This window comes from Nicotiana attenuata, unplaced genomic scaffold (assembly GCF_001879085.1).
Source record: "Nicotiana attenuata strain UT unplaced genomic scaffold, NIATTr2, whole genome shotgun sequence".
Taxonomy (NCBI): domain Eukaryota; kingdom Viridiplantae; phylum Streptophyta; class Magnoliopsida; order Solanales; family Solanaceae; genus Nicotiana; species Nicotiana attenuata.
In genome coordinates, this window is record NW_017674309.1 from 22,203 (window position 1) to 94,291 (window position 72,089).

General features: G+C 39.4%; 4 protein-coding genes across 8 annotated transcripts in view; 2 read left to right on the forward strand and 2 right to left on the reverse strand.

The window, feature by feature from the left end:
* Positions 1–2,651: 2,651 nt before the first annotated feature.
* LOC109218383 (EKC/KEOPS complex subunit bud32-like) lies at positions 2,652–21,693 on the reverse strand. 5 transcript variants are annotated; one of them, XM_019382743.1, is made up of 8 exons: positions 21,553–21,693; positions 20,400–20,476; positions 20,062–20,175; positions 19,703–19,981; positions 19,472–19,585; positions 18,817–18,889; positions 18,621–18,686; positions 2,652–2,994 (listed from the first exon to the last, which is right to left on the reverse strand). In XM_019382743.1, the coding sequence occupies exons 1-7, from the start codon at positions 21,635–21,637 to the stop codon at positions 18,649–18,651; spliced, it is 780 nt and encodes a 259-aa protein (XP_019238288.1). In that variant the 5' UTR covers positions 21,638–21,693; the 3' UTR covers positions 2,652–2,994; positions 18,621–18,648. The 5 variants fall into 5 exon arrangements, with proteins under 5 accessions (XP_019238288.1, XP_019238287.1, XP_019238291.1 ...); XM_019382742.1 differs by having other exon boundaries at positions 2,652–3,005; XM_019382746.1 differs by having other exon boundaries at positions 2,652–3,005; positions 20,400–20,480; positions 21,553–21,680.
* On the forward strand, positions 5,718–8,643 carry LOC109218379. The gene is made up of 4 exons (XM_019382739.1): positions 5,718–5,794; positions 5,894–6,346; positions 6,452–6,850; positions 6,975–8,643. The coding sequence occupies exons 1-4, from the start codon at positions 5,718–5,720 to the stop codon at positions 8,641–8,643; spliced, it is 2,598 nt and encodes an 865-aa protein (XP_019238284.1).
* Positions 21,694–60,141: 38,448 nt separating the features above from the next.
* LOC109218382 (putative nuclease HARBI1) lies at positions 60,142–63,653 on the forward strand. The gene is made up of 2 exons (XM_019382741.1): positions 60,142–60,407; positions 61,495–63,653. Exons 1-2 carry the CDS (start codon positions 60,236–60,238, stop codon positions 62,541–62,543), a joined length of 1,221 nt encoding a protein of 406 aa, XP_019238286.1. The 5' UTR covers positions 60,142–60,235; the 3' UTR covers positions 62,544–63,653.
* A 158-nt stretch (positions 63,654–63,811) lies between these two features.
* The window catches only part of LOC109218380 (sulfate transporter 3.1-like), an 8,516-nt gene continuing 238 nt past the window's right edge, over positions 63,812–72,089 (reverse strand). Inside the window, exons 1-12 of the mRNA XM_019382740.1 lie at positions 71,868–72,089; positions 71,202–71,409; positions 70,813–70,984; positions 70,181–70,246; positions 69,516–69,629; positions 67,592–67,708; positions 66,495–66,621; positions 65,484–65,770; positions 65,181–65,371; positions 65,011–65,096; positions 64,792–64,868; positions 63,812–64,247 (exon numbers count right to left, since the gene is read on the reverse strand). The exon at positions 71,868–72,089 is cut by the window's right edge and continues 238 nt beyond it. Coding sequence (XP_019238285.1) covers positions 64,056–64,247; positions 64,792–64,868; positions 65,011–65,096; positions 65,181–65,371; positions 65,484–65,770; positions 66,495–66,621; positions 67,592–67,708; positions 69,516–69,629; positions 70,181–70,246; positions 70,813–70,984; positions 71,202–71,409; positions 71,868–72,089 — 1,859 coding nt within the window. The 3' untranslated portion in view covers positions 63,812–64,055. The remainder of the gene's footprint in view (positions 64,248–64,791; positions 64,869–65,010; positions 65,097–65,180; positions 65,372–65,483; positions 65,771–66,494; positions 66,622–67,591; positions 67,709–69,515; positions 69,630–70,180; positions 70,247–70,812; positions 70,985–71,201; positions 71,410–71,867) is intronic.

The following is a 72,089-nucleotide window of genomic DNA, read 5'->3' on the forward strand; positions in this document are numbered from 1 at the left end:
CACATGCCATTGCAGTCTCAACATCATTGTCGCTAACGAGAACAACAATTGATCAAAAGACACACCCTGTCAGTTACTGTATCCAAGTTATTCTCTGTATCCAAGTTCATCCCGAGTAATAGTACCACGAGGATAATCACCAAAGCCACCGGACAGCTTAATGATGCCAATGAAGCAAGATGAGCTATTCAATGAAACTCGTATCGTAAAGAAGAAGAAAGAGACTGATTCAGAAAGGTGGGTCGAGGGTCGAGCCTCGACTATACATGTAAGTTTTTTACTTTTCATTAAGTATTTTGATTTACTTTTATATAAATTTTGAAATATTAATTCAATATAATTTTTCTTATAGGTTCGCTTCACAGTTGATGTGGGGGAATTCATACGCAGTCAGCCACCTAACGAGTCGGCCGAGGCAATCCAACTTTTGAACGAGGTTGCTAAAAGAACACTCCTTGAGTACTTTATATACTTTGAACTAGACAATAGAACTAGTTTTCAAATGAGCTTGTAATAAATGTTAACTTAGTTTTGTTAGCTTACCGTTTTAGTTCTATTGATCTTTATATTTTGTTGTTTTTTAGTGTTGTTGTTGTTGTTGTTGTTGGCATAAAATGTCTGTTTAGGATATTTGATATAAGCTGGCGGGTGGTGTATCAGCCAAAACAGGCAGTTTCTGCCAAAAATATACCAAAAAGAGCGACCAACTTTGGTCTCCAGTTGGTCGCTTTTCAATTAAAAAAAATAATTTTCTGGGCAATAGCGACCAGTCTTGGTCGCTACTTTATTTTAAAAAAACAATTCTGGTATTTTGCTACCAACGTTGGTCGCTTAAAGTTAGAAAAAATTAATTCTTGCCATTTGCGACCAATTTTGGTCGCCAATTAAATAAAAAATTATAAAAATTATTAATGTAGCGACCAAAGTTGGTCGCTTGATATGATTAACAATAAGTAAAAATAAAACGTTATTTACATCTTGCGATCAATGTTGGTCGCAAAATTTATAATATTAAAATATTTGAGCAACCAAAGTTGGTCGTTATATGCTTTGCCCGGAAAATTTGGTCCTTTTACCTGTGAGACCAGTTGGTCGCTAATTAGCGACCAACTTTGGTCCCTAAGGTAAAGGGACCAGCTTAATATCGACCAGGCGTGTTTGGTCGCTTTTTGGTCGCTTTTTGGCCAATAAGCGACCAACTTTGGTCGCTTTTCGTGATCTCTTTTTTCCGGATTTCTAGTAGTAGTCATTCTGTTGAATGATTTTCAGTGGGGGTTAAATTTGTTCCTATGCTTAGTTCCCTGCTTAAGAATCGGTGAAATTATGTAAATATTCCATGCATCAATCTTTCATTTGATCATTTCTTTAATTACCTCGATTTATGCTAGACATGGTCCACAGATTGTGGTGTCAATGCTCGCTGCAATTCATGGGAAGATTTAGGACATGTCTTGTAAGTTTTACTGGATTCATTATTTCAAATCGATATGCGTATTTATGTGAAAAGAAAATTAAAATATATACGTATAATAAGATATATCATACTGAATATTAACACGTTGACTCTAGATCATGTATTTCATCTCTGAACACGACGATACTAGTCTTCTAGCTTCCATGCAATTCAATTCGATGAGAAATGAGTCGAGGATTGGCTGTTAGAGCCTTCCCGTTACATTTTTTTTTCTCCCCAAAGCTTTTGTTACTGTTTTATTAGTGGTTTAGGACTTTTGGCTAGGTTGTTTTGCAGCATAATGCGACCTACACACTAACTGTATACGGTCAAAATCAGGTATGCCTGATTTCGTAGGCTCGGGAGTACCTGATTTCATAGGCTCGGGAAGTTGCTCTGAGGAAAAGCTCAAAAGGGACTTGACTCGAGCCCGATGGCGGAGTATTGAACTTGAAGATCAAAGTGCTCGATGAAAACCAAGGCCGAGTATGACCAACCTCGAGATAATACCGTTATGGTTTAGCAACAGAAAGAGCGGGATCCCGGCAACGGCCCAAAGACCCCAGCGTAAATTCCGGAACAGATTTGTACTTGGCGGTTAGACAATTGTCTAATAAGATTACTATAATTAGATGTGTACCTTATTTAGGACTCCTCTATTATATAAAGGGAAACTCATTCACTTGTAAGGGAGGACGGAGCTTACTATTCGTCAGAGTCGCCTTATAATTTCATTGTTCTTGCTAACCTACCTCGAGGCCACCATAACTCAAGGTCAAGACTTGGCTTGCACACTGATTTGATTTACTTTATTATTCAATTCATATATATTTAATTCCTTATTTATCAATTGGTATTGGACTAAATCACATATCTTTAAAACCATAATATAAATTCAATTGTTACTCGAATTTTAGGGTAAACACTAACCTTTTACCAAAAAAAAAATCTCAAGTTACCAGTCAATAATTATTGTGAAGAATTACTAGCTCAAACTATTTCTATAAAGTATATAATATTGCTCCTCCTGTTGCCAGGGTACGTTTCATTCAGGCTGTATATTTGAAAAAATAAAGAAGAATTTTCAACAACAATGGAGGCGACGATAAACTTCTTGTAATAGAGAGAACCGTAAAAAAAAACGTCAAAAACCAAATTTGGAAGGGGAAACAAAAAAAAATGGCATTCTAAAATTAGCTGAGAAGGAACACGTAGAAACTAAAAATGATCTAAGCACCACGGTTACAGTTTAATTGCCACACATGCAATCACATGATATTAGATAGGTTATTGAATTAGGTACAGGCTTCCCCCTTTCATAATTATATGTATGTTACCAAGCACGGGAAAGGAAAAAAAACAATCATTTTGCGTCCAGATGGCCAGAATTGAATAAGAATGCAGAGAACCGTAGACGCAGCACAACTTCAAATAAGTAACAGCACCAGTTAATATCACAATAATCAAGACTGCAACAAATACAGATTCGTCTTTGCAATGAGCAAGTTTCGGTTTCTCGCGCCCCGTGGCATCTGATCTTCCTAGATTTGCACTGAAAATAAATCAGACAACCATTTACAAACTAATAGAGACAGCTCCTAAAGTAAGAAACTATATGCTAGAAACGAATAGATGGCATGTTCATGTAAAAGCACAGTTAATAGTGCAACTTCTGAAGCAGATGCACACAAACTTTACGGTAAATAGCGCCATTCTTAAAGGAAAAATTTCACATAAGAACAATTGAGCTCCCTACTTTTCAATTTTATAGCGAACATATTTCAATTTACAACTAACTAGCCCAAACATAATAGGCTAATACTCAACATTTAACTCCAATAGATTCTCGAAATTACTATTTAATTTTTAAAAAAGATTACTCAAGCTTTTAAGTTAATTTTTTAAGGAAATTTTACACCCTATAGAAAACCTTAGTACCCTATTTATTTTAAATAAATACCATTTTAAAATATTACATCCTATAGATACCTTTTATCCTTTATAGCAAAATATCTAATTATAGTTACATCCTACATTTAAGGCACCATATATGCTAGATAATATTTTTCTCTCTCCTTTTTAGTCTTTTCTCTCACATAATCACCGTATATCTGCTCTAACCACGTTCTCTCTCTCTTTTTGCATACACTTTACTCTCTTCTCCCACAAACTCACGATTCATACCTCTTCTCCCACCCAAATTCTCTAGGTCTCCGCCATTATCACTCTCCATTTCTTTTCTCTCTAAAATCACTGTTTTAGAGCCGATACAAGTGCTTAGGGTAAGTTTAATTCTTAGATTTTGATATCATTATTTTGTTTCTCTAATTTTGATAAAGATTTTAGTTTGTTTCTGAAACAATAACCATTGATATAGATTTTAGTTTGATACGATTTCTTTAAGCCCAAAAGCAGTTGCCAATTGAATTAAAGCTAAGGGCTTATGCAAGCTATGATGGTACTGCCAATGTGTCAGAAGCAATGTCGAGACGAAAACGGATTCAAGTGCCACTGTATGAGTGAATCTCATAAGCGTCAAATGGAAATTTTCGGTCAAAACCCAAATCATATCGTCGGTGGCTATTCGGATTTGAGAGCTTATTTCTCGAACACATGAAGCGTAGCCACCGCTTCAGTCGTGTGGCTGCGACTGTTGTGTACAATGAGTATATTGCTAATTGCCGGAAATTAGGGTTTGTTCTTGAACAAAGACGACGGATTTTGGGGCTGAGCAACTTGATTTTCTGTATATATTTCAGTGTATTTTCAACGTACCACGCTGTATTTTCATGTATTTCATTGTATTCATTGTCTTTTTTTTCATTGTAATTCAATGTATCTCGTTGTATTCCATGTATTTCATTGTATTCACTATCTTTTTTCTCATTGTATTTCAATGTATCCCGCTGTATTCTATGTATTTCATTGTATTCACTGTCTCGCTATATGCCATGAATGTATTCATATATTTTTTTTAATTAATATAATTTATGTATTCAGATGTATTATATAATTTCTCAGAAGATTGCTATGTTTTTGGGATATTTTTCGGTTGAGAATCTTTTTTATAACTGAAAATACAAATTTTGTGTGTTATAATTGAGTTTGTTGAGTTATATTAGGAGTCCATTATGTTAATTGATTTACTTTCCGTTTTAAAAACAATGTAATCCCTTATTTTACGCCGTGAATACAGTCGAATACAATAATCTGTCCAGCTGTAATCCCATGTGTTTACTCCATGAATACAGTCGAATACACTCGAATACAACAACTGATTAGCTGGACTTCCCTGATTCACGCCTATTTTTGCTACTGTATTCATGAATACAATAACTTAAATACATCAAATACATCTTATAAACACATAAAAGGTATCTATAATCCGTAATATAGCAAATGGTATCTATAGATGGCTAATTACTACTAAAAGATAGTACTTTATGAAAATTTCTCATTTTTTAATTAGAAATTGTGACTCAAATATTAGATCAACAAACCAAATCCATTTGGGCGGTGAAAATTAGATTTTTAACAAGCATAAATATGTGGGTTTAAATTTCGAATTTGATTTTGTGAGAATTTTAGAGTGAGTGTTATTTAGACTTGTTAGAAATAGTATAGGAGGTTGTATATAAAATTTGAAGTCATTAAATGGAGATTTGGACTGATTTTGAACAAGAATTGTAACTTAAAATCGTGGAAGAAGTCGTCTACAGACGTTTGTATAAAGGTGTATATGAGTGTATAAACATGCGACCCGCCTGATTCATCCCGAGCTTTCCCGCCTTAGCTGCCAAAAATTCAAATCTGCCATGGCTGAACAAGTTCAAAAAAACAGCAATGAGTACCACTGAAGCATGCCTGACAGCTTTTATAGCTTGCCTGACAGCCTGACAGCTTTTACAGCATGCTTGGCAGCACCTTTTCTTTGTCTTTCTTTGTAATTTAGGCCAACTAGTGGCTGGACATTATAAATAGATGTATAAGGCCTTCATCAAAGGCATCTCATTACTTGTAAATTTCCCTTTATCTTCAATATAATCAGAAAATTGGCCTTGGCCTCCAAAACCTTTTGTGTGCCTTCCTTCATTTTCTTTCTAGCTTTGTGTGTAAGAAGTGTTTGCCATTGTTAGCACGTTTTTGTGCTGATTCCGGACTTGGACCGAAACTAAGCAGTAGCGTTTTAGCTAGCTAGTTGTCCTCACGGTGCTTGTCGAAATTAGCCCCGTGACAATTGGTATCAGAGCTTTGGCAACAGAACATGGCAAACGACGGAGAGGATGCTGGTCTTGGCAACAATCGTGGCAGAGACGAATCACCAAAAAAAAGGCAGAAGCCGTAGAATAGGGGAACCAGCAAAGTTCGAGATCATGCCCTAGGCACAACATGTGAGGGTGCGGTTCATGAGCCACCCCCACAAGAGGTTTGCCATGGCAGGGAAGGAGATGTGTCTGTTCCAGGCCATCTAGACATAGATCCAACCGAGGCTGGTTTAGCTGCCCTAAACCAGCGTATTGAAATTGTTGAAGGCAACTTCGCTTCGCTTGAGTCCACTGCCTTAGAGGAGATTGGGGACGTCAAGGAAGCCATAGATATGCTGACCGAGGAGCACAGGGACGGTCTAACCAACCTGGAGCTCAAGCTGACCGAGGCTGTTTCAGCGTCGCAGGGAGAGATCGAGGCTCTCAAGCAACAACTAGAGACAGCTAGACTTGTCGGTGGCGCTGGTCAGGTGCTGGTTCGTGAAACCAAGATCGAGGGCCCTAAACCCAAAGAGTTTAGGAGCGAAAGAAATGCTCAAGACGTTGAGAACTTCATTTGGAAGATGGAGGACTACTTTGAGCACTTAAACCTTGTTGATGAGGCTGCCAAGATCCGGGCAGCAACCATGTACTTAGCCGACACCTCCATGCTTTAGTGGCGAAGAAAGAAAGCTGATATAGAGAAGGGCATTTGTTCCATCCGGGACTGGGAGCTGTTCACGTTTGAGCTTAGGCGGCAGTTTTACCCCCAAAACGTCGTCAATGAGGCTCGTCGAAAGTTGAGGGAGCTCAAACAAACAACTTCCATTCGTGAGTATGTGAAGGAATTCACCAAGCTAATTTTGCAGATTCCCAACATGTCCAGCGATGACTTGCTATTCTACTTCATGGATGGCCTTCAAAATTGGGCCAAGCAAGAGTTGCAGCGACGTCAAGTCAAAGACGTCGATGAAGCCATAGCCGTTGTTGAGTCCTTAACAGATTATAGGACGGAAGCCACAAAAGCCAAAGACACCAGGAACAAGCTTACCAAGCCGGGAGGAGATCAGGCCTACAAAGGCAAGCAAGTTGCTGCTGCCAACACGGGTCGTGATTTCAAAAGAGAAGAACACCGTTCTCACTGGCGGGACAGGTACAATGAGAAGAAGAAGGCAAACGGTCCTCGCAATGGCTGCTATCTTTGCAAGGACCCCAGCCATCAATACAAAGATTGTCCATCTTTAGGCAAGCTTGGTGCCTTGATCGCTGCTGAACAGAGGCAAACGGAAGGGGCTTGCACAAGGTGTTGCCCATGCTGGTGAACCTGCTGCTCCGGAGAAGCGTGATGTGGCTCATCTTGGCCACATGATGCTTGGAGCTTTGCTGACAAAGGAGCCTGCCTTAAAGCAGGTTATTCAAGACAAGCCTAACCTTGCTCAAATGGGTCAGAATTTACTTGGTGCTGTGATGGGCAAGGAGCCCAGATTGAAGGAGAAAGGGTCCCTGTTCGTCGATGCTAAGCTGAATGGACAGTCCGTCCGCATCATGGTGGACACCGGGGCAACCCACAACTTTGTGACTGGAGCAAAGGCTAAATCACTTGGCCTTGTGTTTAGTCCTAGCAATTCTTTGCTGAAGACAGTCAACGCCAATCTCACCAACGTCAACGGAGTTGCTCGCAATGTGCAGCTCAACTTAGGTGCCTGGCAGGGGTGCATTAACTTCTTCGTTGCACCCATGGACGTATTTGATATTGTTCTTGGTCTGGACTACTGGGATGAAGTCATGGGTATCATTTCTCCTGGTTTCAACCAGATTTACAGTTGGGGTCCGAGGGGTCCTTGTGTGGTACCAACTGTTCGTGTGCCGCAAGCCGTGGGTCAATTGTCCGCGATGCAGATTGTGAAGGGCTTCAAGAGAGGAGAAGCCACATTTTTAGCTGCTGTTTCAGAGATTGAAGAGGACAAGGTTGATGAAGCCTTGCTCCCTTGTGTGCAGCAAGTTCTTGAGGAGAACAAGGATGTTATGCCCGAAGAACTTCCCAAATGTTTGACACCACGTAGGGAAGTTGATTATCAAATAGAGCTGATTTCGGGAGCAAAGCCACCCGCCATGGGTCCGTATCGCATGGCACCTCCAGAATTGGAGGAATTGAGGAAGCAACTGAAGGAGCTGCTTGAAGCGAGACATGTTAGACCGTCAAAGGCACCATTTGGAGCACCAGTCTTGTTCCAAAAGAAGCAAGATGGGTCATTACGATTGTGCATAGACTATCGTGCTCTCAACAAAGTCACGGTGAAGAACAAATATCCAATCCCTTTGACAGCAGATTTGTTTGATCGTCTTGGCCAAGCCAAGGTGTTTAGCAAGATGGATTTGGGGAAAGGATACTATCAAGTTCGCATAGCCGAAGGAGATGAACCAAAGACGACTTGTGTAACACGTTATGGAGCTTTTGAATGGTTGGTGATGCCGTTTGTTTTAACAGACGCCCCCGCAACTTTCAGCACGTTGATGCACAAGTTGTTCCATCCCGTTTTGGATCAATTTGTGGTCATCTATCTTGACATTGTGATTTATAGCAGCTGCATGGAGGAGCATCTTGAGCACCTCCGTAAAGTTTTCCAAGTTCTAAGGGAAAATGATTTGTTCGTGAAGAGGGAAAAGTGTTCTTTTGCCCAGCCTCAAGTGCAATTTTTGGGGCATACAATCAGTCAGGGACAGATTCGTATGGATAGCAAAAAGGTTGCGGTGATCAGAGATTGGGAGGCCCCAACGAAGGTAACCGAGTTGCGGTCCTTTCTTGGCCTTGCCAATTATTACAGGCGATTCATTCTTGGCTATTCAGCAATTGCGGCTCCGCTCACAGATTTGCTGAAGAAGGATCATTCTTGGGAGTGGACTGATTTTTGTCAAGGCGCATTTGAGTCTCAAATCAGCAATTAAGGAGGAGCCTGTTTCAGCTTTGCCCGACTTTTCCAAAGTCTTTGAGGTCCATACGGACGCATCTGATTTTGCTATTGGTAGCGTCCTAATGCAAGAGGGCCATCCAATAGCCTTTGAGAGCAGTAAATTGAATGATGCTGAGCATCATTAAACTGTCCAAGAGAAAGAAATGACGACAGTGGTTCATTGTCTAAGGACTTGGCGTCATTATTTGCTGGGAGCTCATTTTATTGTCAAAACGGATAACGTGGCGACAAGTTATTTCCAGTCTCAAAAGAAGTTGTCACCTAAGCAAGCAAGGTGGCAGGACTTCTTGGCGGAGTTTGATTATTCCTTGGAGTACAAATCGGCGAAAGCCAATGTTGTTGCCGACGCGTTGAGCCGGAAGGCCGTGCTGGCGCCAATTGTTAGCATGACCAACAGTGATATTCTTGATGCAATCAAGCAAGGGATGCAGCATGATCCGGTGGCGAAGCAGCTTCTTGACTTGGCCAGTCAAGGCAAGACAAAGAAGTTTTGGGTGGAAGATGGACTTCTGTACACCACCGGCAGGCGTATTTTTGTGCCTAAGTGGGGCAACCTTAAGCGCACATTAATCAAAGAGGGGCACGACACAGTTTGGGCAGGACATCCAGGCCAAAAGCGCACTTTGGCGTTATTGGAGTCATCATATTATTGGCGCATATGAGGGATGATATTGAAGTTTACGTCCGAACGTGTCTTGTGTGCCAACAAGACAAAGTTGAACACAAGGTACCGGGAGGTTTGCTTGAGCCTTTACCCGTGGCAGAAAAACCATGGGACAACGTCACAATGGATTTCATTACGTGTTTGCCAAACTCGGAAGGCTTCGGCACAATCATGGCGGTGGTCGATGACCGCATCTGCTATAAATCACAATGTCATCTAGATAGATGTGGTAGATGACCGCAAACTGATCCAAAAAGGGATGGAACAGCTTGTTCATCAACGTGCAGAAAGTTGCGGGGGCGTTGGTTAAACCAAACGGCATCACCAACCATTCAAAAGCTCCATAACGTGTTACACAAGTCGTCTTGGTTCATCTCCTTCGGCTATGCGAACTTGATAGTATCCTTTCCCCAAATCCATCTTGCTAAACACCTTGGCTTGGCCAAGACGATCAAACAAATCTGCTATCAAAGGGATTGGATATTTGTTCTTTCACCGTGACTTTGTTGAGAGCACGATAGTCTATGCACAATCGTAATGACCCACCTTGCTTCTTTTGGAACAAGACTGGTGCTCCAAATGGTGCCTTTGACGGTCTAACATGTCCCGCTTCAAGCAGCTCCTTCAGTTGCTTCCTCAATTCCTCCAATTCTGGAGGCGCCATGCGATACGGACCCATGGCGGGTGACTTTGCTCCCTGAATCAGCTCTATTTGATGATCAACTTCCCTACGTGGTGGCAAACATTTGGGAAGTTCTTCGGGCATAACATCTGTGAGAAAGCACGGGAGAAAATATATTATTGATGTATTGACATATGTTACAATGAGCCCTATATATATACACACATAACATGTCCTACTCCTAATATATATTGGATTAGGGTTATTTATTTACTCCTATTTACATGACTATTCTAACACTCCCCCTCAAGCTGGTGCATATAAATCATATGTACCGAGCTTGTTACATATGTAGTTAATACGAGGACCAGTGAGGGACTTGGTGAAAATATCTGCAAGCTGATTATTCGACTTCACAAACTTTGTAGCAATATCTCCCGAGAGTATCTTTTCTCTAACAAAGTGACAGTCAATCTCAATGTGTTTAGTTCTCTCATGGAACACTGGATTTGACACAATATGAAGAGCAGCTTGATTATCACACACAAGTCCCATCTGACTAATCTCACCAAATTTCAACTCCTTGAGCAACTGTTTGATCCAAATTAGCTCACATGTCGCCATAGCCATCGCTCGATATTCTGCTTCTGCACTAGACCGAGCAACCACATTCTGTTTCTTGCTCTTCCAGGACACCAAATTTCCTCCTACCAAGACACAATATCCAGACGTAGAACGTCTATCAGAAGGTGATCCTACCCAATCAGCATCTGAGTATCCAACGATCTGCTCATGGCCTCGACCCTCAAACAATAAACATTTGCCTGGAGCTGATATTATATACCGAAGAATGCGAACAACTGCATCCCAATGACTATCACACGGAGAATCCATAAACTGACTCACAACACTCACAAAAAAGGAAATGTCAGGTCTAGTCACTGTAAGGTAATTTAATTTACCAACCAACCGCCTATATCTTGCGGGATCGCTAAGAGGCTCCCCCTGTCCTGGCAGAAATTTAGAATTCGGATCCATCGGAGTGTCAACAGGTCTACAACTTGTCATTCCTGTCTCCTCAAGAATATCTAAGGCATACTTCCGTTGTGAGATCATAATACCTGAGCTAGACTGAGCGACCTCAATACCTAGAAAATATTTTAATCTGCCCAGATCCTTAGTCTGAAAGTGCTGAAAGAGATGTTGCTTCAACTTACTAATACCATCCTGATCATTGCCGGTAATAACAATATCGTCAACATAAACGACCAGATAAATACAGAGATTTGAAGTAGAATGTCGATAAAATACAGAGTGATCAGCTTCACTACGAGTCATGCCAAACTCCTGAATAACTGTGCTGAACTTACCAAACCAGGCTCAAGGAGACTGCTTTAGACCATAGAGGGACCGGCGCAACCAACATACAAGGCCACTAGACTCCCCCCTGAGCAACAAAACCAGGTGGTTGCTCCATATAAACCTCATCCTCAAGGTCACCGTGAAGAAAAGCATTCTTAATGTCCAACTGATAGAGAGGCCAATGGCAAACAGCAGCCATGGATAGAAAAAGGCGGACTGATGCAATTTTAGCCACGGGAGAAAAGGTATCACTGTAATCGAGTCCAAATATCTGAGTATATCCTTTGGCACCAAGACGAGCCTTAAGTCGATCAACCTGGACCAACTTTGACTGCATACACCCAACGACAACCAACAGTCGATTTACCTGAAGGAAGAGGAACAAGCTCCCAAGTACCACTCGTATGTAAAGCAGACATCTCGTCAATCATAGCCTGTCGCCATCCGGGATGAGACAGTGCTTCACCTGTAGACTTAGGGATGGAAACAGAGGACAAAGAACATAGAAAAGCATAATAGGGTGATGACAAACGATGATAACTCAAACCGACATAATGGGGATTAGGATTAAGGGTGGCCCGTATACCTTTCCGAAGTGCAATCGGTTGATTAAGAGGAGACAAGTCCGCAGTATTAGCAGGGTCAGGTGCAGGACGTGAATCAGCTGGACCTGATGCTGGGCGCGGACGACGATATATGTCAAAAGTGGTGCTCCTGTGGCAGGGAGTCTAGGAGGAGCCACACTAGACTCCTAAAGGCTGGAATGGATAAGACTTCTATAGCGGAAGGTGAAGGAGGAGCTATAGGAGACTCGGGTAAGACTTCTGTGGCGGAAGGTGAAGGAGGAGCTATAGTAGACTCCTTAAAGGTCGGTATAGGTAAGACCTCAGATATATCAAGGGGGTCAGAAAGGTCAGAAGAGGTAAAGAAAGGTTTAGACTCAAAAATGTGACGTCAGAGGACATAAAGTACCTACGAAGATCAAGTGAGTAACAACGATATCCCTTCTGAACACGAGAATAACCAAGGAAGACACACTTGAGAGCACGAGGAGCTAACTTATCTTTCCCAGGGGCTAGGTTATGAACGAAACAAGTGCTCCCAAAAACACGAGGGGGAACAGAGTATACGGGTGATTGGGGAAAAAAATACTGCATACGGTATCTGATTCTGGATGGGAGAGGAAGGCATCCGATTAACTAAATAACAAGCTGTGAGAACTGCATCGCCCCAAAAACGCAGCGGAACATGAGATTCAATGAGAAGTGTGCGAGCAGTCTCAATAATGTGCCTATTATCCTTGTTCACCTCAAGAACTTGCTGCACACAAGGGGGCAAGGCTTCATCAACCTTGTCCTCTTCAATCTCTGAAACAGCAGCTAAAAATGTGGCTTCTCCTCTCTTGAAGCCCTTCACAATCTGTATCGCGGACAATTGACCCACGGCTTGCGGCACACGAACAGTTGGTACCACACAAGGACCCCTCGGATCCCAAATGTAAATCTGGTTAAGACCAGGAGAAATGGAAGCCATGACTTCATCCCAGTAGTCCAGACCAAGAACAATATCAAATACGTCCATGGGGTGCAACGAAGAAGTTAATGCACCCCTGTCAGGCACCTAAGTTGAGCTGCACATTGCGAGCAACTCCGTTGACGTTGGGGAGATTGGCGTTGACTGTCTTCAGCAAAGAATTGTTAGGACTAAACACAAGGCCAGGTGATTTAGCCTTTGCTTCAGTCACAAAGTTGTGGGTTGCCCCGGTGTCCACCGTGATGCGGACGGACTGTCCATTCAGCTTAGCATCGACGAACAAGGACCCTTTCTCCTTCAATCTGGGCTCCTTGCCCATCACAGCACCAAGTAAATTCTGACCCATTTGAGCAAGGTTAGGCTTGTCTTGAATAACCTGCTTAGCAGGCTCCTTTGTCAGCAAAGCTCCAAGCATCATGTGGCCAAGTTGAGCCACATCACGCCTCTCCGGAGCAGCAGGTTCACCAGCTGAGCACAACAGAATGAAGAGGAATTTGTATCATTTCAAATCCCTATTCTTATCGAAGCTCGCTTTGGAGACTAAACAATGGAAATAATACGTAACAGTCAGCCAAGTAATGATAATAAGAAAGACTAGGGTTCCCGCGAAGCTGGTATCCTCAGACCGCCTAAGAGACTTTCCGTCTGTCGAATGAGTGCCAAAGAGAAGATGCGCAAGCTAGTCTATCAGAAGGAGAAAGCGAGGGAGTGAGATTTTAGGTTTCATTAGGGTAGACTCTAAAGGTAATTATTTCTCTAAAGGGCGACGCAAACGTGAAGGTCATTTTCCTTACTGGCACTGAAAACCTTCAAGGACAGAAGAGCGACAGGGTTCAGTTCAGATTTGACTGTTTGTAGCATGGGAGCAGATTCCCCAAAAAATCCTTTTTTATAGGTAAGACATGGGGCAATAAGCCCGCTTTCACAAATAGTCGGCCCGGGAAAGCGCTGGCAACAACAGAAAGGAAGGGGTCCATGTAGCTGCTGTGTCCGCCCCCTTCTTAGTCAATGGGGCACAGCAGGTTCGGCACTCGAGAGCAGATTTCCTCCCTCTATCAACTCCTTTTTTATGGTCGGGAGGATCCACAATTCCACTTCAGATAACCACGTCTCTGCTAGGCAGCGTGTGGAATGGCCGAGAGCGGACCTTTTTGGAAGTGATATATTGGAGAGCACCAACAGTACTCCGATAGGCCTGAGGATCAGAGGGAGGTGTACCATCCAAAGCTGAAAGTTTAGAAAGCAACTGGGTCTTGAGTGTCGGTCTAACAAAAAAGTCAACTCTAGTTGCTTCTCTAGTCCATTCCCGATGATCCTCTCCTGGTCAATTGCTTGGGGTTTCGGACCATTGCTCTCTTTTTAGTCGTATCAGGTGCATCGGCGGGTTTGAGTTACCCAGCTCAGTAACAAACAAGGTTCGGAAAACAACCTAATTACGAAAGAACCCCTGTTCAGGCATTTTAGAAAAGGGAAAGGAACTTCTCACCCGGCCATAAGGTGGTCTATCACCTCGGTTGGGGAGAAAAGCTTTTTTGTTGTCGGAAAATCCCTCTCCGCTTTATTAAACTCTTCTCTTAGGCAGCTACACCGGGGGCAAAATCTTTTCCCCACTAAGACGTGCATCTTTATGGCTATATCGTCCTGAAGACGGATGCGACGGGAAGAAGCTAGCTTGAAACCGCCGCAGAACGAAGCAACGCTGTCGGACTTTCTTTGGTGCCAAAGACCAATGACTAGTTAACCAGGAAGACAACTATTCTTCTGGACGAGAAGAGCGAGTCTCAGTCCGGGGTGAGAAGCCAATAGGAAGCTTGCTATGGGGACGGACCGAGGAAGGGCGATGGATATGTTATCAGCACTCTTGCCTATCGTCCACTTCGGTGAATCCAACCCCGGCGGCCCCCCCGGAACAAAGCCCCACCCCTCTTTTCCCCCCTTTAATGAAGGACCCTCGCCTCGCTTCCTATTCATTTGTGGGTCTGGACCCGAGGGCCGCGGAGCTAACCCTTGTTCTCTTGGTTTGGTGGTTGCTACCAAGACGATTTCTTTATGCCCATCAAAGGATCTTTCTGGAAATAAAAACTTGTTTTGTTGAGGCAATTTCCCTCGGGTTGCTTGTTTCCACTCATTGAAGATTCTATCTACAAAAGAAGGTCAACGGGGATACTCAAATAGCTCTCACTGACACCAGAGCAGGTGAGGTCGTCTTTCTTTCCAGCCGCCATACGGTTCGCCTTAATGCTGAGCAAAAGCTGCTGGCCTGAAGAGTGAGGCTAATCCGTAACATCAACTGCAGAAGAATGAGGTTCGAGTTGATGAACAGGAGAAGGCCGCAATACATCTCCATCATCATTCTCCCCCGGGGCTGATTAATTAGGTTAAGGAAAATATGAGGCGACCCTATTAAAGAGAGCATTAAGGATACATCGACTCTCTTGGATTTCACGTCATAGCATATATATACCCGGACTGAGCATATCCAAGAAAGACACAAGTGGTCGCCTTGGGGACAATTTTGCTCTTAACTGCGCAGGAATATGAACAAAACAGCATCCAAACACTCGCAAATGCCTATTATAGTACGACGTAAATTCATAGAGTCATTCGGTCTGAATGCTACATGAAGAACATAAGCCAGATGACGGAACGGGAAGACCCAGGATGTAGAAGATCACATGGGGCAGCCATAGCTTGAACCTTCCTTCTCGCAGTCAGCTATATAACTCAGGCCTTTAGTAGATTGTTTTTAGGTCCAAGCGGTGAATCGGGGGTAAAGGGGGAGGTCTTTTTCCGTTTTCACGGGAACTTCTCCTTTTTGCCCCTTCCGTTTGCCTCCGTTCAGCAGCGATCAAAGCACCAAGCTTGCCTAAAGATGGACAATCTTTGTATTGATGGTTGGGGTCCTTGCAAAGATAGCAGCCATTGCGAGGACAGTTTGCCTTCTTCTTCTCATTGTACCTGTCCCGCCAGTGAGAACGGTGTTCTTCTCTTTTGAAATCACGACCCGTGTTGGCAGCAGCAACTTGCTTGCCTTTGTAGGCCAGATCTCCTCCCGGCTTGGTAAGCTTGCTCCTGGTGTCTTTGGCTTTTGTGGCTTCCGTCCTATAATCTGTTAAGGACTCAGCAACGGCTATGGCTTCATCGACGTCTTTGACTTGACGTCGTTGCAACTCTTGCTTGGCCCAATTTTGAAGGCCATCCATGAAGTAGAATAGCGAGTCATCGCTGGACATGTTGGGAATCTGCAAAATTAGCTTGGTGAATTCCTTCACATACTCACGAATGGAAGTTGTTTGTTTGAGCTCCCTCAACTTCCGACGAGCCTCATTGACGACGTTTTAGGGGTAAAACTGCCGCTTAAGTTCGAACTTGAACTGCTCCCAGTCCCGGATGGAACAAGTGCCCTTCTCTATATCAGCTTTCTTTCTTCGCCACCAAAGCATGGCGGTGTCGGCTAAGTACATGGTTGCTGCACGGATCTTGGCAGCCTCATCAACAAGGTTTAAGTGCTCAAAGTAGTTCTCCATCTTCCAAATGAAGTTCTCAACGTCTTGAGCATTTCTTTCGCCCCTAAACTCTTTGGGTTTAGGGCCCTCGATCTTGGTTTCACGAACCAGCACCTGACCAGCGCCACCGACAAGTCTAGCTGTCTCTAGTTGTTGCTTGAGAGCCTCGATCTCTCCCTGCAACGCTGAAACAGCCTCGGTCAGCTTGAGCTCCAGGTTGGTTAGACCGTCCCTGTGCTCCTCGGTCAGCATATCTACGGCTTCCTTGACGTCCCCAATCTCCTCTAAGGCAGTGGACTCAAGCGAAGCGAAGTTGCCTTCAACAATTTCAATACGCTGGTTTAGGGCAGCTAAACCAGCCTCGGTTGGATCTATGTCTAGATGGCCTGGAACAGACACATCTCCTTCCCTGCCATGGCAAACCTCTTGTGGGGGTGGCTCATGAACCGCACCCTCACATGTTGTGCCTAGGGCGGGATCTCGAACTTTGATGGTTCCCCTATTCTTCGGCTTCTGCCTTTTTGTTGGTGACTCGTCTCTGCCACGATTGTTGCCAAGACCAGCATCCTCTCTGTCGTTTGCCATGTTTTGTTGCCAAAGCTCTGATACCAATTGTCACGGGGCTAATTTCAACAAGCACCGTGAGGACAACTAGCTAGCTAAAACGCTACTGCCTAGTTTCAGTCCAGGTCAGGAATCAGCACAAAAACGTGCTAACAATGGCAAACACTTCTTACACACAAAGCTGGAAAGAAAATGAAGGAAGGCACACAAAAGGTTTTGGAGGCCAAGGCCAATTTTCTGATTATATTGAAGATAAAAGGGAAATTTACAAGTAATGAGATGCCTTTGATGAAGGCCTTATACATCTATTTATAATTTCCAGCCACTAGTTGGCCTAAATTACAAAGAAAGACAAAGAAAAGGTGCTGCCAGGCATGCTGTAAAAGCTGTCAGGCATGCTGTAAAAGCTGTCAGGCATGCTTCAGTGGTACTCATTGCTATTTTATACACGCATATACACTATTAAACAAGATTATACATAATTATACAAAAAAACTAACTTCGTCTTCTACCTTGCGTCTTTTCTGAAATTTAACTCAAGTCTTGCTCAAATCTACTCTAAATCCCTTCAAATTTAAATTTTGAACTCCTTTTGATATTCTCAATCAATTGGAACAACACCCAATCCAAACAACTAACAAACTCAAAAAATCCTATTTTCGAAAGCAAAGCTTTGAATGGCCTTCAATGGTGGACTTCTACTCTTCAATTTTCTGACATTGCAAACAGGGGTAGAAGCAGAAAATACACAGCCCCTTGAAGCATATGTAAGATGTGAGAAGAATAGAGAGTGAAAGCAATGGTTGTGAGAACACATATTTAACTCCATAGCTTTTAGAAGCAATGGTTGTAAGAATATAAATTTTGAATTTGCTAATGCTTTCAAAATATGTACAATATGGGCTAGGTAGGGTAAAACTTAAAAACATGGGTCATTTTTTGTTATGGTGTGAAGTCATATGTATTTTCTCGTAATTCTTTCATTCTTGAAGCACAACATGCGCAAAAACTTTTGCCCACCCCAGTAGTATCCAAGTGGTATGAAGTTACACTAAACTGAAATACCATAACACTTGCTAAGATTCCCAGCTCCGTGAAGGAAACCTGGCCTTGAAGCCCATGGCTATATCTCACGGTCGAAGATCTCCACAAAAGAGAAAATAAAAATTCCCGTAGCACATACATGGCACTTCAATGTGGCCCTATGTCTTACTTGCAGTTCCAAGTAAAACATAAGCCACCTTGTTCTATGACTTATCCCCCTGTGGATCAATGTGCCCTATGTTTTCAATATATCTGAAGATTTCCATGTTACGCCATTGATATGTTATACCATTATTGTTCAAATTTTCATAAGAAACAAGAAAAGAGCAGAGAGAGGTATCGAGAATGTAAATGAATATATTAGACTTGGAATCCCCAAATAAAGAAAACAAAATAGGCCAGATAACCATGATATTCTGACACTTTGAGAACAACAGAACAAATATTTTGTTCGTCTCTAAGTAAATATGAAGAACCAGATCAAGCTCATACAGGTGAAAATGGTGAATGATTATTCTGAGCAATTAACAATACAGGGGACACACAAATGATTCCAAAAATATAGTCAGGAAACAAGGGAATTTGCTTCTTCATTCATGAATGAAATAAAATAAGACGTAACTGATGCAATGCCAGGCATACAGACAAAGTCTAACCTCACTGTGGATTGCAGAATTGGGAAGCTCAACCAACCATTGTGCGCTTTCGACCTCTTTGCCTCACTGAAATAGATCACAAAATCAGAAATGAAAAACAGCAAGAAACCTTCAGAATTAGAACCGTATTATCTTTTCTTTCTGGAAATAACAAGGTAATAAAGAGAAATGGGTATGAAGGATGACTCGGCAGCACCTTGGGCTAGCTTGTTAAAGGTTGAAGACCACTGCTTTGAGGATTTCTTGTATCCAGCAAGTATCTGGTCCATCTGTCCAAATCATATAAATTATAGCATATGAATTTGATCTTCACTATAAATTAAAGTGCTCTGGTTATGCTACAGCCTAAAAACAAAAGCATTATCTATATGCTTGTGGCAAAAGATGAAAAGATTCACAAGACAGTATATTCAGTGCCCTTACCCCACTGTGGCATATGGCCACAACCTGGTTCCTGTTTCCTAACCACAAGAAAGATATAGTTCCACTATCCTAATTAGGAGAAGCATAATTCTTCATGAGGCTTTGCTTTTTATATCAGTAAAATAATTCATCAGAAGCTCAGTGTATCAAGGAGCACCTTTTTTTGGAATGCAGAAGTTGAGAACTGTATAATAATAATGCCATCAAAAAATACTGTCTCTCTGAGCAGGTGCGTGAAATGATAGTCACATGACATGAATGATAAATAATGCCCATAGGCAAAAGAAAAATTAATTAAAGAAGAAATCAACATCCTTTTCCTGAGATAAAATATGACTTGAAGGGCGAACAGAGAATTGGAAAAAGCTTGAAGTTAAGGCTTTACACATGCATCTAACACGTAACACAGTACAGATGACAAGGCTTACCACATTTCCACAAGAAGAGTGCATAGAGAGCAAAGCACGTTCGAGTACATATAAATCAACCGCTTTATCTTCTGGAAGTGTTGAAGTAAAGCTTAGACCAAAGTCAATCAGCACCTGGAGAAAAGCATCATCGGCAGAAACTATCTCACTGAAGGTGACTGCATAATCTCATACTCTAAAACCAGGTGAAGAAGGCAAATAAGGAAGGAAATTGAAGAGAGAAATATTCACCAGCTGATTGGCAGCACTTCTCATTAACATATTTGATGTTGTCAAATCGCCATGGACTAGGCCACCGTCATGTAGTTTGCCAATAGCATTACCAATCTGTGTGGCAATATCAGTCATCCGTTCATCGTCAACACCAACTAATCCAAAGCCAAGGAATATATCTTTCACGGAAGGACCTTCAACATATTCAAAGGTGAGAGTATGCATAACAGGGTCAACAGCATAAAGCACTGGAGTAGCAACACCAAGACGTCTAGCTTTTGTCATGCACCTTGCCTCCTGCACCAAAACTTCAAATTTTTTAGCAACCCAAACTTTCAGAAAGATAAAAGTACAGAACCGGTATCATTTACACCAACCGCATTCAACCGTTTAATAGTGAGCTTCGAATCCAAAGTCGGATGCCTGTATTTCTTTGAAAACCGTTCCTTGACAATGCACCTCCTACCCACAAATGTTGACTCAAATACCCTCTGATATCAACATGGAAACAATCCCAGTGTCAAAAACTACTTTCTATCAAATGAACATTGCCAGAGACCACATAGTGATTAGTGACTTCTAAACTAACAGCACATACACACACAAACACAAAGGTGTCCCGTGTCCAAAGAAAATGAGAAAGAGAGAAAGGGAAGAAAAAATTAGAGGAAAGTTTCATAGAAAAATAATCTTGAATAATTAATTATGAACTCACAGCCTCAGCTCCTTGTTTGATTAAAACCAAGGATCCGTCACTTCCGTCTGCCTTGATTTCCATCTCTGTGAGATCAACTGACTTCAACCAAAAAACAAATAAACAAATAAGTAAAATGAAAAGGATAACCAAAATTTTACCCTTATATAGAACAGTTTCTTTATCTCTTCCACAATTTAAGTACTATGTAAAGCTTGCATGGGAAAAGGATGCTTAACAAGAAGATATTTTGCTATTTCTGTATCTAGAAACAAAATTGGCTACTAACAACAGGACCTATCGAGACTAAAATAAGCAATGACAAGCTCTGATTACGGTAAACAAACCATCATCCAACAATCTCCACCTTCAAGAAGAGTGAGGAGAAGCATCACTATATTTTGGCAAAGTATTTCCACTAACATGGAGATAACCAACAACTAATCAACTGGATGTTGACATAGACTGATATTCTTTAGAAAAATGGCATTAACATTAACAAGTAACACCAACTTCTCTCATTTCTTTTGTAGTACAAAAATGTTTTCCTTGTTCATATCGGTAGAACCAGTACGTACTCTGGTATTTTGTTGGTATTAGGTTTTCTATGACTGCCCATCTTTTCTTTCATTTTGGTCATCTTACTATCTTGTTTTTAAGTACGCTGCTTTTCCATGAATCAGTGTTGTCCCTTCTTGTTTTTCTTTTCATTAATGTGGTGCTCATGCTTTCCTGAGCCGAGCGTCTAGGCTAAACAACCCCTCTATCTCCACAAGGTAGGGGCAAGGTCTTCATGTACACTACCCTCCCAGATCCCACTACATATGCTTCAAAAAATGAAATAGAGACTGAGCTACAATTATGCTTGAAATAGAGGGAAACTATTTCTCTTGAAGTATTCTTACTGTAGCTAAAAGAAAGCTTCAATTTTTATAAGTATAAAACCCAATTAGTACCATTTCTGGGCATCATAGTAGCAGTATCTGCAGAATTTGGACTTTGGAGACATAAACACGAAGGGGAAAGCAAAAAAATATACCCTTACCAAAAACTACGAAAAATTAAAAGAACCTCAGTATAATATTTAAGGAAAGCATATTCGTAGTTGTCACACCAGAAATGAATAATGAAAACTGGAGAGAAATTTGTGAGTATTTAAGGGAATGAAAGACACCTTTTTGCAGTTGAAGATTAGCAGCGTCGCCGCCGTAAGAGATAGCTGCTGTGAGAAAATTGTTGAATATGGGATGGCGTGTCATGGAATTTTCGGGAATTTTTGCGAATTATAAGTCGCATTAGGTAATGCGATAGCAAGGCATATTTCCGCATAGTGATTTATAAGTCGCATATTATTGCGATTTTTAAATGAGCGCACTTTGCACTTTATAAGTTTATACATCGATTTATAAATTGCTATTTACGACCGCACTTTGCACTTTATAAGTTTATAAATATTTTAAATATGCAACTTTTGCATAGTTTTGAAGTTCTGTCTAAAATTTGAGTTGTACTGCTTCGGCCAGTTTCGAGTGAAGAAGAAGAGTCAATTACTCAAATGGTCACTCAACTATTTCAAATTATTTCCTAAAGTTACTTTATTTTCGTTTGTAACAACAAAGTCATTGAACTATGCTTATTACATTCAGAAGTTCACTCAACTAGATTTTTCAAATTTTGAATTGCCAAATACCTATTTTACCCTCTAAATTACAAACATTTATCTTCTTTTTATTTTTTTTAAACTTTTTAATATTATGATTTCCCTTTTTAATTTATATTATGGACTTACCTATAGAATAAATAAATATTATTTATAAATTAAAAAAATAGAAAGTATTTAAGCATATATAATGTTGGAATAACAAAATAATGAGCATAATAAAAATTAATTAGAATAATTTGTTAGTAATAATAATTTTAGTATTAACAACAAAAATTCAGAATTTATTGACCCAATTTAGAATGAAAGAAAATAAAGGTTGTAAAATATTTTCATGCACGTAATATAAAAATAATTATTAAATAAAGGTATTTTTATAATGTACATTATATATTCTTGAAAATTATGCTCAATTATATTATTATGTTTCTACCAACTCTTCGACGACACAAAGTTATCTCATCGGAAAGTAGGAGGACTATCTGTATAGAGTAAAATATGCTATGTTAAGTCATGTGGAATATATATAATAAAATTGAGCATAATTTTCAAGAATATATAATGTATATTATAAAAATACTTTTATTTAAATAATTTTTTTATATTACGTGCATCGAATATATATTTTACAACCTTTATTTTCTTTCATGTTGAATGTGTAAATAAATTTTTGAATTTGTTGTTAATACTAAAATTATAATTACAAATAAATTATTCTATAAAAGAAATAAAAAAAAGATAAATATTTATAATTTAGAGGGTAAAATAGGTATTTGGCCATCCAAAATTTGAAAAATCTAGTTGAGTGATCTTCTGAGTGCAATAGGTATAGTTCGGTGACTTTGTTGTTACAAACGAAAGAAAAGTGACTTTAGGAGATAATTTGAGATAATTGAGTGACCATTGGAGTAATTGACTCTGAAGAAGAACGACGACGAAGTTGCGTTTAAGGTTAAGCGAAGTTAGAAATTTGGTCCATAAATTTTGTATAGAGCGGTAAGTGTTTGACCAAAAAGTTTTAAGTCCTTTTTGTTAAACCAATAAATAGACAGAGGACAAATCCTAGCCAGAAATAATTTATTCTAGATCTGAAATGGAAGATAGGAATAAACAAGCATAACTGAACATGAACTTTGATTACAATTGTGATTGAGTTTCATAATGGGAGAAATAGGTGATTGTTCTAATAATATCAAATGATGATAAAGAATACATAAATGAAAAGAGTCATCATCCTTGAACAAGACCGACCTCCGTATATTTGATAAAGTTGAATTGCAGATGAATATCGAGATTCTAAACTCTTCTCCTTTTCCGGCGAGGGGCCTGAGATCAGGGAATATCTTCTCCTTTAAAGAGATGTACATGTTTTTTCCCTGTGTGTGTTCCTCCCAGCCCCCTCTTTTTGTTACTCTCTCCCATGATATTTATACAAAATACTTTCCTTACCCAACGGTCCTTAACCGGAGTGCCTAAATTTTTGGAATATCCCGTAGAATATTCCTCTAAAATGTCTAAGTGTTGAACTAGCCGTTCGGGCCGAATTGAGTACTCGACCTCGACCGTAGCTAAATCATTCGCTGATTGTTTCCTATATGTGACTCCGGCTTGGTTGATTCTTGGTTGATTCTTGGTCGTTCTTCCTTAAGTAGAATTCTTTTGATCTGATTTTGACCTATACAGTTAGTCCCTCCCCCCATTGGGGTCGCCTTTGGGTGAGCTCGGTAGGCGGACTTCGCCAGTTGCACCTTTTGAGAAATCTGAGCACACTGGCCGAAGAGTGACCCTTCATAGCGAGATAACAGCGTGATGTTTCGAGAGCCGTACTTGATCTTTATGTCAGTTCGAAATGATGTCAATCTGTTATGCGTCATTATCACGCACGTTCCCCATACGTTACTTCGTTTCCCGTTCCTCCTCTATTTTGGAAGTAACGTGGCGGCATTTGATTTTCCCGCTAAGGATGTTTGTATTCTTATAAATAGAGGAGAGAACTCCTCATTTGGGGTTGCTGTGTTTCCTATATATTTTTCGAAAAACTTCCAGGCTTCTCTTTTCTCCTTCTTCAGATTCTTACGTCTCCACCTCTCTCCTTTTGAAGTTTCTTGCAGTGTTACTCCCTCTACCTTAGCACTTATAATCTACATAACCAAAGAAAACATGGCTAGTGCACCTTCTACCTCTGTTAGAGTTGCCGGTACCGTTGCATCGAAAACGGATGTGCCCTCCCATGAAGAAGGGACGACCACTGTGGAAGATGAGAATTTTCCCACCGTGGATGCAGGGGCGGCTCAAGCTCATATGGGGCCTAAGGCCAAAGTTTGTATCTTCGTCAGATTTCTCATAAACCTCTTCTTTAATTTGGATTTTGTAATCATCTCAAAGTTAGTGACTTGTTCATCTACATAATATTCTCCTACATTTTGCGATTTAGTTTTTTCATTATTTGTCAAAAAATTCTCAAAAGCTCTTTTTTTAAGATTTTATTAAATTTTCAACTTTTCTTTTCTTTTGGATTTTTTAAAATCCGGATGCATATTTTCTTGTAGACATGTTTATATTCTAAAAAATTTAAACAATATGTGCATAGTAAAATTAATAAAATAATAAATAAAAATAACACTAGAAAGTTAGAATGATATTACCCAACTAACTGATTCAAGAAGTTTGAAGACTTTGATTCCAAAATATCTAGTTGTTGGCTTGTTGGAGTCTTGGAGAAAGAAAGAAATATAGTAGAAAGAAGATGAGCATGAATAAAAAGGAAGAAAGAAGGTATGTCACTATGTCTCATTCTCCTATATGGAACATGAATGTCACGACCCCAATCCCGGTCGTGATGGCGCCCAAAACTAATGCTAGGCAAGCCCGACCAAATTAAATATTCTTAACCCAAATACGCAATCCATTAATAAATAATACGATTAAAATAGCAAATATCAAAGTTCCAATCCGAAAACGAATATCCAAACATTCCCCAATAGATCTGGAGTCACGAGTCTAGAGCATCTAGATGTAACAGAGTAATATATCCATAGTAATAAAGAAGTCTAGGATATGGAAAGACAAATGAAATAAAGGGGAGGAGTCGGGTCCTGCGGACGTCAGGCAGCTACCTCAACAACTCCTGAAAATAAACTTCACGAAAATGGCAAACAGCTCCACTAAGTCTCCGGAGCACCTGAATCTTCACACATGGTGCAGGGAGTAAAGTGAGTACTTCCAACTCAGTAAGTAATAAACATATATAATGGCTGAAAGTAAGAAATCCCGAAATATTACAATATAAAGCTATAAACAGCGATTCAGCACATAAAACGGTGGAACAACAACAATACCAGGACAAATAAGACAAATAGGTATAAATGCATGAATGCAATGCAATGCACATGACCGCTGCGGCGCGCAGCCCGGTCCATTTGGGTACTCGCGCTAACTGTGGGGGTTCAGACTCCGAAGGGGCTCCTACAGCCCAAGCGCAATATCATCGTAACATTCGCTGCGGCGTGCAGCCCGATCCACACTCAGTCCAGGTATATATATATGCATGCAAGCCAATCGGGCACAGTCAAATTATTCATTTTAGTTTCAATTATTAGGAATTTTAGAGCTAAGTGTTTAAACCTTTATTTATTTACTAACCATTTCGAGGCAGTATCTAACTCAGGACTGATATCATGAAATATGCTAAGCATCATGGAAGCAGTGATAAGGATCCCTGAAGGATGCACATGATAGGCACAAAGCCCCAAACAATTCATAAACTCCAAGTAGGATAATTACCAAACAGTTTCTAGTCAAGAACGCAGTACGAACTTAATTCAGAACGGACTAGGTCACAATCCCCAGTCACAATCGACCCCGCACTCGTCATAGAGTACGTGTCTCGCCTCAATATAGCGTCACAATGTGATATACCGGGGTTTCAAACCCTCAGGTCATCATCTACATCTATTACTTGCCTCAAGCCGGCCACAAGTCTAGCTCGCTATGCCTTTGCCTTTCGAATCAACCTCTTCGCACGCCGAATCTGATTAAAACCACAACGAATACATTACAATAGGCTAAAGAAACATAACCCAATCGAAAAGACTCGAAAAACACCAAAATTCACGAAGTTGGCAAAACTCGAGCCCCGGGCCCACTTCTCGAAAAATTATGAAATTTACATTACCGGATTCCTCGTCTCGCCACGAGTCCGTACATATAAAATTTACCAAAATCGGAGTTCAAATGCCCCTTCAAATCCCAAATTTTCATTTCAAAACCCAAGCCCTAGTTCTTCAAATTTATACCCAATTTTCCAAGAATTAAAGGTTGATTCTTCAATAAAATAGCGTTTCTACGTCACGAGACTTACCTCCAATCAATTCCCGTCAAAACTCTCTTCAATTTCCACTAAAAAGCTCTTGAGGTGGTTCAAAAATGGAGGAAACAATGAATGAGTCGTGGATGAAATATCATAATTAAACCCTTTTGTCGCCCAGCTTTTCTTCTATGCGAACGCGGTCAACCCCGCGTTCGCGAAGGCAAATTTTTCCGTTGACCAAATGATACCCTACGCGAACGCGTCGACCCTCACGCGAAGGCGATGGTCCAGCTTAACCTCCTACGCGAGTGCGATACTTCAAACGCGAACGCGATGCACAGGACGTCCTCTTATGCGAACGCGACTCCCTCATCACGAACGCGATGAACAAACTAGGCAGGGTCCCCAGGCCCTTCTACACGAATGCGAGGCCACGATCGCGAACGCGATGACCTAGAAATCACAACTACGCGAACGCGATGGGCACCCCCGCGAACGCGAAGGCCAAAAGTGGCCTGCAACAGCTGTGCATTTTCTGCAACACTCAAAGTCCAAAAATCCTTCCGTTGATCACCCGGAATCACCCCGAGGCCCCTGGGACCTCAACCAAAAACACCAACCTACCCCAAAACATCATACGAACTTGTTCCAATCATCAAAACACATCAAACAACACTAAAATCATCATTTCACATCGGATTCAAGCCTAAGTTTCTTAAAAACTTCCGAATTATGCATTCGATCACAAACCCAACCAAACGACGTCCGAATGACCTGAAATTTTGCAGACATATCCAAAATCACCTAACGGAGCTACTGCAACTCTCGGAATTCCATTCCGACCCTTAGATCAAAATCCCACCTATCCACCGGAATTCGCCAAAATGCCAACTTGCCAATTCAAGCCTAATTCTACTCCGGACCTCCAAAATCACTTCCGATCGCACTCCTAAGTCACAAATCACCTCCCGAAGCTAACCGAATCACCGGAATTCACATCCGAGCCTTCTAACTAATAAGTTAACTTTCGGTTGACTTTTCCAAACGAAACCTTCCTTAAAGAGACTAAGTGTCTCATTTCCTATCCAAACCAATTCAATTAAACTCTAACTCACCCGTTGCTGATAATAAAACATGAAAGAGCAATAAATGGGGGAAACGGAGCTATAATACATGAGACGACGGGTTGGGTCGTCACAATGAAGAATGAAATGAAATTGAAATGTTGGATTGGGTCTTGGAATTATTTGGGAAGAAGAGCAAAAAGTAGAGTTGTCAAATCAAATCCAAGTGACAACTATTTTTTTAGTACTATTTTAAGCTTTACTTTATTATAATATATTAAAAGTTTTTCTTTTTTTATATATGAAAAGTAAAAAAGTACTATATATATTGTTTATTTTTTAAAAAAGAAAAACCTATAAACCTATAAAATATATAGTATTCCTAAAAAATGGGGCTTCCCAAAATTTGGGGCCTAAGGCACTTGCCTTACCCCATACACCTATAGAGTCGGCCCTGCGTGGATGAGATAATTCCACGCTCTGGAAAACTAGGACTGATTTCAAGAACTTACCTGACGTCGATCCTGAGCCCATCATTTCCATAATGGACGCTGCGGCACTGGCTGCGCTTAAAGCTAAGTGAAGGATTCCTGATCACGTTGAACTCATTCCGCGGGTAACGACGTCGTACAAATACATCGCCCGGGGTAATGCAAGTTTTATGCGTACCCTTTTGTCATCGGTTACACACTTCCCCTTCCTTACCTGGCGGAAGACTTCTATCGCTATTATGGGGTTTGGCCAGCTCAGCTCTCTCCGTATTTATACAAGTTTTTCCTCATGCTTACTAAGTACGCCGAACTGGCCCGCCGGGGGATTTCTTTTAGTCACTTGCTTCACCTCTTCGTACCTAGTTTTTACAGGGTACCATGATACATATTCGTCATCGTGGGACCAAGGGCTTGGTGGTAAAGATGGACGATAAAACCATCACCGCTTTTGGGAGAGCTTGTTCTTTGTGAAGACGGAGCACGTGGTGTTAAATCCTAACGGATTTCCCAAGGAGTGGAATTACGCCCGTAAGTTTTTTGTGTGTATATATATATATATATATATATTAGAACGGCTTATCGTTGCCCCTCCTGGTGATCTGATTGTTCTTCTTTTTCCCTTTCTCTACTTTGCAGCCGAGAAGGCCCCTCCTCCGCTAGTCGCTGGCATTCGCGAGTGGGTGAGCTCGGTTTTGCCCCATACAATGGGGATTCGTGAATGGTCTCCGTTTCACGAGAGATTCGGGCATAGACCTTCTACCAGTGAGTTATCTCGTCTTGTCCTTAGTCGCTTTGCCCTTTGTTCTGTATTTTCCTCCTTAGTTTAAACTTCTCTCGTTGGTAGGTCGACGGGTCACGAGGAGGGCGAGGGCTCCCATACCCGCTTTCCGTCAGTCGAGTCTCTCGACCAGATCTGCACTGATTGCGGCACTAAGTGAGAGCGTTCAGGTTGCTGCTACTTTAAGGACTACGTCCCCTCCCAGGCTCGATCGTCGTGAGGTTGCTCGTCAAGCGGAGGCTCCGCTTCCCGTGGTTCATTTTCTGGACGAATCGTCTCAAGACGACAGCGAAGAGACTTTATTAAAGAGGCGGCTAGGGCCGATGGGGCACCAAGGACCGAGGGGCCTTCGAGGGGAAATCCCATGTTGGTGGTGTCTGGGCCTGCTGGTGATGCCAATATAGATGAGGAGACCGTGTCCCCCTCGGGCGTGGAGGTGGTGCCCGTTTCTGGCATGCGGGAGTCTACCATGGTAGGGGGCAGAACTCGAGGGCCGTTGTGATCATTCTGAGTTGTCCATCAACTTCACAACAGGCTCGTGCTCCTTTTTTGACCAGCGAGAGGGCAAAGGGCGTAGTTGTGGATGAATATGAATCCGGTATAGATAGTGACCCCAAGGACATGAGCATGTTTGAAATGGGGTTCACTCGGGTGGAGGCGGGAACGGATAGTTCCTCCCATGTGATCGAGATTGCTCCGGATTGCGATTATTTGGAGGATACGGTGAGCCTAGCACCCCAATTTGCCCTCCTTTGTTATGCTACTGAAAGCAGGTGCCTCTAGGAGATCAACGAAGTTGGCCTATCGCGGGGCATAGCCGGAATGGCTTTGAGGGTGAGCTTATTGCTTTCATCATTTTACGTCTTCTACTCTTGCTAATTTTCTCTTTCTATTCTCATTTCTTTCTTCAGACTTTCATTTTGGAGACTGAGAGTATCCGCCGCGGGAGAGGCGGGCTGCCTCTTTCCAGAAAATGGTTTCAAAATACCACCAATACCGTGATAAGTGCCATGAGATGCATGCACGTCAGGGCGGGCGGCAATCCTCAGTCCCTTAGGGAGGAGTTAGAGTGGAAAGACGAGGACCTGATGCGGTCTATGGGCAGATGCAGCGAACTCGAGGGGTTGCTTAGAGCTAAAGAAGAAGAGCTCGAGGTGGGCAAGGGTGTTATAGCTGAGTGTGTTGATCTTCAAGCGAAGGTGGTGGCCCTGCGGGCGGAGCTTGAGCAGAGTGACGCTAGGGTCGCCGGTGTGGTGTTGAATTGGGGGAGAAGGTGACCAAATTGGAAGGGAAGGAGACCGAGCTGGAGAGGGCTGAGGGGTCCCGAGTAGCGGCCTTGGTGAAGGCTGCGGCGCTGGAAGATTATATCCGCGTTCTCAGGTCTGAACGTGCCACTGAGATGGACACGGCCACTCTGAGGGAGGCGCGGCTTGATGAGCGAATTGGCGAGCTTGAGAGGGACATCTCGAGCCTGGGTGATCAAATTACTACTCTTGAGGCGGAGAGGGCACAATTGTTGGCTTCGACTCCTCCTACGTCCGCATTTGTTGACGTTCCTTGCCCTTTGTACGAGATGTGGGTCTACGCTGAGGCTCAGCGGGATATATACAAAGGCTTGTTAGCAGCGGGGAATGTCTTTGAGGCCGCTTTCGGAGAGGTTCGTGTTAAAGCGCGTGAGGCTCGGCTTGCCTGCGGCTATGACCCCGTGACACCAGAGGCTGTGGAGACAATGAGGCCGAGGACGGGCTTTCCTTTGATGATGAGAATCTTGATGGAGAGGGTGGCTGTGGAGGCGAAGCCGCTGAATCGAGCAGAGAGAGAGGTGACGGCGTGGATGGGAATAATGCTGACTGAAGCTTTTGTACTAAAAAAAATTCTCCTGTATTTAGTAATTTGGATGGGGGGCCCCTTTTAGACCTTTGTAAGACGCTATTTTCCTTTTGAACGGAACAATTGATTTGTCCTTGATTGTATGTCTTTAGCCTTTCCTTCTTTTTTCTTTTGAACGGAATAGTTGATTGTAGTAGTTAATTCAAACGAGGTCGAATTTTGACCTGCTAATTCGAGCGAGGTCGAATTTGACTTACTAATTCAAGCGAGGTCGAATTTGTCTCGCTAATTCGAGAGAGGTCGGATTTAGACTTGTTAATTCGAGCGAGGTCGAATTTAGATTGATTCAAACGGGTTCAAATGTAAGTTAATTCGAGCGAGGTCGAATGTAGAACGATTCGAACGAGGTCGAATGTGAGTTAATTCGAGCGAAGTCAAATGTGGAACGATTAGAACAAGGTCTAATGTAAGTTAACTCGAGCGAGGTCAAATGTTGATTGATTCGAACGAGGTCGAGTGTAAGTTAATTCGAGCGAGGTCGAATATGTTGATTCGAACGAGGTCAAATGTAAGTTAATTCGAGTGACGTCAAATGTTGATTGATTCGAACGAGGTCGAATGTAAGTTAATTAGAGCGAGGTCAAATGTTGATTGATTCAAACAAGGTCGAATGTAAGTTAATTCGAGCGAGGTCGAATGTTGATTGATCCGAACGAGGTCGAATGAAAGTTAATTCGAGCAAGGTCGAACATTGATTGATTTGAACGAGGTCGAATGTAAGTTAATTCGAGTGGGGTCGAATGTAGAACGATTCGAACGAGGTCGAATGTACATTTCCTTTTGCGTTGGAGTGATGTGTAAATTTGGTGGAGTTGTGTAAGAATGTCATATACTGCTTCGTTTATTCATTGGAGAATATTACATATTTCTGTTCGGTCCTTACATACATTCGAGGAGTCCCAGTCTATCTAGTTCATCGCTTGGCCTGGAGAGGTAGTTGGTAGGCCGGGCGATGGATGTCTCGCTCAAACTTTGGGGCATCTTAATATATGTACGATATTGAATTTTGGCTAGTTGTGTCGTCGCATAGTGACTTTAGCGAGCGCGTGGGTGAGTTTCACGCACTTGTGTTCTGTCTGCATGTTGAAGAGATTCGTATGTTTTCCGAGCTGGTGACCCAGTCCCAGTCTATACCGGCTTTTCCTTTATGGCGTTGAGTACCAACTTACTGGGGGGGGGAGGGGTTCGCTCGACCGTTTCTTGTAGGATGATAGGACGCGGAGCGTTTTCTTAGTGTGCTATTTCTGATAGCGTTTGTTCCACGTTCGCGTGTCGGTGAGTATGCCCCTGTTCCTGTTCCATTCTGAAAAGAAATAGTAAGTTAAAGCCAAATGAAGTCGTTTGTTACCTCGACTTATTGGTTGACTAGTGGAAGGGAGCGACCGTGTTCCCTTCTTTGGCTGTATTTCGTAGCTGCTATCACTAGTTGAGCTAATATTCACCGAACTTGGATGACATCCTGTAGGTCTTTGGCTTGGTGTTTTTGCCGTCTCCGCTAATTGGGTCTCGAAAGTCCCTTCGATCTGGTTGGCAATGAAGTGAGAGTGCTAGCTTTAGATCCGATCTTAGCCTCGCACTTAGCTTCGACGTTAGTCGAATATGGGCACCTTGGGGATTGATGACTTACTTCGCTCGTTGGATATTCGAGTTCAAGTCCCAATCAGATCTAGTCTCGAGTGTGTGAAGACATGGAAACATAAGCCTCACCACAAGCACATAGGCGAAAGGATGAAGTTACAACGAACGAGAAGTAGAACTAGAACCGAGTTTAGATCTAGAGGAAACTAAAACTTTGGCTAGGAAATCCCCACAGACGCGCCAACTTGTTTGACCAAAAAGTTTTAAGTCCTTTTTTTTGGTAATTGAAACTTTCATATACCAGGGAAAATATTTACAAGTAACTCAAAAAAAACCTTACATACATGTTCCTATGCTTCATATACTTCCTCCCCTTTATACATCTTACTTTTAGATTCCCTAACTTCTACCTATTACATTGGGTAATAATCAAGATTACGTAAAGCTTTTTCTACATCCTTGTTGCTTCGACAGTGTACTTCTTGTATGATCAGCTTGCCAATTATCTCCCACTTCTCATTTTGTCTTGAAAGATTCTGCCATTTCTCTCTTTCCAAACATAGTAAACACATCCCACAAGTACCATCTGTTTTTGCATTCTTTCTCCGTGTCCAGCTTTCTGCCCATTTTAGTTCCTCTGTCCACCCATATATGGCTCTTCTTATACCTTGCCATATTAGCATACTCTTCCATATTTTTTCTGCATATTGAATAGATACTGGATAGACTCGTTTACCTGCTTACATAGCACACATTCTTGGTCAGTTTGTATGCCCCACTTTTGCAATCTATCCTTAGTGTACCGTTTTCCATTTGCTACCATAGTTAGCATGAAAACCCACCTAGGAGTGCATTGTTACATACCACTCTCCTCCAGCTCACTTTGTTAAAAGTTCCTCGCAATTTATGGTAGATATGCTTAATAGAGCAGTTACTCATTCTTCTTACGTCTTCATAGTTGTACCCTACAGCCTCAAAAATCTCTTTAGCTTTCACAATCTTTCTCATGATACACGATGCTTGATTCATCTGCACTTCCCATATGTTTTTGTCCTTGATGTAATAGCTGTATACCCATTGTATCCAAAGTTTGTTCTTCTCTTGACAAAAATTCCAGAACTGTTTACTTATAGCTGCCTTGTTCCATAGGCTGATATTCATAACATTGAAACCCCCTGCTCATTTAGGTAGGCAAACTTTCTCCCAAGCTAGTAGTGCTTTCTTTGACACACTACTTTCCCTTGTCCATAAGAAACTTCTGCATATTACCTCAATTAGCTTCGTAATTTTCTTTGGTAACATAAAGATCTGAGCCCAGTAAGTCTGAATAGAAAACAACACACTCTTGATGAGTTGGATCCTTCCTGCATATGATAGGAACTTGGCTGTCTAGGATGTTATTCTGCCCACCAGCTTGTCAATTAGAAGGTTGACACTGTACTAGTGAGACTCTTTTGGAACTTAAGGGGACTCCCAAGTATCTCTCTGGAAGCTCTCCTTTTTGAATGCCCAGAAACTCCATTATGTCTGCCTGTATATCTTGTGACACCCCTCCAAATAATATAGAGCTTTTGTTCTTGTTGATCACCAGTTCTGATGCTTTTGGAAACTCCATAAAGCAATTGAACAACAGTTTAATTGATCTAAGGTCACCACTGCAAAACAGCAAAACATCATCTGCAAATCCAAGCTGTATTATTTGCAGCTTTGCACATTTAGGATGATAGTTAAAATCAGGTATCTGATTCAAAGTCTTCAGACTTCTTGTTAGATACTCCATTGACAAAACAAATAGGAATGGGGATAGTGGATCCCCTTGCCTAAGACCCTTCCTAGCTTCAAATGGCTGAGTTGTTGAACCATTCACCATTATTGTATAAGTAACACTCTGCATACATGTCATGATCCATTTAACAAACTGGTCAGGGAAAGCCAATGCGTTCAATATCTGTTCTAGAAATGGCCATTCAATAGAGTCGTATGCCTTCTGCATATCCAGTTTCATCATGCATCTAGGTGACACTCCTTTTCTTCCATATCCTTTGACTAGTTCATGACTTAGAATAATGTTGTCAACAATCACCCTTCCAGGAACAGAAGCAGATTGTGTCTTGTCAACTAAGGCATCCATAACTTGCTGAAGCCTCTTAGTCAGTACTTTTGAAATCACTTTATACAATATTGTGCAACATGAAATAGGCCTATATTCTTTAATGCTAGTAGGATTTCTAACTTTAGGGATCAAGGTGATTAAGGTACAGTTGATAGGCTTAAACATCTGGGTTGTGTCAAAGAAGTCTAGGATAGCCAGTGTTACCTCCTCACCTATGACTTGCCATGACTTTTTGAAGAAAACTGCATTGAGCCCATCATACCCAGGAGCCTTCAGATCATTGAAGTCTTTCAAAGCTAGCCATATCTCTTGCCTGGTCACTGGTTATATTAGGTGAAGTTGTTGTTCTCTATTTAGCACTGCCCCTCTCTTCATTACATTTGGATTGATGGCTGGAATTGCTGATGCTCTAGACCTCAACAGTTGTTTATAATAGCCATGTATTTCTGCCTCTATGTCCTCTTCCAGATGTAGTTGCACCCCCATATCATATGTGAGAGCATGAATGCCATTCAAACTATTCATATTCTTCATTTGAGCAAAGAAGTATGTAGAGTTGGTGTCTCCCAGTTTTAACCATTGGACTCTTGACCTTTGCCTGTATATACTTTCCTCAATCAGTATCCATTTTCCTAGCTTACTTCTTAGTTCATGCTCTTCCTCAATTAAATCTGAGTTCTGCAATCTATATCTCATCTTCTCTTGAACTTCCTGCAGCTCCCTTCTTGTCTCTTTAATTCTGTCATCAACCCCTTTATAGTGATGGGTGTTAATCCCTTTGATTGATTCCTTAACTCTTTTTAGCTTGTTCCAAACTCCCTGCATCTTTCCATCTGTTCCAGTTGTATTCCATGCTTGATCAACTTCTTGTATAAAATGAGGATGTTCAGCAATACAATTAAAGAATCTGAATGGCCTAGCTTTCTTCATCTGCATTTGTGTAATCATGAGCTTAAGTTGAGAGTGATCAGAACAGATGGTTCTAATACTTGTATCTTCAAACTAGGCATTGTCAACATCCAACTAGAGTTCACCAGTCCTCTATCTATTCTGCTGTAGATATGATTGTTAGTCCATGTGTAATCTCTTCCCACAGTATGCAATTCATTCATACATGTGTCATTCATGAATTCCCTAAAGTCCTTTGTTTCCATATCCTGTATCTTAGTACCACGTTGCCTATCTTGACTATTTAAGACAGCACCGAAATCACCCATTGCTAGCCAAGGCCCTTGCTGCAGACTATGTATCTGTCAACTTCTTCCACATTTTCAATCTGTCTTTAATAGTATGCAGACCATAAACTGTTGTAAAACCAACTGTTAGTAGTTTTGAAAGTGTTCTAATCTGTCCATGTATGATCTGTTCATCTACCTCACTTGGCTCAAGCACATAAATCCTTATATCCCATATTACCCAAATTCTACTCTTATTGTTGTTGCTGAAGTTTGATATCCACTGCCAACCGGGAGCAATTTTCTTCATTACAGTGCTGGCTTTCTGCTCTTTTATTCTATGTTCAATTAAAGCTATCACTTCCTTTTTATTCTGCTTAATAAACTCCTTTGTCTCATTTTGCTTATAAGCTTTATTTAACCCCCTAACATTCCATGTTACCACACTCATACTGGTATGAATTGAGTGTCCTGATACAACTCCTGCACCCCAAAGCTCCTTATCTGCCTATTGCTTGTTCCTGGATCAATTATTACTTGTTCACTTCCTAAAGATTGGAAACCATTATTTCCAGCTAGATTCTGCTCTTCAACTTGCTTTGTTTTGGCTAATCTTGCTGCTGATTTACCAGTAACAGTTGTCCACCCTACTTCATCAGTTTGTTTATCACTATCAACTTGCACTATCCCATTCTCTGGTGGTTTTATTGTTTCAGTCTTCTTTGTTTGCTCCTTCTCCTGCTTATTGTCCTCTGATTTATCTCTGTCTGTCCTTAGCCAAACTTGTTTGCCTTTGTTTATTCTCCCCTGGTATACCATCTTCTGAGTTGGTGGAGCTTTGTTTTCATTGCGATTATGCCCTATCTTCAAACATTTATTACAATATGTTGGTTCCCAATCATAGCTAGTCCCCTATTCAATTGTTCTGCCTATTGGATCTTGCAGGTTTACACTTCGAAGGAGAGGTTTAGTGATATCCTTTTCAATTAACATTCTTGCATAAGATATTCAGATTGAACCAGTTGTACATTCATCATCATACATAGGATTTCCATGTGCACTCTGATCATGCCCAACTCTAGTCCTAAAAAGGATAAGCGGTCGCTGCAAATATAATCCGGTCTATAAGTCCGGAGTTGAATCCCACAGAGAACTAAGGCTTAGCTATATCTGTTTAATATCACTAAGAAGACAAGTTTGAACAATTTTCTAAATTATAAAGATTGAGATTTATATTTCTAACTAATTAACTAGCAAATACTACAAAACGGTAAAATTATCAACGAACGAGACAAAGGGTTGGAGACTAAATTAAGGAGGTCTAGAGTTATGATTTCCCCAATTGTCAGAATACTTCTAGCTATGTTCCCTACAATTTCGCCAATGTATTCCCTACTGATCGTGAGCACTTTAGGTGCCGTAATTCTCTCTCGAGCAACTACAATAACTTACTAGACATATTCTCTCGAACTACGCTAGTTGGCTTTATCTAACCGCTCATTATGACCACGTCAAGGATTTATTATTTCTAAACCTGCCTTTAAACCCGCTGTATTGATTTGTCACATACATTAGGAGTGACGTTGTTCAACAACCACCTAAATATGTATCCTTTCTCAAGCAACACATAATAAATAGGCACAGTCAATTGATGGCCATTCAATCAACAACAATAAACACGTAGTTGAACAAGTAGAGAAATCCAACGGCTCAACTATATAAAAACATAACAAGAATTTATCCTACAAAAGGTTCCATCAAAACCGTAGAAAATGAATTAGCTATTCATAATAGCATGCAAAAATACAATACTAGAATTCATAACCAATAATGGAAATAGGAAGAAGGAAGTGAAAAACTCGTAGAAGAATTCTCCTCCTTGCTCCCAATGTGTTCTTGACTCCTTAGGTCGAATCCTCGGTCTCCTTAGCCTCCTTAGGTCTAAATTATGTCAAAAGTATGTCCAACCTCCTCAAAATACCGTTTTTCCATGTATATATACCAAGTAGGGTCGGGCCCAAACAATTATACCTTCTCCTACGCGAAAAAGAACAATTTTTCAAGTCTGGACGCTCGCGGTCGCGGTCCGGGCGCGGTATTTTCCCAGTGCACTGCCTCAGTCCGCATCCAGGTCTGCTGTTGCGGTTTCGACCGCGTTTCTCACCCTGTTCCATCTGGAATTTGGAAAAACATAAAATATGAAAGTTGTATCCCTTTGAGTTAGCTTTCCAATCATATATCCCAAATGGAGTTCGGAGCAAATAGTTGTGTCTATTTTACTAGACAGTGCGCAATATGCCTACTCGAGTCTTCGTTTGTTCTTAACTATCAAATTTGACCCCTGAACACGATCCCGGCTTAATTCCTGGGGCTTTTACTCAGAATTCAAAGCTCCAAATCACTTGAATTCATTCCATAACATCTATATAGCTCGGAATCACTCCTACAAGGCATAAAACACACAATTAGTGCAAAACACTAGCGATTAAAGCGCAAACTCAACTAAAGTGCAGTAAATTAGAGTGTAATAATCGACTAAAATACGTAATTATAGCCTATCATCAACACCCCACACTTAAACCATTGCTCGTCCTCGAGCAATCAAACTACACTTTATATAAACACGACCTTTTTAAACAATTCTCCTAACTCGTCACACCAAGAATACTTAAAATAGACTAAGCACAAATGCGTAACATCTTCACCTCAGGATTTGACTCGCAAGTACCACGCATTATTCACAACTCACCCACTTACTCTAACATAGAGGTCACTGACATTACCTCTCCTTCATGAATCAAGTACCCTCACACAACAAAAGAGAGTAGTTCCACACAATAAAATTTAAGAACACTTAGGAAATCAAGATAGAAAGAATTCACTCACTCTCAGAAATAACATTCATATGCCACAAAAGATGCACCATAGGCTTGCCCGTAGTGTAGTACTCTTCTAATCGAGCTCATTCAGTCTAGGATCAAGTATGACTTTATTTGGTTGTAATGTAGGCTGCGGACGGGTAGGATAGATTTAGATATAAGAGTGACTACACTTCCCTAAGCACTTTAATACATATACTTTAACATTCAAATCACATACTTATGTCAAACCAAACTCCACCTTCACCTCAATGTATATTACCCCATACTTCTTTAATCACAATTACATCAAGAGTCACCACTTATCAAGGAATACTTTTTCTTTTTTTCACAGCAATACAACTATTTTTTTCAATTCAAGTGGCTCTTACTTGTTCAAAACAGTGCTCATTTCTCCTTATTTCATTAGTTCCACTCAAAAGCCAAACCAGCCACCCCACACTTTAACTTTTACACAATTCATAAACAATTCAAGTGTTCATGAGAGGTTACAATGGTTCAAATAGATGGTTAATTCAAACAAATGGGTAAGAGCTTGTAATGTGGTTGCCAAAGTAACAAGATTATAGGCTCAAAGGGGTTAACTACGATACATAACAATTAGGCGGGTAAAATATACATATCTGGCTCAACAAAGAAACGCCTATATCACTTCCAAGACTGAACAAAACTACTATTTCGCTTTGCAAACACACGTGGCAAGTTCTAGGCATCAAATGCAATACACAGAATAACACCCAAACCTCACACACACATGGCACATAACTCACTCAGGATTGGTTTCATCAAGACACTCTAGTCAAATGTCACGACCCAAAATCTACTAAGGGTCGTGATGGATCCGGACACCACTGTCAGGCAAGACAACCAAAATAATTAGTTAAATTCTTGTTTTAAATATTTTCGAAATCGCTTCTTTATTTCATTTAAACAACACTTAGTAAATTTCACTGAATGTGCAAGGAAAAACATTTAACAACTTATAAATCCTGGATAAATCAATAGACATCCACAGAACCCGGTGTCACAAGTGCATGAGCATCTACTAGTGAATGGAATAAAATACAGTGACTGTCCGGAATACAAGTGGACATAAATGAAAATACAATACAATACTCTGAAGGAGACTTTGCTGACCGCGGGGCGTATCGATATTGCAGCTCACTTAAGTCTCCGTACCAACCATGCCACAATGCCACTAAGCCGCTAGCCATACATAAACCTGTGCAACAAAAATGCACAGAAGTGTAGTATGAGTACTAAAACAACGTGTACCCAATGAGTACCCCGCCTAATCTCGAAGAAGTAGAGACGAGAGGTCGACTACGACACTTACTAATGGTCCGATGATAATATTTTTAACACGATGATTCACAAATTTATTAACAACAGTAAATTTAGATAAGTCATGAAACAGGTAAAAGTTCCGTTCCATTAAAAGTCTCCGGATTCGTAATCCATTAATTAACAATTATCTCAAGTCGGGGAGAGCAGATATCAATATCAGTAAATCTCAAGGCATGTAATACAATCATGCGCAACTCATGCCGAGGTCGTACGACCCGATCCAACATAAATGTCCGAGGGTCGAACGGCACGAACCATAGATGAATCTATTACCCCGCTCGCGAACCATACATGCGACGCGGTCAAATTTAAATAAGCAACCATCCTGCTCGCGAACCTTACATGCGACGCAGGTACACATAGAAATACCTGCTCAAACAGTAGATTAAGAATTTATCGAGGAACATTTATCCAAATAAAAGCCAATTCTCTTTTAACGATTTAAGAAAATGAAGTTTAATCCTTTTAGAAATTCATTTACCAATTCGACAGGATTTAAGCAATTCAACTGTAAACAATATTACAATTATTCCAAGTACAGCATGCTTTTGGGTCCTAGACTACCCGGGCAATAACATAATAGTAGCGAAGCACGGACTCTCGTCACCTCGTGCGTACGTAGCCCCCTCAAATAGGAGCACATAACCAATTAACTGACCTATGGGGACAATTCCCTCTTACAAGGTTAGAAAGGAGACTCACCTCGCTCCGAAGATCCATAACCGACATTCCACGCCCTTCCGAAGACTTGACTCGATGCTAAATACTCCCAAAACTAGCCAATGATTATGCAAATTCATTAATATACAATAAACTACTCATATTAATCCAATTTATAACAATTCCTAACCCCGATTGAAAGGTTGACAAAAATGCCCTCGGGCCCACGTGCCCGGATTCCGAATTTTTTTTGAAGATTAAGCTTACCCATGACTCCATGAACTCAAATATATGATTTTCTCTTAATTCCATACCCAAAATCGTGGTCAAATTCCAAGAATATCAATTTTCTAGGTTTCCCCTCAAACCCGAAGTTTTCTACAAATTTCCATGTCCAAATCCGTATATAATCATGTATTTAACTCAAAACTAACATAAATTACTTACCTCATGATCGGTGGTGCAAATGGCACCTCAAAGTTGCTCCAAATCGGCTCCAATGGAAGAAAGTGGGGTTGAAATGAACCCAACCCCCGATTTAAAAGAACCTCACAGCCTCTAGTATTTTCGCATCTGCGGTGCCGCTTGTGCGAGAAGATGACAGCATCTGCGAAATGGGGAGAGAAGGCTGGGACCGCTTCTGCGGTCTGGAGGCCGCATTTGCGGAGCCGCATCTGCAGTTCTTGGCCTAGCTTGCCGGGCCGCTTCTGCGATACAAGGACCGAATCTGCGGTCTCGCACCTACGGTCCACCAACCGTAGGTGCGGTTATGACAGAAGCAGCAAACTTCAGTCCTTCTCAGAAAAAATCCGTTTTCGATCGGCTAACCACCCGGAATCCACCCGAGGCCCCCAGGACCCCAACCAATCATACCAACCAGTCCCAAAACACATTATGGACTTGCTCGAGGCCTCAAATCATATCAAACAACGCTAGAACCACGAATCGACCTCCAATCCAAGCTTTATGGACTTTAGAATTTCAAACTTCTACTCCCGATGTTAAAACCTATCAAATCACGTCCGATTGACCTTAAATTTTGCACACAAGTCATATTCGACATTACAGACCTACTCCAACTTTCGGAATCGGATTCCGACCCCGATATCAAAAAGTCCACTTCCAGTCAAACTTCTCAAAACCTTCAAATTTTTGTCTTTAGCCAAATGACTTTAAAATGACCCACGGACCTCCGAATTCACTTCCGATCGCGCTCCCAACTCCAGAATCACCATACGGAGCTACTCCCAGACTCGGAATCCCAAACGGACATCGATAACACTGAAATTCTCTTCAACCCAAACTTATGAAATTTCTTCCAGAATGCTAACTTCCACAATAGGCGCCAAAACGCTCCCGGGTTATCCAAAACCCGATCCGGGCATACGCCCAAGTTTGAAATCGTCATACGAACCTGCTGGAACCTTCAAACCCTGATTCCGAGGTCATTTACTCAAAGTTCCGATCTTAGCTAATTCTTTCTACTTAAGGCTTCTAAAATGAGAATTTTCTATCCAAATCAACTCCGAACTTCCCGAAATTCAATTCCGACCACGCGTACAAGTCATAATACCTTAAATGAAGCTGCTCATGGCCTTAAACTGCTGAACGGCGCGCTAGAGCTCAAAACGACCGGTCGGGTCGTTACGTTCTCTCCCACTTAAACAATACGTTCGTCCTCGAATGTGCTAAGAACTGTGCTGGGGTTGTCCGATATCACTATTTAACACCTCGAGCACCTACCTGTGCTATTACGACTCAGCTGGGCACCCTAGCCCGATCGATTTGAAGATATCCTTGTTCACTTAAGCAAATAAGTCTTAGAGCCCAATTCCAACATCCAAAATTCTCTGCCAGGCCTGTTCCAACATACACTCACCGTATCAATAACTACACGCATCACCAAAACATGACCGCATACCTTAGCTGAATTCACAACTTGCACCACTTTACTCACAGGGCCACAATAACATTCTCTGATCAAATTAATCGAAATTCCACGAATCTGATGCTCTTATTGCACCTCATGACCTACATAGGTCTTGCTCTAATTCTTACAATAGCGCCATGACGGAAGACATGTGTAGAAATTCATAACCGACTACCGAATCAACAAATCATTAGGTCTATACTCATGACAAGAACCATCACCTCATTCTGAACCAAATAATGGTCTTAGCTCCTTAATATACTTCATATAGTCAAATTGCACTGATCCTAAATCCAATGATCTCGTCTCACCCCGTACGAATTGCTCAGGCAATAAGCCACCCCGGACATAATCAAAAGTCTCATATGATGCCACAATGTGCCAATAGGCTACCAATTCGAACGTGATACAATGAAAACAAACTCTGAAAAGGAAATCCAATTACCCCGCTCGCGAATCATACATGCAACGCGGTCAACATAATTGAACTGACACCCCGCTCGCGAATCATACATGCAACGCGGGCACACAGCTAATACGAGTCTTCCTCAGAAAAATATAAGACAAAACACATAAAAACAGATATAGGGAACTGTACTCAACATCATATTATTGCGGCGCGCAACCTGCTCCAAACAACATACCCATGGCGGCGTGCCACCCGATTCACACATAAAATTCGCATAATGAGGTACACACCGAGCTAGATTGCTATTACAACAAGATACCGAATATCGGTCACAAGCACGCTAAGTACATAATACCATCCCTGGGGGGGACATATAGCGCTATAAGCTACAAACTCAAGCACAAGTGAGGTGCGATATACGATCTGAATCTCAAGAGCCATTTTGCTCATATAACATCATCACTACGCGGAACCTCAACACATAAGCAATTCACCAAGCCGTCTTACAACTCACACGGCGCAATACAACATTACATGAAATAACCGGCAATGAAATACGCCCTGACTACTCTTCCACAAGAAGCGCATTACTGAAATGAACACATCTGGCCTGATATAGAGCCCATATTCACATTTAAATCCATCCATAGACCTCAAGCTGAGTCTGATCGTACTGAATCAGGCCAATAACCTTTCAAAGGTTTATAACAACTCCCCTTTCTCTCATAACACATAAGAACAACCATCATAACCGGAGTAATCATCCACAGTCCACAACTCAATAAATCAAGTGCCCTCCAGGCATCAATTCCCAAATCAACGATATCACCGCAATCTTCATACTTGGTTTAACTCTTCAACCAATCAAGTGACTACATGCCACACTTATACAACCTTTCTATGGGGCACGCTCCCACAACCTTCCGTAACAGATAACAGGTCTGTACATCCAAACCACCGGCCGCACTAACGCTAAAAAGCGATAACTAGGATGCAAAGCGTTTTTCACAAAACACCAACCTCAAGTGACGCTGAAGGCAACACCAACTTACTTTAAACATCGAAACTACTTTCCTGCTCATCCGAGCTCGCAGCATCCTTGTTAACACTGAACTGCAACCTTGATCCTTACTTCTAATCTCATACCGCTCACTGCACCCAACATGCCAATATTCAATAGGACACGATTTTCATCATAACTCCGGAACCACTAATAGGTTGATGCTTCATCATATAAAACCTTTCACTTAACTCATTTTAGGAGAACCATCGCCACACGCAGGTGAATTCTCATAACCGCAGAATATGCAAATCTTCGAGTAGTGGTCTAACCCACCATAACCCTTCCGGGATCCGCCTACACGTAACAGGCCATAACAGTGGAATACCTCTGAATAACATCAATTACGGCGGTCGACAAGCCTCACACGTGCCGTCACAAATCACTTGCATAACTTGATCACGTTGAATGAACTGATCACTACCACCAATATGCCAATTCAACAATGGATAACCGATCTATCTTCTTCCAAATTAATTCTCGATTGCCTTAGAAATAATAATAACTCCATTCAACACATAACACACTTTATCTGCACTCATCCCGAGTGACCTTGAATCACGAGACCATGCTGTCTCAAATCCCACAAACCATTTCTTACCTCCCAAAAGTTACACTGCAAGTCAAACCATCATAGAACATTATGTGCCTCTCCTCATAAGCTGCTACAAAGCTTGATCCTTAACCGTACTTATGTGCTTGAAATCATTAGGCACCATGCTTTACCCCTTCGAATTCACTAAGACCGTTGCTGAGAGCCACTCGCTCTGACTAGGTCCCGAATATAATCAACTTCGAGGCTCCACTAGCATATGAACACCCATCTCAATGAAGCACTCGACTGAATCCCTTCCCTTGAAACCCGCATCTATACAAGGCATGAATCTTGAATCCTTCCCCAAGTTTGAACATGAGCCAATAAGGCCAACCATAGCACACCTTTAACAATTCTTTTGCTCAATTTACCACTTATGTTCTTTTCCTATAGCTGGAATAGCTCATCAATATGCTAATAACCCGAAACCTCGCAAGTAGATAACCCAATCGTAGGCGATGGGACTCTCCCACTTAGCTTGAAGCCACTATTACATAACTCTAAAATTCACTAGGATTCCCTATCTCTTATTGACATGACCATGCGCAATCGACCGCAAAATTCCTCAGAATCTTTCTATAAACCCCCTCTTTATACTCTAAATCATCAACAACATTCGCACGACCGATCCCTTTGCGGTATCACCAATAGAATACTTTGCAGAAGCTTCGCCAACCACGCGACCGCTAACCTGCTCACAGGGAATAACCCCCCTGTGGAAAACACTCTCTGACATCTTCCAACATCGTTGCACGGGGTACAATCACTGCGGCATCAATGACCCATCCTGAGTCCGAGCTCACTTTCTAGCTGCACCAGTCCCTTCACACCTCGTGGACATCAATTAAGTGTGCGGCAACATCTTTCCAATTCAAAGTTAGGTAGTATCCTTCTTCGTTTCAAGCAGCTTCTTTCTGTTATATCAAGTCTTCAGCCGCATAATAGTCCATACTTCAAATTAATCCGTAGGCCCAAATCACCAATCACTAAAATTCCCCAAATCACTCCAAACTGCTTAAGATGCGTAGTTAGCATACCACAAGCCCATATACAACTCTGCCACTCTTCCACTTTGGCGAAACTCACCTCTTTAGTCGACTACTCGACCTTCACTTCTTACACCTGGCCTTCTAGAGATTTTAACCACCGCTTGACACTTCCCACATGTCCTTCCTCATTCTTTGCTGCTCCGCTGATGCCTCAGATCAAAACCTATCTCGATAGCACCTGAACCAATAGACCGCTATTAACTTTACACCTTTCTGAGGATCAACTTTCCCGTCGTTGACATTAAAAACACCGATTCCATCTTGAATCACCGCACCCCGCGATCTCTGACAGTCGCTTCTTCAATACTGTCTCACAATATCCTGCTTCAAAGGCGAATTGTAGAAGGTCATAACACCGGCGAACTTAGTACATTCAACAGATATAATGACACCTCAAAACAAATGAAAATTCCACCGCGCTTGCAAATACCAAGCCTTATTACCCCATCAACCCACATATGATCATTCTTAGCCCGATTGTCTTTCCCCTGCCGGGAATAAAATACCGAATCTCTAGATTATGCACTGAGCAAACTTCCCTTCAAATCATTCACTACCCCGACACATAGGCAAACATCCTACCATCATATCAATACTGCGGAACAATCATTCATAAGCATCATGGCATCCTGTGCTTAGCCTCAGAGCTCTCAGAAGTACCGCTACTGAGCTGAAACGACAAAATATCCTTCCACAAGGCGACGATAATAGCTCAAACAACCCCGCAGGGAGAAACACCCCGCACCACATTCGTAGTACCATCACAATCCTTCAATTCTCAATTTATAACCAGCGGTTCGCGTCGCGTAAGATTGAGTAGGAAGGAAACAAGGGTATAAGCCTCAAGGAATCAAATCGCACGATGAGGAATCAAGAAGGGAAGTACTCCCAACAGCCCTGTAGCCTCCCGAAGAGAAGCACAGACGTCTCCGTACCGATCCGCGAGACTCCACTAGACTTGCTCATGACTCGTGAGACCTAAGGGAACCTAGTGCTCTGATACCATGTTGTCACGACCCAAAATCTACTAAGGGTCGTGATGGAGCCGGACACCGCTGTCAGGCAAGCCAACCAAAATGCTTAGTTAAATTCTTGTTTTAAATATTTCCGAAACCGCTTCTTTATTTCATTTAAACAACACTTAGTAAATTTCACTGAATATGCAAGGAAAAACATTTAACAACTTATAAAATCCTGGATAAATCAATAGACATCCCCAGAACCCGGTGTCACAAGTGCATGAGCATCTACTAGTGAATGGAATAATATACAGTGACTGCCCGGAATACAAGTGGACAGAAATGAAAATAAAATATAATACTCTGAAGGAGACTTTGCTGACCGCGGGGCGTATCGATATTGAAACTCACTTAAGTCTCCGTACCAACCATGCCACAATGCCGCTAAGCTCTAGCCATACATAAACCTGTGCAACAAAAATGCATAGAAGTGTAGTATGAGTACTAAAACAACGTGTACCCAATGAGTACCCCGCCTATCTTGAAGAAGAGAGATGAGAGGTCGACTACGACACTTACTAATGGTCCGATGATAATATTATTAACGCGATGATTCACAGATTTATTAACAACAGTAAATTCAGATAAGTCACGAAACAGGTAAAAGTTCCTTTCTATTAAAAGTCTCCGGATTCGTAATCCATTAATTAACAATTATCTCAAGTCGGGGAGAGCAGATATCAATATCAGTAAATCTCAAGGCAAGCAATACAAGCATGCGCAACTCATGCCGAGGTCGTACGTCCCAATCCAACATAAATGTAAAATATGCACTGCCGAGGGTCGAACGGCACGAACCATAGATGCATCTATTACCCCACTCGCGAACCATACATGCGACGCAGTCAAATTTAAATAAGCAGCCATCTTGCTCGCGAACCTTACATGCGACGCAGGTACACATAGAAATACATGCTCAAACAACAGATTAAGAATTTATCGAGGAACATTTATCCAAATAAAAGCCAATTCTCTTTTAACGATTTAAGAAAATGAAGTTTAATCATTTTGGAAATTCATTTACCAATTCGACAGGATTTAAGCAATTCAACTGTAACTAACATTACAATTATTCCAAGTACAACATGCTTTTGGGTCCTAGACTACCCGGACAATAACATAATAGTAGCGACGCACGGACTCTCGTCACCTCGTGCGTACGTAGCCCCCTCAAATAGGAGCACATAACCAATTAACTCACCTATGGGGACAATTCCCTCTTACAAGGTTAGAAAGGAGACTCACCTCGCTCCGAAGATCCATAACCGGCATTCCACGCCCTTCCGAAGACTTGAATCGATGCTAAATACTCCCAAAACTAGCCAATGATTATGCAAATTCATTAATATACGATAAACTACTCATATTAATCCAATTTATAACAATTTCTAACCCCGATTGAAAGGTTGCCTAAAACGCCCTCGGGCCCACGTGCCCGGATTCCAATTTTCTTTTGAAGATTAGGCTTGCCCATGACTCCATGAACTCAAATATATGATTTTCTCTTAATTCCATACCCAAAATCGTGGTCAAATTCCAAGAATATCAATTTTCTAGGTTTCCCCTCAAACCCCAAGTTTTCTACAAATTTCCATGTCCAAATCCGTATATAATCATGTATTTAACTCAAAACTAACATAAATTACTTACCTCATGCTTGGTGGTGAAAATGGCACCTCAAAGTTGCTCCAAATCGGCTCCAATGGAAGAAAATGGGGTTGAAATGAACCCAACCCCCGATTTAAAAAAAACTCACTGCCTCCAGTATTTCTGCATCTGCGGGCCCGCTTCTACGAGAAGATGACTGCATCTGCGAAATGGGGAGAGAAGACTGGGACCGCTTCTGCGGTCTGGAGGCCGCATTTGTGGAGCCGCTTCTGCGATTCCTGGCCTGCCTTGCCTGGGCCGCTTCTGCGATACAAGGACCACATCTGCAGTCTCGCACCTACGAGTCCACCAACCGCAGGTGCGGTTATGACAGAAGGAGCAAACTTCAGCCCTTCTCAGAAAAAATCTATTTTCGATCCGCTAACCACCCGGAATCCACCCGAGGCCCCCGGGACCCCAACCAATCATACCAATCAGTCCCAAAATACATTATGGACTTGCTCGAGGCCTCAATCATATCAAACAACGCTAGAACCACGTATCGACCTCCAATCCAAGCTTTATGGACTTTAGAATTTCAAACTTCTACTTCCGATGTTAAAACCTATCAAATCACGTCCGATTGACCTCAAATTTTGCACACAAGTCATATTCCACATTACGGACCTACTCCAACTTTCAAAATCGGATTCCGACCCCTATATCAAAAAGTCCACTTTCGGTCAAACTTCTCAAAACCTTCAAATTTTTGTCTTTAGCCAAATGACTCCAAAATGACCCACGGACCTCCGAATTCACTTCCGATCGCGCTCCCAACTCCAGAATCACCATACGGAGCTACTCCCAGACTTGGTATCCCAAACGGACATTGATAACACTGAAATGCTCTTCAACCCAAACTTATGAAATTTCTTCCAGAATGCTAACTTCCACAATAGGTGCCAAAACGCTCCCGGGTTATCCAAAACCCGATCCGGGCATACGCCCAAGTCCGAAATCATCATATGAACCTGCTGGAACCTTCAAACCCTGCTTCCGAGGTCGTTTACTCAAAGTTCCGATCTTAGCTAATTCTTTCAACTTAAGGCTTCTGAAATGAGAATTTTCTTTCCAAATCAACTCCGAACTTCCCGAAATTCAATTCCGACCACGCGTACAAGTCATAATACCTGAAATGAAGCTGCTCATGGCCTTAAATTGGTGAACGGCACGCTAGAGCTCAAAACGACCGGTCGGGTTATTACATCAAAGCATTTAAGCAAAGTTAAAATCATACAATTTAAGGTACTTATACAAGAGACAAAAATTGAGCCTAAGCGTCACGACAAGAGTACTCACTATTCTCAAGGCATAACAAAGTCAAGAGATATTGCTTCATTTCAAAACACTATACAACGGCTCCTATTCCTAAAAAAAGACTAACTACACACGGTTCAAATAAAACCCCTAGAAAAGAACCGCGGCACAAAGAAAAACCAAGGGGGAATTGCTACACTACCTAACAAAAGAATTTTTTTTAAGATTTAAATCCCTCAAGAAAATTGTCTAATAGATCCATCGTAGGGAAAAGTCCAATCTTTTTTATTTTAAAAAAAAAATTATTCAACTAAACTAACACAACTAAAATAGCATAGAAAGTCACCTAGACAATCTCCTCACCCCACACTTTAAATTGTGCATTATCCCCAATGCACATCCATACATACAAGAGGGTAAAAGGAACTCCCTAGTAGGCCAAAGGCCGAAGCACTAGCATCTCATGGGGTACTCAGACTTCTCCCAGGCCTGGTCCTTCGTGCGGGTACCTCACGCTTAGTTCCAACCATCTGGTTTGTTGTTGCATCCTTCCAATGGCTTTGCGTTCCATGCTCCTAAAAATAAAAAATCGACACTAAAAGAATAATACAATAATAAAAAAAAAATAAACTAAATTAAAAATAAAAAAAGCTGGGTTGCCTCCCAACAAGTGCTTGATTTAACATCGCGGCACGACGTGAATCACCTTTTTACTCCACCTCGAGCTTATGAATTGAACCCCAAGTTTTGCTTCAAGCTTATGATTATGCTCTTGGGGTGGTACAAATTCTTGCGAGCCAAAAATTAGATAAAGTCTTATGCACTTTTTGGCTCTCGACTGAGGAGTGTCACCTTGCCTAGACGTCCTTGAGAATTTCAAAATATAAGGCTCATCTACCTCTTCCTTGGACTCCTTTTTATGCACGTAAGGATCCATTCCCTTTTCACCATCCGAACATAATGTAGAGAAGTGTTTGGAATGAGGTCCAACGCGCTCAAATACATGAACTTCATGATTTTTGACCTCCTCAACACCAATCACACTAGAATCAACTAAATTTGTATCTTTAATGTCCTTGGCTGACTCTAGTGTCACTTCTTGAACATCGGCATCCTCAAATTCTAGTTGGATAGATTGTTGGTATTCTACTCTAACCTCCTCCCTTAGCACCTTAATTTCAGTGTCTAATTCATGCTCTTCTTGACTACTATCCCCAATATAGGCTTGTTGAGCATTAAATGCTTCAACTAGTTGACTCATTTGTGCCTCCAGGTTGCGAATAGTAGCATCTTGTCTTTCTATCTACATCTGTCTTTCATCATTTTGTTCCACAAGGTACTTTAGCATATCCTTGATATCTTTCAGGTTATCATCCCCGGGTTCTTTGTTCCTATTAACTTCACAAGAAAAAGTAGAACCATCAAACTAAGGGGTTGGGGAAAGATAAGAAATATAAGCACAACCATGAAAGTGACCCTCTTGACCACCACACATATCACATACATTCCACACATAAGATTGGGTTGGTGCGCATAACTCGCTCTCGGGAATATTTTGACTATCTTGACCCAGGTGGTTTCTGCCACAATTCACACAAGGAAGATCAACAATAGAACTACCAACATCACAATTCCCATAATTCCAGGATGCTATGTTTCTCAAATTAACAAGTAAAACAAAAATAAAAAAAAATCAAATACAACAAAACAAAAATAAAAGTTCAAACTTGTAACCTAGCAATATGTACACCTACAACTACACCGTTAGTTCCCCGGCAACGACGCCAAAATTTAATCACGCCCAACTCTAGTCCTAAAAAGGATAAGCGGTCGCTGCAAATATAATCCGGTCTATAAGTCCGGAGTCGAATCCCACGAAGAACTAAGGCTTAGCTATATCTATTTAATATCACTAAGAAGACAAGTTTGAACAATTTTCTAAATTATAAAGATTGCGATTTATATTTCTAACTAATTAACTAGCAAATACTACAAAATGGTAAAATTATCAACTAACTAGGCAAAGGGTTGGAGACTAAATTAAGGAGGTCTAGAGTTATGATTTCCCCAATTGTCGGAATCCTTCTAGCTATGTTCCCTACAATTTTGCCAATGTATTCTCTACTGATCGTGAGCACTTTAGGTGCCGTAATTCTCTCTCGAGCAACTACAATAATTTACTAGACATATTCTCTCGAACTACGCTAGTTGACTTTATCTAACCGCTCATTATGACCACGTCAAGGCTTTATTATTTCTAAACCTGCCTTTAAACCCGCGGTATTGATTTCTCACATATGTTAGGAGTGACGTTGTTCAACAACTACCTAAATATGTATCCTTTCTCAAGCAACACATAATAAATAGGCACAGTCAATCGATGGCCATTCAATCAACAACAATAAACACGTAGTTGAACAAGTAGAGAAATCTAACAACTCAATTATATAAAAAAATAATAAGAATTTATCCTACAAAAGGTTCCATCAAAACCCTAGAAAATGAATTAGCTATTCATAATAGTATGCAAAAATACAATACTAGAATTCATAACCAATAATAGAAATAGGAAGAAGGAAGTGAAAAAATCGTAGAAGAATTCTCCGCCTTGCTCCAGTGTGTTCTTGACTCCTTAGGTTGAATCCCCGGTCTCCTTAGCCTCCTTAGGTCTAAATTATGTCGAAAGTGTGTCCAACCTCCTCAAAATACCATTTTTCCATGTATATATACCAAGTAGGGTCGGGCCCAAACAATTATACCTTCTCCTACGCGAAAAAGGACAATTTTTCAGGTCAGGACGCTCGCGGTCGCGGTTCGGGCGCAGTATTTTCCCAGTGCACTGCCTCAGTCCGCGTCCAAGTCCGCTGTTGCGGTTTCGACCGCATTTTTCACGTAAAAATTGCACGGGGCGCCCTATTTGGTCGCCCCCATTTAACCTATACCCATTTTTTTAAAGTTTTAACTTGTACTCACTTTTTAAACAACTTCAGCCCCCTTTCTTCTCCTCCTTCATTTTCTTCTTCTTCTTCTTCTTCTTTTCTTCTTCTTCTTCTTCTTCTTCTTCTTCTTCTTCTTCTTCTTCTTCTTCTTCTTCTTTCTTCTGTTGTTGTTGGTGCTGCTATGAAACTTCAGTTCATGAGATGATTGCCATAAGTATGTTTATCAGATTATTTAAAAACAAATTATAAATAATTATGTAAGTTAGTAAACAATAATTTGTGAATATTTCCACGTAATTCTGTTCTTTTCACGTTTATTATTTTCAAAATTTATGATTTAGATATTGTTGGCAATCTGATTATTTTATAATAGTAATACAATATGAAAGAATAAGGTGATTATTTATCTAGTATGTTAGAAAGCTTTTTCAAAAACTTCAGCTATTTTAGTTCTGAAATTTTTACAAATGAACTAAATAACTTCAGCATCTTCTGCTGAAGTTTTTGAAAAAGCTTTATGACAAAACTAATGAATCCAGGACAAAATAACTTCAGCTTATATAGTGCTGAAGTTTTTACAAATGAACCAAATAACTTCAGCATCTTCTGCTGAAGTTTTTGAAAAAGCTTATCCAGGATAACTTCAGCTTATTTAGTGCTGAAGTTTTTACAAAAGAACTAAATAACTTCAGCATCTTCTGCTGAAGTTTTAGAAAAAGCTTATCCAGGACAAAAAAACTTCAGCTATTTTAGTGCTGAAGTTTTTACAAATGAACTAAATAACTTCAGCATCTTGTGCTAAAGTTTTTGAAAAAGTTTTATGACAAAACTAATGAATCGAGGACAAAAAAAATTCAGCTATTTTAGTGCTGAAGTTTTTACAAATGAACTAAATAACTTCAGCATCTTATCTAGGACAAAAAAACTTCAGTGTATTGCCTTTGCTACTTCAGGCCCGTCTACTAGAATGCTGAAGTTTTGCATGATTGCCTTTGCTACTTCAACCCCGTATGCTGAAGTTCGCGAAAAAGTGGGTACGCTTGCAATTCTTTTTGCAAAGCGGTCACAAGTTAAAACGTGACCCAAAAAGCGGGTATAGATGCAAATCCCCCGCTTTTCATCCTATTCCGTTTTGAATTTGGAACAACGTAAAACATGAAAGTTGTATCCCTTTTTGTTAGCTTTCCAACCATATATTATATAGCCCAAATGGAGTTTGGAGAAAAGAGTTATGTCTATTTTACTAGACAGTGCGCAATATGCCTACTCGAGCCTTCGTTTGTTCTTAACTATCAAATTTGACCCCTGAACACGATCCCAGCTTAATTCCTTGGGCTTTTACTCAGACTTCAAAGATCCAAATCACTTGAATTCATTCCCTAACATCTATATAGCTCGGAATCACCCCTACAAGGCATAAAACACACAATTAGTGCAAAATACTAGCGATTAAAGCGCAAACTCAACTAAAGTGCAGTAAATTAGAGTGTAATAATCGACTAAAATACGTAATTATAGCCTATCATCACACTCCCTATCTTACTTAGAACATTCATACTCCAGAAATTGAGTGGAAGATTAGGCAACCTTACCCACAAAGGGATGGTTCTCAAAACTTCATCATGCAGATTGACATCTGAAGTCCAAGCTTTCATTACTATGGGTCGATTATTAACAGTGTGAGGCCCAGTAAACAACACTTGGTCTCTTTATTCCAAATTAGCAAATCTAACCACAAAATAATCATCATTATGATAATAGATCTGAGGTTTTAAGTCCTTTTTGTTAAACCAATAAATAGACAGAGGGCAAATCCTAGCCAGAAATAATTTATTCTAGATCTGAAATGGAAGATAGGAATAAACAAGCATAACTGAACATTAACTTTGATTACAGTTGTGATTGAGTTTCATAATGGGGATAGGTGATTTTTCTAATAATATCAAATGATGATAAAGAATACATAAATGAAAAGAGTCACCATCCTTGAGCAAGACCGACCTCCTATATTTGATAAAGTTGAATTACAGATGAATATCGAGATTCTAAACTCTTCTCCTTTTCCGGCGAGGGCATGAGATCAGGGAATATCTTCTCCTTCAGAGAGATGTACATGTTTTTCCCTGTGTGTGTTCCTCCCAGCCCCCTCTTTTTGTTACTCTCTCCCATGATATTTATACAAAACACTTTCCTTACCCCAACGGTCCTTAACCGGAGTGCCTAAATTCTTGGAATATCCCGTAGAATATTCCTCTAAAATGTCTAAGTGTTGAACTAGCCGTTCGGGCCGAATTGAGTATTTGACCTCGACCGTAGCTAAATCATTCACTGGTATATTGCTTCCTATACGTGACTCCGGCTTGGTTGATTCTTGGTCATTCTTTCTTAAGTAGAATGCTTTTGATCAGATTTTGACCTATACAATAAGTTTGTCCCTGAACTTCAATTTTTGGTTCCTTTGCTGCAAGGCAATAAGGCATTCATGACGAGCTGTTAACATAAAGGTACCAATTGATAATCTTAGGGGTAGTTTGGGGATAAGATTATAAGAAAACTTAGTAGGCGTTTGGACAGGAATTCCAAATTTATTTTTTCAAAATTGGAATTTCAAAATTTGAATTACAGATGAAGTATTATTTGGTTATAATATTTGCAACATATTTGGATGTCTTTTTTCAACATATTTTGCAACTAAAAACTAGCAACCTTCCCATTTTCAATTGAAAAACTGGTGAGATGAAAAAATTATAAGATTTTGAAAATCAAACACTGTTTTCAAAAAAAAATTGAAAAAAGGGAAATTCTTCTTATGTCCAAACGGGCTCTTAATCTCACATAAAATTTTGTATTACACACAGGGGCAGCCCTTTCATAAAGCAAGTAAAGAAACTGCTTTAGGCCCCATATTTTTGAAGGCCCCATTTTTTGTTACACCTAATAGGATGTGTATAAGTTTTTAAAAAGGTTTTGTAAAGTGAAAAGGTTTGATTCTTTCTTTAACAAGTATAGAGAAGAAGGATTTGCAATTGCTATGATTTCTGCCAAGAAAATTTGCAGTAGAAATGAATATCGAACATGAATTTCGTAAGAAACGTATGATATATAGGAAATAACAATTTGATGAGAATAAAATCTCAAAATCTTTCGAATAGTACTTTAAAGTTGATTACTTCAGGCAAAAAGGCCTCCTGACCACCTAAACTTGCACCCATTTGTCATCCCGGTATATAAACTTACTCCTTTCTCATTTAAACACTTAAACTTAATAACCATCTAAACATTGATAGCCACCTCTGACCGTTGACTGTGCTTATGTGGCAAGGGCATAGCTGACATGGCCAAGGTGAGTGTTAATCACACCTATGAAGCGCGTGTGAACATAATTATTTTAATTTTAAAAATCTAAAATAAAAAACGAATTAAAAGTAAAATACAATGGAAGTAATTTTAAAAAAAGAAGGAAAATCGTCTTTCCAAGCTCTCCAGCACCCTCTTTAACCCATTCTTTTCTCCACCCTCTTTCATCCCGTCTCCAACCTCCCCCCTCCCATTTATTTTCTCTTATCCATCCCTCAACCATATTGTCATAATATTGTTCTCGACACTGGCATAGGAACATAACAATGAATGCTTACTGGATAACGTCGGCTTCAACGAGAGACTTGTTTAACCTGAAAACTTTATCTAATAAATCATCGGAGAAGATGACCGGCTAAAGTTTTTCTACTGGAATTTTCTCTGTGAAGATATGGTCTTTGGGGTAGTTTTTGTGATGAATTTTCTGATTTACTTCGTCGCTTATGCTGCTTGAGATTCTGGTAGACTTAATTTATTGTAATGAAGACTATTCACATTTATTGTTTACAATCTAATCTGGGTAAGAAAATATATTTTGTTGTTGGTTTGGCTTGCGGTAATGTGAATCTGAAATATATGATTTTTGGAGTGTGAATTTCAAATTTCTGGATTTTCTTAAGTTCTTTTTACTACCGTGGTGGCCATTTGTGGCAACGAGTAGAAATGGGGCAAAAAAGGGTGAAGAAGATGCAAATTTACAACAGAAGTGGGGTCCAAAATTATAAATGTCTAAATTTATTTTAAAAATGAATATGTGGCAGCTAAAACAGTGACCTGTCATACATGTCATCGCGATTGTAGAACACACTCTATAAGAGGTGTTTATTAGTTGTGTTTTTGTAAAGTAGAAGTATTTAAATGGGACAGGTGTAAGTTTATATATCGGGATGAAAAATAAGTGCAAGTTTAGGTGGCTATGAGGCCTTTTTGCCATTAATTTATACATAGTACTTAGTAGACAAGGCTATTTTTTTCACTTTAAAATAGATTTGAACAATTTGAAGCATATGAAAATATTTTTGGTTATCTATTTAGCGGTAAAATTAAGATAACTAGATGATGAAAATTTGAAAAAATATTGCCTTAATGTTGAATGTTCCTAAAACCATAATAATCAATTCGGTATTGATGGTTTAGATTTATTTTCAGAATTAAAAATATTAAGAAAAATATTACAATTAGAAGATAACAGTTTAATTTATACACTTGGTCAAATAAAAAAAATTGATTCTCTTTCCAATGCCTGTAATACTTACGGAATAATGTTAATAACTCTTGTTTCCGTCGTTTCAGCAAAAAAAAAAAAAAATCAAAATTAAATTGATAAAATCTCACCTAAGATCAACAATGTTTCAATAAAGGTTAAATGGATTAGCTATATTGTAACTTTGTATCTAAGAAACGCTAGAAAAATAGACTTCAAATAAATAGATATTTTAAAAAAAAAAAAATGTTAAGGCCCCTCATAAAGTTTGGCTTTAGGCTACAAAACTCGTCGAGCCCACCCTGATTACATATAGAGCATTTGATTTTTGATAAATCTGTTTACTAGTATAGTCTTTGCATTATTAATATATTTTGATTCTCGATATTAAAGTTTGCATAAGTTTAATATCATGAACCAAAGGTGTATTACTAACGCTGTCAGTGGTTGATCCAAGATTTCGAAGTCGTGGATGCTCGGGATAAGAATTCTAAAAGAAGTGGGAAAACAAGTTTGATTGTGGGTGCTCACTCAATACTTATTCAAGTTTTTTTATTGCCTATGTAAATCTACTAGATCTAATCAAAGACAATAGGTGCTTGAGCACCCATAATGCTCTATGTAGATCCGCCTACTCTAGTATAATTTATACTTATACGATAATAATATAGTCGGGCCGAACCAAATTACCCTTTTTAAAATACTTTAATAGATAATTTTGGGATAAATTACATTAAATACTCTTAAAATATAGTAGTAATTAAGTTACAAATATAAGTGTTGTTTTTAGCTGGACCTTAATTTAGGGATATTTATGCCTTTTCTCAAATTAAAAGGGTCCATTAGAAGCAACCCACCTCTTTTAGAGCATGTTTGGAAAGCCACCTAGGAATTGAATTTAAATATAATTGAGTGTTATTACACAGTTTGGTATGTTTGTTTGGCCAAGTGATTACTTCGTCAGCATGGAATTGGGTGTAATTGGAGGGGTGTAATTACACTCTCCAATTCTCAAGGGGAAGGTAAGAATTGGTGGTAATTACACTGTGTAATTACAAGGTTGCCTTTTAGTTTCTTTCCTTTTTATTTTGTTTTTATGTATTTTCTTTATAACTTTTTATTTCTATTACTTTATTTTTTTAATTTTATTTTTACTTTTTAATTTTTTGGAAATTTTAAAATATATTTTTCTTTGTATATTATTTATCTTTTATTTCTCTACCTTTACTTCTTGTGATTTTACGTAATTGCTAATATTTTATTTTTTTATTTATTTTAATATTTTATTTTTTAAACTACACCTCCTAATATTAGAAATAATGAGTCATTAACAAACTTGGCATATAATGAGTGATGCAATTAAAGTGAAATTTATTGTTAAATGTTGTTATACACTTATTATGTTTTCTAATATTAAGTTGTAGTTGAACTTGTTATTATGTTGGAATATGTTAAACTATTTTTTTTTTGTGTTTTAAAATTGTGCTATATTCATAGTTCCAACTTGCTTGTTTTAGTATTGGTTCACATTGCATGTTGTTCATTTTTTAGTTAGAATTGATAGATTAATTTTGTCAAACATTTGAATAATATTATGATATTATTTTTATATATATTAATTTATTTTATCAAACATGAATTCCATGATATTCTTACAAAACGTATGTTTTTAGTTTTGTAAGTATCTAAACTAAGTATTATTAATTTTAGAAATATATATAAATTATTTTTATAATTATTAATATAAATATATGATTACTAATTAATGTATATTCACGAAAAATAGACAAAATTACATTTTATGTCAGTTGGCCCAATTTCAGAACAAAAATTAGCCCATGTTTTGGAACTTTACCAGGCATAGCCCATTTTTGCAAACTAATGCATAGCCCATTNATTTAAATTAGATGGATTCACCCTTTAGATTCTTATTATTTCCATATTTCATTTTTGAAATTTTACGTTCAAACTTCAATAGTATATTTTTAAATTTTAGTGACTTTCACTTTAGTTAACGGTGCAGTTGCTTGAGCCGAGGATCCATGGGAAACAGCCTCACTACCTTCAAGCTAGGGGCAAGGTCTACGTACACGCCACCCTCCCCAGACCCCACTTGTCGGACTATACTGGGTTTCTTGTTGTTGTTAAAGGTGCAGTTGAACCTGTTAACTATACGCAACATGCTCTACTGCAAAAACTACTAAAGACATGAGTTGTTGTATTTAAGGTGTTGAACTGTGTATATCACCTTATTACTTTAGATGAAATGATGAGACACTTTAACATGATATCAGAGCTGACTAGAATTAATCATCAACACTTACATAGTCCAAGAATAGGTGGCAAGTTGGCAAGTTTTGCATAGCTTATTCCCTGAGGAATAGCAAGACTAGCTATGGTAATTCCAGCAATAAGATCAGATTTAAAGAACCCAAAATTATAACGAGAACCCCATTCAAAAATTGGAAAGAAATACTGCACACCAAGTATGAATTTTCTAAGGGGTGTTTGGTTCTTGAATTGCCTAAGGGGATCATCTGGAAATAAAGTTTCCTTCACTGTATTCTTTAATGACTTGAAAAAAGGTTGTGGTGGTGGGATTTCCACTCGATGTATGCCTGTCCCTGTGCTCTCTCCATTCATTATTGATGGGTACTCATAATCTGCATTACCCATTCTGATAATATATGGAGTAGTCTACTTTTATTTGTAGGAGTAGTATTTTTTTCTACTCAAAATCAAGAATCTGACACAGAGATCATATATCCTGTGGATAAAGACTTCTGAAAACTCTGAAGGTAAAGCTTTGAAAGAAGGAATATTGGTTGGACTGGCTTGGACTGAAGGAGGGGTGCTTTATATAGGAGTATGTACAAGGAGTGTTCGACACTTTTTTGAGTGCGCACAGCACAGGGGTGGGGTGGTGNGAATTAGAAAATCTCATAATTTCATCTAAATAAGATAATTATCCTGATTAAACTCTATTGCCGAATAAAAAAAGCTAGAAAATACTCTTTTTTCAAATATTAGCCGAATGTTTTTGGACTACAGATTTGTAAAGTTATGACTGAGCTATTATATTGCAAGTCAGATGTGTGAGTTGTATCTATATGAAATTATCCCCGAAAAATATATATTTAAATATCAAATATAATATTATTTATACTTATAAAAATTTATAGGGATATAGTTATTATATTAACTTTTAAGTTTTAATAATTATTTTATTTAAAATTTAATCTAACTATATAAAGTGCAACCAAACAATAAACTTATAATTACACAAATAACGCTACGACAAACAAATGTAATTACTAGACTAGACTGTACGTAATTAGCCCAATTCCAATTAAACAGTAACCTCGACCAACAACGAGGAAGAGCTTTGCATTTTACCGGCTATTGTCTATTCGAAGCTTTCCCCTGTAATAGTTAACACATCAGTGGATGGCTCCACTAAAGAAATCGAAGAAGACGAAGAAAGATTCAAAGAAGTTGAAGAAAATCAAACACAAAAACAAGAAAAACAAGTCAATTACCATTGTTCCTGTTGAGAACAAAGGAAGTGGTGAATGCGATTGGTGGGATAGTTTCTGGCACAAGAACTCACCAACCCTAGGTCCCTTTACTTCTCTCTGCTTTTACCCATCTGTAAATTTTTTTTCTTTTACCATATTATAGCTGAAATCTGCAAATTGACTTGTATTTGAAACTCATTTAGCTTCAAATACTGTTGAACAATTCACTACAGCGGTGTAAGACTTTATTTAAAACTCGCTCGGGGGTTAGTAAGTGTTAAGCTTGGAGCTTTAATCCTAATTTCTTTAAATTTGGTGCATTATTTTGAACCTTTCTGTGTGAAATTCACAAAGCATAACAGGTCCAGACCTGGAAGAGGGTTGCTGCAGGGTGAAGGGTAGTGTGCAATTACCCAAAAAAAAGAAAAAAGATGATTCCCATCTGCCTAAGCCTTGGGGCAGAGTTAGCCGGTACTTGTGCTGGTGGGTGTTTGCAGGTACCCGGTGGAATAGTGGATGTTCGCCCAAGCTGGCTGGGACACCACTGACTTTAAAAAGAAGAAGAGTAGTGTGTAAAATAGTATGATGATTCATATAGTCGAGTCCAACTAGTTTGGAACTAGGACGCACTTGATTAATTTACTCCATTTTATCTCTGGATTCTTGAAGTATACTTGAAGTCAAACCTCCAACACTAGGAAGAAAAAACATGTTTACTCATTAGAGACTCTGTGTTGGAAATGGACTCTTCTGCTTGGAGCTTTAGCCTAATTTATTTTACAATTCAAAGTAGTAAATTCCCAGGCGGTTTAGACATAGTTGAAGCCAGAACTTTTACATTGAAATTTTTGTGTGGTAGAAGCTGTTATAGTTAGGATATTTGTGCTAATAATTCTTAGGTTTGTAATACGATTGTTATCCTTGGTATGGGTATGAAGGTTTTCCCCACTAGATTGACCCTAATTTCCTCAAGAAAGCACGATTGTGAGGTGTTGACAACATATTCCTAAATTGCTGTTGTCTACGTTTTCGTCTTTCTGCTTGAATATCTTATGTAACAATAGTTCTGTATCCCTGTTTTAGTCTTAGCTTTTTGCGCCTTTTTGCTATTTGTTACCCCCCTCCCCCCCCCCCCCCCCATTTCTACGATGCAGGGAATAGTTCGCTCCTAAATGTATTATCCTGCAGGTTGTGGTGTACCTTGTGATGAAGAGGAAGGTTTCAAGTATTTTTTCCGTGTTTCGAAGAAGACTTTTGATTACATATGTTCACTTGTAAGGGAGGACCTTATCTCAAGACCTCCTTCAGGTCTGATAAACATTGAGGGAAGGCTTCTTAGTGTTGAGAAGCAAGTTGCCATTGCATTGAGAAGATTGGCTTCCGGTGAATCCCAAGTTTCAGTTGGGGCATCATTTGGTGTTGGGCAGTCCACTGTGTCTCAAGTTACCTGGAGATTCATTGAGGCGTTAGAAGAACGTGCAAAGCACCACCTTAAATGGCCAGAACCTAGTAAGATGGAGATAATCAAGTCTGAATTTGAACAATCATTTGGATTACCTAACTGCTGTGGAGCAATTGATGAAACCCACATCATAATGACGCTTCCTGCTGTTCAAACCTCAGATGATTGGTGTGATCAGGAAAACAATTACAGCATGCTTTTGCAAGGTATTGTCGACAGCGAGATGCGTTTTCTAGACATTGTGACAGGATGGCCTGGGGGCATGACCACTTCGAGACTGTTGAAGTTCTCTGGATTTTACAAACTCTGTGAAAGTGGTGATCGTTTAAACGGAAACGTCAAAATGGTTAAAGGAGAAGAACTTAGAGAATACATTATAGGAGGTTTTGGTTACCCTCTTCTTCCGTGGCTTATTACACCATATGAAGGTGACGACCTCTCAGATGCCATATTGGATTTCAATGCATTACATGAGACTGCTAGGTCAGTTGCAGTGAAAGCTTTCGCGCTATTGAAGGGAGGTTGGAGAATCCTTAATAAGGTTATGTGGAGACCTGATAAACAGAAACTCCCTAGTATCATCCTCGTGTGTTGTTTACTTCATAATATCATCATTGATTGTGGAGACAGATTTCATCCTGATGTTGCGTTATCTGGTCATCATGACCCAGGATATGAGGGACAGAGCTGCAAGCAGATTGAATCAATGGGGAGATTAATGAGGGACAAATTAACTGTACACTTACAGGTTACCAAAAAAGAAGGCTCGATGTAGGTGATCAACCAACATTGAGTGGTGTAATCAAACTGCAGACATTGTTTGAAAAATTTAGAGATGAACGAAAGTAGTTCACGATCTTTTGCAAGTTACAGGTTATGAATGGAACCAAAAAAGAATAAAACAGAGTAACTTATAAGGATGAGTTACATGTTTTGTGGGACTTGTTTAAAATCAAGAAGACTCGCTCGGTGCGTTTTGAAGAACCAATTATGGACGTGTTACCTGAGCCTGATATTTACTCTCCAATAATTATTGGTAGAGTAAATATTGGTAGAGTAAATATCAGGCTCCGGTAACACATCCATGCTTGGTTCTCCAAATGAACCGAGCGAGTCTTCTTGAGTTTTTTGGATGAGTTTTCACTATTGTCATTCGAAACCCTCTTCCCACTACTAGTACCTGACATTGTCTTCGATGAACGTGCCCCATCTGTTTGGACATCACTGGTCCTTCTTCCTCCCCCGGCACATATGGACGGAAATTGGGGTTGGCACTTATATTGACATAGCCAAATATCTCTCTCAACATTTTATGATGTAAAAACCTTTTCTTTCTAAAGTAAAAAGCTTAGCTTTAACAAACTTACCAAGTAAAGATCTTCCCACAACTCATCCTTACAAGTTACTCTGTTTTTTTTTTTTTTTTCCATTTGTAACCACTAACTTGCAAAAGATCCGTGAGCTGCTTTGTCTCATCTCTAAGCAAGATTCTAAACATTGAAGATGTTCTCACTCTCAAATAGCTGCACTGGCATTGGGGATTTTACTTGGTGATTTCTTGCTACTATTAGCAGGGCATCTCTTTCCCAAGGAAAAAGAGGGCCTCTTCAAAAAGCTTTGTTTCAGACCACGCTGAAGATAAAAACGAGTTCAGGAGCAAGATCTTTCTGAATGTAGAAGAAGGTGCTTCATGGTCCTTGAGTATATGTGATGACTTACAATTCATACCAAGCTACTTTAGCATGTCATTTTGGTAATATTTTTCTACATTATTCCAATCATGACTCCTGTTCTTTTTTGCTCTGAGATTTAGCCTGTCTTAGATTATCTGTATTTGACTTGGTACTTGAATCAACTGTCAATAATAACGCGTTAGTATGGTGAAGGGCCTAGATGCTTGATCTTTAACGGACTACTGCATGTCTTTCTGGAAAAGGTTAAAAAGACGAGGGAAAGAAAAGGTCTTCCTGAAATAATTCTTGTCAACAGTATGCACCTCAATGTACTTGTGCAGGTAAACAAAAGATTTTGGCGAACTTGAGATGAGAAGCAATCAGTACACAGGTGACATTCATTCTTTTATTAATTAGAGCATATTATTTTTACAAAAGGTGGAAAAGAAATAAAGCCACTTTTAGCTTTTTCTAAGGAAGAGTAGTGCAGTAGAATCTGGCTCCTTTAAGCCAATATGTGATGCTGCATCTTTACAAATTAGATGCACACATGAACCACTACAATACTGTTCAATAATACTACGAATAAAGTAGACCAATCAATTAATTTAGAGTCACACATTGTTGCTCCATTTTTGGGATGCATCATCTGTTGTAGATTTTGGTTTGCAGGAATGAAGCATGAAGTTACATGCTCCCACAGCTTCCCCTACTGTTAGGAAAATCCATTCTTGTCCTAATGTCTCTATGAATTTGGACTTGTTCAACTTTTTCATCACCTCTGCTCCTGGATTTGCCAACACAAGCTGCAATGCCACAAAAAAAACACCATATGTTATGCAAGTTTAACTTCTATACACTGACTGGCCATAAAAAGCAGGATTAGTAACCTGAAAAATAAGGCAGGTTACCTGCTATAATAAGTTATAAAACACTGATCGTGTGAAACTTTTTTACAGTACTTTTAGTGTATGTAATTTAAATCCTATCTTATAGATATACTTTACGGTGCAGTCTGTCTTTATAACTTCAAATGACTTTGTTTCGAAGAAACACAACAACAATAACTTATCCAGCATAATCCCACAAGTGGGGTCTGAGGAGGTTAATATGTACGTAGACCTTATCCCTACTTGTAAAGGTAGAGAAGCTATTTTCGGATACCCTCGGCTCAAGGACAAAATGAAAGGGAGCAGTATCAACTAGTAGAAACAACAGTAAGGGCAGCCCGGTGCACTAAGCTCCCGTTATTTGTGGGGTCCGGGGAAGGACCGGACCACAAGGATATAGTAACAACAGTGATATAGTTAAATTGTTTCGAAGAAAGAAATTGGAAAACAAGATGCTAACCTTGAAATCTCTTCTATCAAGATTTTTCTTGACTTCTTCAAGCATACTAATTCCACTTGTATCAATATTTCCCACAGCTGCCAATCAAAGAATTTTTAGCTGTCAATGCTCAAATTCAGTTTTAAATGTTATTGTGCTACATTTAAATGTTTTTACTGTTATTTCAAAAAATAAACTAACTGATGAAACAAATTGTAAACACTGCAGAAATTAACTAACCTCCCATATCAAGTATAACATACTGCAATGTTGTTTCTCCTGAAGATTTTAACTTGTCTTCCTCTTCGTCAATCCACCTTGAGATCCTATAACAAGAATTGAATTAACCATAATTAGTCGAGGTGTGTGCAAACTGGTTCAGATACCACGGTTATAAAAAAAATAATTACCTCTCTCTTAAATAACTAGAATTAGCGAAGTAAATAGGGGCTCCAATATCAAGAATGAGAACGCCTGGGACGTTGTTTGTATTTGGGTAATGCTCAACATTTCTGTATATCATAGAATCTGGGATATTACCAAGTACTAACGTCCTTGGCCTTGCTATAAAAAGTAACACCCTTAGCAACGATAATCCTACCTGCATTTCCATTAAACAACATTTTTATAAGTCAAACCATATAATTGTCAGTCGAATTTAATACTGTAATTTTTTTTACATTGTTAGTGCATAGAACGTAAGAGATACTTACGGCTAAGACTAAGCCAATCTCAATGTTGGCAAAGACAACGCCAATGTAAGCACTGATACAGACCAAGAAGTCGAATTTGTCGACATGCCAGAGATGAATGGCTGCATTATAATCGATGAGGCCGAGCATGGCGGAGATGATGATGGAGGACAGGACGACGAGGGGAGTGAAGTGAAACAATGGCGTTAGCAACAACAATGTCACCATGACTGCCAACGCCATGACGATGTTTGATACTGCAGTTTTGCATCCTGCATTAAAGTTCACTGCTGATCGCGAGAATGGCCCTGCAGTATAAATAATTTTTACACTATCAGTATATTTTTACTTCTTATTATAGGTTGACTATCTTATTTTTCAAGTTTCTAATGCCACATATTGTAGACAGTTGTATGTAATTATTTTTTAGGTAATGTAGTAGTGTTAGTCTTTTCGAAAACACTGACCTATTCACATTTTGCTTTTTTTTTTTTTTAAACTTATTTGACTAAACTACTCCATAAATTTACGTTTAATGTAATGTTAATTTGCTAAGAAATTGAAATGTCCTTATTGTACATTCCTCATTCGATTCTTATTTTCAATTTTTTTTTAATCAACAAGGAATTATATATCAATAACATAATACCCTTTCAGTTACACATATTACGACTCAAACTCGTGACACTTTGTTGAAAATTTATGCATTTCATCACTAGCCAACCCCACTCATCCCTCCATATTTTAGTATTTTCCTACCCATATAATATAGTGTAAGTATGTTTCCTCTTTTCCAATCTCTGTCCCATTAATTTTAAGCTTTTCTTTCTCTCTTTTTTTTTTTCTTTTTTTTTTCTTCTTCTTTTATTGTTAGTAGGTATGTGGAGACATACAATCACGTGGTATGGGCCCAAATGGGAAGTGAGAGTAATCCACATCAACTTTCGGCCCATAAAGGAAATAAAAGAGAAATAATAACCAAGTCAAATATGATATACGTAGTATACTATAGTAGTATATGTAGGAACATACCAGTAGTGAGGTAGCAGGAGGTGCAGGATCCAACAATATTCATCATCCCAAAAGCAATCATCTCTTTGTTTCCATCTATATGATAATTCTTGAACATTGCAAAACTTCTTCCTACTGCTATTCCTTCCTGTCCATATCAATAAAATAAGGATTTAATTTTAGTGTAGTGTGTTATAAAGATCCCTTAAATCCACTAAAAAAATTCTATGCCACATAATGCAATTGTAAGTATACGAAATACACTTATTTTCTATAATATTGTAAGTTAGCCGTGTCATTGAAAGTAACCTTCAAAGTTCATACACAATTTTAAAGAATTTTGATTCATACATATATGACAAGGAGTTATATACATTGATATTGTATAAAATGTTATACTATTATTGCAATTTTACTAGTGACTTACAGTCGCCAAAGAAGCCCCAAGAAGCATCAAATTATGAAATAGTTACAAATTAAGTACTTTCTCTGTTCACTTTTAATTATCCACTTTTGACTTTGCACTCTCTTTAAGAAAAATAAATAGAGTATGTTTTTACTGTTTTACCCATAATAACGATAATATTTCAAAAAGTCTTGGGAAATAATTTGAGGAATGAGTAGTTAATGATACGGGTAAAGTAGAGGGCAGCCGGGTGCACTAAGCTCCTGCTATGCGCGGGGGCCGAGGAAGGGCCGAACCATAAGGGTCTATCGTGCGCAGTCTTACTCTGCATTTCTGCAAGAGGCTGTTTTCATGGCTCGAACCTGTGACCTCCTGGTCACATCGAGAAAAAAAGATAAGGGTAAAATCGAAAAAAAGATTGTCTTTCACTTGATTTGCTAAAATGGACAAGTAAAAATAAAAATATACTTTCAATATAATTAACAAGTAAAAATAAACTGATGGAGTATAAAAATACAAATTTAAGTTTTGTAGTCTAATATTGTATTCAAAGCGGTGAACATTATCAAGATCCGTCCATGCACACATGTTTTATATGCTTGTTCTTGAAATTGTAAAAAAGAACATTAGCTAGTGAAAAGTAATGCAAGTAGCAGGAATTGCAGCAGAAAGAGGACAAAGGTTGAGATTGGAAAGCAGATCGAGTGCTTACAGCAAGAGAAATGACACCCGTGACTATTCCTGTTTTGATAGCAGTTGTCATATAGGCTGACCCAAATGACAGATCCATTATTGACGGAGGATTTAACCCTTTCTTCAGCTCCCCTATCTGTTCCAATTTTTCATTCACATAATTATAAGAATCCAATGATTGATGGACAATATAAAGCAACCACAGTTATCACAACAATCTCTCCTAAGATATAGACCCATCCTTTGCGGACGGACAGTCCGATGTACAAAGCAAACATGCGTTCACGTAAGATTCGGGGAAGGCACGCATCCCAATGGGTTATTGATGTAGGCGCAACTTACCCTGATGCAATATATCAGTGGACGATTTTACGACTGAAACCCGTGATCTATAGGTCATATGGGGAGACAACTTGATTGTTGCTCCAAGGCTTGCTTATGTGCACTGATAGTGTGAAAAAAACTTTATGTGCTAATTAGGGGTGTACATGGACCGAGTTGGTTCGGTTTTTACCAACACCAAACCAAACCAACTATATCGGTGTGGATTGGTTCGGTTTTGTCGGGTTTTTCGGGTTTTCGGATTTTTTTGTTACATGAATATTATTTCAATCTTACTTTGTTAAAATTATAAATAAAGTTTTGATAAGTGAATATATGTTTAGTAATTATGGAAACAATTGACAAACATATGATCTATTAAAATATTCTAATGGGAGAATTTTTTTAGTAACACATGATAGTTATTTTCTTAGTCGTCTAACAATATTTTTTCGTTAATTTACGCTTTTAGAGTTAATACATGAGAGGATCCCAAATATTTTTACATTTTCTAAAGAAAAATCACTATAAACTCTTAAAAATATAAATAAAATTTATATATTTATATGTCGGTTTGGTTCGGATTTTTTTACTCAATACCAAACCAAGTCAAACCAAACCTAGTCGGGTATTTTAATCGGTTTGGTTTGATTTTTCGATTTGGTGCGGTTTTCCGGTTCGGTTTGAACACCCCTAGTGCTAATTACTCCCTCCGTCTTATATTATCTGTCATGATTCTCTTGTACACATCCCTTAAGAAAATTAAATAGGATGAAGTTTTGACTACTTTACCCTTATTCATGTTTTTATATTTAATCTTTCGTTATTGGTATTTGAACAAAGTAATTGTTATTCATAATTGAAGTGTTTGTAATCTTCAAGGATAATTATTACTAAGAATAAAAAGGAAAAAGATAATCAATTTTGTCTTGAACTTCTAAAGTGACAAATAATTTGAGATAAGTATTTTTATAGTAGCCACGACTAATGATGTGAGGCGGAGGGAGTATATGCACGATAGTGTAAAAAATGTTATGCACTAAACTTGTTGAGTATGTGACATGCTTTATGTTTTGAGGTTACAAATCTAAGTTATTATGGATAGTTTCTTATAGTTATTTTTGTATTAATTAAATGTGGTGAAAATTATTTTATACTGTGTAGGTTTAAACTATCACAAAATCCCTGCCATGCTAAAGTTCTCATAGTACTAATACTATTTTTCCCGTGACCGACAAAGTATGTAAACACAAATAAAAACTTTTTTTCATTTCAACTTCGCTGTCTTGTTTGTCTTTAAGTGTCAACTTGACCCAAATTTTGTTATGACAAATGAAACTATCAATCAAAAGTGTCTCTTTAAAATGCACCAATAATGAATATGAACAGCTAATAAACGTAGAAGTATTAGGCTACACCAATTTTGCCAGTAGTAGGTTGTTTGTTCCAAACAAACGTCTAGGATACTTAAACCACAAGGTAATATATATATATATATACATATATATAGTATGTCTAAGTGAATTTTAACTTCTATATAATCAATGTGATTAGTAACATGAAAATAAGACAGTTTATTAGTTATAATACGTTAAATACAATATTACTGAATTTTTTCTTACCACTGCAACACCGTGTTTTTCAGCATGGGTGAGATAAACGAGAATAGTTCCCAATATGACAGACGTTAATGGCGCCATTGCTGAAATCCAGAACAGCTTCGGTCTCTTTTGGCTCTGCATGCATGCATATATTAGCAACTTTCTTAAACTACACACACTCTGTATTGTTTCTATAAAACTACTAGAGTAGTAGCTTTCTATTAACAAAATAAAAAAAAACTATTTTTTTTCCTCTGACGAGAAAAATATAAAAATTGTTTTTTTCCTTTGATGAGAAATAGAAGACATCAATGTTGCTTGGACTCTCTAAAAATGTCGTCGGATGCATGCGAGTCGAATTCTCCAAAAGCAGTTTATTTTTGAAGGATTCGTACGAGTATGGCAATATTATTGGAACAACATAGGAAGACATTGCTTTAATTTGTTGGAATTTTCGGAGTGGGAGTAGGTTAAGTCGAGGAGCAAAGTCAGTTTCTATCAATAATATTTGGAAAAAGTAAGAAATTAACAAAAGTTGAGGTTAAGTATGAAATTATTTGAATAAAGATAGGAAAGCATAATTAGGCATTATAAGTCTAAAGGGTATCCACTTTTGATATTAGACTGCTTTTGACTTGTGGATATTATTCACATTTCAAAAGGTCAAAGTCAGTGTTTATACTTACAAAAAATTTAGCCATCATCAGGTAGAAAAGGAAACAAAATCCTAGCACCGCACTTTCCCATCGCCACTGCAGTTATTTTAACCAATGTTTCATTAGAGCATATTTAAAGAAATTTACAAATATAAGTACTCGGAGTAATAAACAAACAAATAAATCAAAAGGGATAGAAGTGTGTAACTAATCCAAAAATTTTACTCTTCAAGAATCACTTTAGTTCAACTCAAGCTCATGATTTGCACACTATACAATTTTTCTACGGGCCAAAAAGGGGTGGAGAAAACGAAACGAACCAAAAAAGTAAAAAGTAAAAAAAAAAAAAAAAAGGTGTAGTATCAGAAAAAGTTACTATTGCAAAAAAAAAAAAAAGAAAAAAATTCTCTTCAAACTTTAACCGAAAAGGAAGAAAGAATCAATCAGTAACTGAAAAATGTTTACCATCTATATTCTGTCGAAAAGAATGGGAGCTTTCACTAGATATAAATTTATTTATATTATATGTATAGTTTTACTTGCTATAACAGGTTACTTAAGGTATTACTATAATTTATGTAGGTTAACAAAGCATACTTGTTACAGAATATTATTTAAAATAGATTTTCAAGTAACTTGATAGAGTAATAAAAAAAAATTACCTGGTGAGTTTGGGTAAAGACAGAACGTAAGACAGAGACAACATCTGTGGCATGAGTAAAATGTTGAAGACCAAGTATTCCCTTTAGCTGCTGTAGTATCACCACTGTAGCTGCTCCTCCCATAAATCCTACTATGGTTGCATGTGATAGAAAATCCACTATAAATCCCAGCCTGAAAATTAATTAACCATAAATTAATTAAGCTAAAACTGAGCAGCCCGGTGCACAAGGCATCCCGCATTCACTCAGGGTTGGCCGCATCCCAACGGGAGTGACGTAGACAGCCTGCCCTAATGCCAACATCAGTAGCTGTTTCCTCGGCTCAAACCATTGTAGTATAAGCGATATTGTAAACTAAGAACGTACTAACAAGAAATAGAGACACTAACCTGAAAAATCCAAGAGCTAATTCAAATAATCCAGCGAAGAATGTGGCAGTAAAAGCAAGATGAAGATAAAGTGCTGGATTCTCAGTTGCATTAACTTCATTTCCTATCATAGAAGCCATTAGAAGCGATCCAACAGCAACTGTGCCCACTGCCAAATCTCTTGAACTGCCCATTACTGCATACACTAATGGTGGAACAAAGCTTGAATCTGCAAAAAAAAAAAAATAGCGGATCCAGGATTTAAATTAGATGGATTCACCCTTTAGATTCTTATTATTTCCATATTTCATTTTTGAAATTTTACGTTCAAACTTCAATAGTATATTTTTAAATTTTAGTGACTTTCACTTTAGTTAACGGTGCAGTTGCTTGAGCCGAGGATCCATGGGAAACAGCCTCACTACCTTCAAGCTAGGGGCAAGGTCTACGTACACGCCACCCTCCCCAGACCCCACTTGTCGGACTATACTGGGTTTCTTGTTGTTGTTAAAGGTGCAGTTGAACCTGTTAACTATACGCAACATGCTCTACTGCAAAAACTACTAAAGACATGAGTTGTTGTATTTAAGGTGTTGAACTGTGTATATCACCTTATTACTTTAGATGAAATGATGAGACACTTTAACATGATATCAGAGCTGACTAGAATTAATCATCAACACTTACATAGTCCAAGAATAGGTGGCAAGTTGGCAAGTTTTGCATAGCTTATTCCCTGAGGAATAGCAAGACTAGCTATGGTAATTCCAGCAATAAGATCAGATTTAAAGAACCCAAAATTATAACGAGAACCCCATTCAAAAATTGGAAAGAAATACTGCACACCAAGTATGAATTTTCTAAGGGGTGTTTGGTTCTTGAATTGCCTAAGGGGATCATCTGGAAATA

Coding starts and splice junctions, on each gene's coding strand:
- LOC109218379 (XM_019382739.1), top strand. CDS start 5,718: ATGGCAAACGACGGAGAGGATGCTGGTCTTGGCAACAATCGTGGCAGA. Junction 5,795..5,893: donor CCAAAAAAAAGGCAGAAGCC/GTAGAATAGGGG, acceptor TTGCCATGGCAG/GGAAGGAGATGTGTCTGTTC. Junction 6,347..6,451: donor AAGATCCGGGCAGCAACCAT/GTACTTAGCCGA, acceptor GTTTGAGCTTAG/GCGGCAGTTTTACCCCCAAA.
- LOC109218383 (XM_019382743.1), bottom strand. CDS start 21,637: ATGACACGCCATCCCATATTCAACAATTTTCTCACAGCAGCTATCTCT. Junction 20,176..20,399: donor TCAAACAAGGAGCTGAGGCT/GTGAGTTCATAA, acceptor TGTTGATATCAG/AGGGTATTTGAGTCAACATT. Junction 18,890..19,471: donor ACTCTTCTTGTGGAAATGTG/GTAAGCCTTGTC, acceptor TGATTTGGACAG/ATGGACCAGATACTTGCTGG.
- LOC109218382 (XM_019382741.1), top strand. CDS start 60,236: ATGGCTCCACTAAAGAAATCGAAGAAGACGAAGAAAGATTCAAAGAAG. Junction 60,408..61,494: donor CAAGAACTCACCAACCCTAG/GTCCCTTTACTT, acceptor ATTATCCTGCAG/GTTGTGGTGTACCTTGTGAT.